We start from the raw sequence: 70878 nt of genomic DNA, 5'->3' as shown, positions 1-70878 counted from the left end.
GGTTAAGAAGAAGCTACAACGTTCGTAATTCTCCTGGTATTTATTGTAGCAACTCTCTAAACAAGTTCTCCGTGGATGCATCTGGCTGCCCTACTGAGGTGGGACTTGATTTTAATTACAAATCTCGTAATGGATTGTCAAAATGATGGTGTTGCTAGGGCTCTGGGCACATGTTTCTGAGCCCTCTCCTCTTTCCCCCCACCCCCTCCTTCAAATCTGCTTGAGCAAACACTGAGGGAAAAGGAGACGTTTCACAAGAGCGGAGGCTCTTAGCCCCGGAGCTCTTTCCCCTTGGCATTTGGAGCTTTCAGGAGATCATTTTAGAGAGGAAAATGTAATAGTAGGGTGTCTGGTAAAGCGCTGGCAGGTATCTCAAAATGTGGATGGTCGCAGACGTTCACGGGGCATATGGACAACACGGGCCTCGAGGTGCTGCCCGGCGCTCCGGTGCCGCGGCTCTGCTCGTGCAGCCGCGAGGGCAGCACCAGAGCCCRCCGCTTTGCGTGGCCTTGAGTCCCTGGGCAAGAATTTGAAGGTGGAACATCACGATGTGCTAATGAATGCATCCTAATTAGTCTCTAACTCTTGCCCATGCTCAAAGGCCACGAGCCTCAACTAYGCTAGGCCTCTCGAGCATGTTCAACTGCACAGGTTCAAGTGCACCTCTTTATCCCAGTCTAGACAAAGTCTTAAGGGTTACAGTGTCTAGTCACCTAATCACTCCTTTTAGTGGGAAAACTGCTTTCCTTCAGGATCGTTTCTATGCCCGAGTTTTTCTCCTTGCTGTCTCTTTTCTCCTCCTTGCCTCTGCATACCTTCCCTGCAGCAACTCCCGTTCCATCTGCTCTAATGTAAGCATTAACTGTTTAATTGCTGATTAGGAAAATCTCATCACCCAGGCTTTAGAAGAACACTGGAGTGAGAATAAAGGGGTGGGGAGCCGAGGAAGGAGATGAGCGAGTTCTTGGTTCCCTATCGTTGGCCAGTCTAGAAGGGTATTAGTCACCTCTGACGCTGTGAGGGTGTTGAATGTCTCCTTGGTCTAATGAGTAGAACTGTTGGCTTTGGATGTAGCTGATTCTTAGATCATCTGCTGCTCCTGAACTTGCTGTTTGACCTTGAGCRCGCTGGGTCTGGCCTTTCATCCCTTCAGAGGATAGAGTGCAAGTTCTGTAGTATGTGCCCTGGGACTCCTGAATGTAGAAAACCATAATCATGCAAAGTCCTATTCCRCATAATAAAATACTGTGGGGTTTTAATTTTTTTTCCATGTTTCTGCACCAAGTTGCAGAGAGATGAGAAGCTGGAGGAGATCTGCAGTTCTCTAAACAGTGAAAACCCTTTTAGCTCTATGTTTCCAAGCAGCCATATGGGAGCTCCTACCCAACTGACTTGCTTCAGCGTGTGATGTAAACTCAGCTGTGTCCCCTTTCACTYGCCCTGCATCAGCTATTGGGAGCGTTCTCGCGTTATCAGCGTTTGGGCTCCACTTGGCACTTGCAGAACATGCTTGCCACAGTCCTTGGTGCTCTGTGGTGTAAAACTCCAGAGATCTGGGCAGAATCCTGTGGAGCTGTGAGCATGGGAGGTGTGCAAGCAGGCAATGCATGGAGCTGCTTCTCTGCCCTGTGAGTTTTTGCTGCAAGTCGAATCAGTTGCCTTCTCTCTTGCTTTGGCAGGACCCTGAAAGTGGACTTGGAGATGGGAATTAGACCTTTTTTCTATAGGTCATGAAAGAGAAAAGCCTGCAGTATTTTAATAGTTGGAGAACTAATGAAAATGCCATTGTAAAAGACAAGAATATGATATTCTTAGCAATTAATAAGGGAAAGCTTTTTAGYCAGACTGAAACTATCTTCTCATTTGTTTGGGGTTTTTATTGTTAGCAGATGTTTAATTTCCGCAAGCAATTAATATTTTGGAAAGCTTAAAAATTATTTATATGCATATAAATAAAACCCTTGCATTTGACTCAGGGGAGTGAGCGCTCGCACAGTGTGTCCTCACAGAGCGCACCGAGAGCGTAACCCGCATCCCCGATGCTTTGAAGGGACAGATGGGTCTGTGCGTAGGAGAGCACAAAGGAGAGGCRAGTAAAGACGTGAGCAGGGGGTGGAAATAAAGGCAAATGCACCTTGGAGCTGAGGGATAAAAAATGCTCATGGACTTAAATGCTATCTCTCTTCACCACAAACAATCCCCACCCCTTGTCACCCATGGCCAAAAAAATCCTGTTCTAAAACATCCCTCTGGATCACGTGGCAGCTGGCTAAGGTTGTTAGCCCTTCTGTCTAGGACAAGCTTAAACTCTTGAAACGAAGAAAACTGGGTTGAAATTTTGAGCATTAAAAACAATTGGAAGTGTCAGCTGCCTCTGATGCTCTGAGTCGGACTCTCATCTCAGTTTTGCTTCTGCTAGATCTTAGGTAATGTAACTGAAATCAGAATAGGATCCGCCAGTGTTGGYGTTGGGTCACCTAATGGCAATCAGTCTGTTCTCTCTGCTGCRTCGGCGGGAGCACGCACACCCGCTCCCCGTGGACTGCAGTAATTTATTTGGCCTATTTTGTGTGTGATGGTCACTTGAGACTGTACCTCTTGCCTGTCAGCAGCTGTAGTTGTTTTGTTAAGTGAGTATCTGAAGTGAGACTTCCTTGTGCAAATGTGTATTTTAGACACTGTCACCAGAAATCCAGTGGTTCCCTCTCCCTACCCCCCCATCAGCTGTTTAAATTGCGGGACACATGGCTTAAGCGAGCGTGTGTTCGGAGCTGGCAAACCGGCTTGCATGACAGGAGAAATTGGATCACTCAATGAGCGTTCAGAACCCGGCCACCAATTGCTACAACAGGAGTTTGCAGCTCCCCTGCGCTTATTGCTCCTGGTGTAACATCCCGCGAGGCGCCTTTCCCACGTCCCCCTCCTAGGAAAGGCAGCGTGATTGCGGGGAGCAGGCGGAGGCGGCCGGGCCCTCGGCCTCCACTTGCTGCCGAACCCCCAAGGGCTGCGGGTATCGGGGTGGAGAAGGGCCTGCACACCTCACTGTGCCTTCCTGCTTACACTGGAGAATCTCCAGCTCATCCTGCACTGCRTGGATGTGGAGGAGGGGGAGAGGTGGTGTTGCAACCTCTGAGAAAATTAGTTGTCTCTATTTTATCTTCTGCAGCTGCAGCACTTTTTTTTTCCCCCTCGTTGCTTCTCCCCCCCACCATGCAAGCAGTGTGTCTGAACCATATCCTTCAAAACCAGTTTTCTAAGCAGATTAGATGGGTAGCAGAGACAGCTATGCAATCAGGCAAAAATGTGCGCTCAAGCCTTCATTATGTGCAGTGGCCAGAGCAGTGTCTACCACCTGGATTTCTTTCCTTCGTTCCCTCCTTTTGCTATTCCGCAGTGCTGAGGTCTCTTATTGTTGTGGACTGGAACTAAATGCTCATCCTGGTCCTTAAATAAAGAATAGGTAGGGAAAGGAAGCTGAGTTCCTTGTTAGTAGATGTTAACRTGCAAGCTGGAGTGCTGGCCACGCAGTATGTGTCAGCGTGAGAAGTGACGTTTGCTCCTGTGCGTGTTGAAGGGCAATCTGGGGATTGCCCTCGAGCCCTGCAGTATCAAGCCTGCCCTGAACAGTCTGGAAAACCAGTGTCTAAGTTTAGTGTCCCTCTGAATTCAGTGCACTCACTTGGGCTGCAGCTGCACTTGAGTTGGGTCTCTCGCTGCCCCATATCTCTCAGGGCTCCAAATCAGTCCTGTTGCATGCTAGGAATCTGACAATAATGGTCCTCACCTGCTCCGGGATATCAGGAGACCTCTTAGCATCAGTATTGGTTTCACGTCTGGTCTCTTAGAGGACAAGAAGCTGAATGTAAGGTTAAGCTCTTCAGACTAGTTTGGAAACCTTACAGTGTGTTCGGTGTGGGTGGAAAGCAGGGATAGGTTAGTGGGCTGAGTGGCAGACCTGAGGAAGAGTTGAGTAAGTTTTGGCTCTCCTCCTAGAGAGGAAGCAGAGCACAGTGTCCTAGGACCATTTGGTGCTTCCCTGTGGACAGGAAGGAGCCCAGAGCAAAGTCATCCAGAAACGCTTTTCACCATGTCTGTAGAAACGCAGGGCTTAGGAGAAGAGGGAGAGAACTCAAATGATTGACCTAGAAAAGAGAAGCTGGAAATTAAGTTTTGGGAGAAGAATGAAGGAGAGAGAATAAACTCTGGCATCTTCCTTTCCTATATAAGGTATGGGAAAGTGAAGAAAAGAGAAACTAAACTGAACTAACCTGGTGGGTTCATGAGGTAAGAAAGAAACTACCAGAAGCTCAGATGAAATAAGTTATATTTGAGATACTGAGAGAAAACTGAGTTTTGAAATGTTGGCGCAAAGCATGTGATTATCTTCTGCTCATCCCCTGCAAAATAAAGAATCTTCTTAGATGATGTAAAAATTGCAAACGAAATGAGGACTCAACCTTCCTGGTGTAAAGGGGGTGAAAAAGTGGGCGGAAAGCCGGTTCGATGYGTCAGCCATAAAAGCTGTGAGATAGAATCATAAAGAACTCGAGGTTTAAAGCACGAAGAGGTTGCACAGAGCTGTTTCACACAGACCTGCGAGCCGAGTGTCGGCATCTACCCCAAAAGTGCCCCGGCAGAGGGGCATTTGTGTCGCAGGTGTCCGGCTCAGCCACGCGCCSGCTGTTGAATCCCTTGGTGAAAAGGTCCTCTCCTTATTCCCCTTCTATTAGACGTGACAGGTTAACGTCTTTGAGGGCACATCGCTGTTAGGCTAAATCTTTCCCTGGTTATGATTCCCTATAACTATAAAACAGACACAAGGTTATGGGGTTTAAAGAGAGAGGTTTACTACAGTTTCCAACACTGAAACTACAGGATAAGTGTCTCTCTTCCTTTTTAACAAAAGGAAATGAAAACCATACCTGTGCTTACCCTCCACCCTCTCTGAGCAAACCTAGGGGTAAGCACACACACACACACACACACACACACACACGAGGGGCAGCATTACAGAGCCTACAGGAGAACTCCTAAAACAGCCTTTGCTGAATATGAACTAATTCTCACACTGGGTTCTCTCAACTAAGTTGCTGGTCAAGGCAGCCCCGGTACAGGTCTCATGTAAAGCCCTATCTGTGGCTCARTCAGAAGTAACGCTCAGAAATCTGTTGCAAAACCTCAACTTTGGTCTTGTGCAGTGTCTCTCACCTAGACATTGTGCTCTGACCTCAGTCCTGCAGTCCTTGGGTCACAGCAGGGGCTGTGTAGGAGGAAAAGGGGGGCTGCTACTGCTGTAACTCAAGTTCCCTGTCAGAGAAATTTCTGTATAAGAGTGAGCTTCATTTGGTGGCTATTTTTAAAGACACTTTGTAAGAAGACCTCTAGGATGGTACTTTTGTGGTCAGTTTAGCCTGGCTTAAGTTTTTGTTTGGAGTAACTTCTTCAGGGAAAAAAAAAAAAAAAAAACGTTTTTTTAAATAGACGCTTTTTTTCTATAAAAGCCTAGTTTTTCTTTCTTTTTTCATGTAAAATTAATGAATCAGTTTTCCGCCTTTTTTTTTTTTTTTTTTTTTTTCCCCCAATCAGAATCTCTATATTACCTTGTCCAGGCTGCTTGGATGGGAATATCTCTTTGCTTGGCTTTTCTTCTGCTGGGCTGAAGCGCCTCAGCCTGCGTTGGTTCGAACTGTTGAGGCCTGTTCGTGGCCACTGCTCCGAGCGCGGCGGTTTGGCCTGGCCCTTCCCTCTGCCGGCTGGTGCTTTCTTCCCGCCGGAGAGACTGATGCAGAGGTGATGGGGCTATGGGGCTGCAGCAAGTCCACGTTGTGGGAATAGAAGCAGTTCAAGAGGGTACTGACTCAGAACAAAACTTCTCGTGTCAGGTCACCGAACCAAAATGAACCAACTTTGGTTTCGGTCATGTCAGAATATTCCGTTTCAAATGAGGCAAAATACATCGATGTTCATGAGTAGGGTTTTTTCTTTTAAACTTGTGAACTTCCGTCTGCAAAGAGTCTTTAATTTCAGTTTTTCTCTCCGATTTGGGATGAGAGCAAATGTTGAAATACTGGAATTTCTTCCTCCCCAGTGAGGAGGCAGCTGATGAGTCTGAGCAACCAGTTTCAGGGTTAAGACAGCTGACGGCAGGACTTGTGCACTGGAGCAGAGCACGTGATGCTGGGGCAGATAGGTGATGGAGGGGAGGGGAAGCAGGAATGCGAAGCGCCCAAGAGGGTAGGAAGTGCCGAGCTGGGCAGGGCTCAGCGGCTCCGCTCCCGGAGCCAAGGAGCCTCCCGGGCTAATGGAGCAGGGCAGCCGGCCTGGCCCCTCATGCTCCTCGACCCTCCGGCAGCCCGTGCACGTGGGTGGTTGGTCCTCTCTCTGCCACCACATCTTCTCTGTGAAACGTAGAAAGACAAGAAATGTCCCTCTCTGATGCTACTGAGCAGAAACCTTCATTACTGTCTGTAACAAACTGCAGAGAGTTTATTAGGCTGTTGCTTTTATTATTTAACCCGTTTCCTAACTTCTCTTTTAATACACCAAATTGATACAGTCCATCAGCAGCGCCCTCCAGGAGTGAGGACCTAATTAGAGAGAAGGACTTGTGAAAAGACAAACCAGGGTTATGCACAGAACAGGTTTCTCCAGTATTTATTGCCTATGTTACTGGCCAAGCTTCCCTGTAAGTAATAGTCAAATAATCGGCCTGGGTCCTTTTGTGACGGGTTTGAGTCTGTGTGGTCCTTCTTTGTTAGAGCAGCCCAGGGCTTCTGAAAGCTCCTGCACCCCCTGTTCTGAACAGCGGAGCCTGGTGGCACCAGCTGCTTCTGCCTGGAACAAACATTTGCATGTGACATTAAAAAAAAAAAAAAAAAAAGCCAATTTCAAAATATATTTGCATTTTTCTTTATACTTTAATTCTTCAGTCCTTTTCAGGGCTTTAGATATATTCATAAGAAAAAAATATTTAACTTTTGCTGCAAGCTGCTTTTAAACAAGTAAGAAGAGGGAAAAGAAATCTTTCCTTTGGAAATAAAACAGCAGCCAGTGTTTGGAAATATTTTAACAATAGACCATATGGGAGTCCCTAACTATTAAGCTTTATTATTCAGAAGGCGGAAAATGTGGTTTGATATTCAATTGATATACAGCATAAATGAGAGCCGCAAACTCGGCTCCCTTGAGCTGGGATTCAGATGTTCTCTTGAATATAATAACTAACGTTTTGGCTTAGTTCCACAGAATGCATCCAGCTTGCTGATGCCAAGCCAAGAAACCAGAGGGTTTTCTTCTTTTTTTTTTCTTCTTTCTTTCCCTCTCCTCTCCAAAGTACTTTCCTCTCCTGCCAGCGTGAGCTTTTGGCCTGAATATAAATCTCTTGATATTAGATGCGTATAGAAAATGGGCAGGATGCGAGGAGTGCCCAGCAGCCGAGCTCYGTGTGTGTGCAAGTGCATGTGTGTTTGTTTTTCCTTTGCTTAATGCTGAGAAGGTTTTCCCTCCGTGATGTACTGTTGGGGACTGAGTTGGTCCTCCCGGGTGGGAGCAGCTTTGTTCCTGTTTCCCTGTTTGTTTCTTATTGCTGTGGGAGCAGGTGAACATCTTCAGTCACTGTGAAGTGCTGCCAGAGACCACGAGAGTGGAATTTGTTGGAYAGAGAGACTGGAAGTGGTTTCAGTTTCTTTTTTGCCTGATTTGACTTGCGTATATTTATAATTGTCCTTTCCTCTTCCTATCATGTCTCTCAACCGTCTCTCTCATATGGGGATCAGAACCCATAAAAGGTTCATGGTTATCAGACAAAAGGTTATCAGACATGGGACGGTGGGGCTGGGTCCCTGACTCTGAAATCCACAAAAACTCGGAGCACACAAGTTGCACACTCTAAAGTTCAAGTTCGGTTTTGGTTTCTGTCTTTCCTCCATTTCTCTTTTCATTTTTTTGGTGATAGCTGAAATTTTCCATGTTTTTGTCCCAACTCTCTCAAATTTTTCCTTTGGGGAAAATTGGAGCAAAATCAATCTTAGTGTAATTTTTCAAGTGTCTTTGACTTGCACCTACATCTGTTTGGTGTGGGGGAGTRGAATTTTATCATAAAAAGTTTGATTTACTTAATGTATTCAATAAGCGTCCAAGATGTGCCAGGTACTTTCTCAGTCCTTTTTGGATGAGAAATCTTGCAAGCTAAGACCTTTAATAAACAAAGAAGTTACAGAACTCAAAACCCCCCCACTTTTAAGGTCTCCATATATCTAAGGAATAAACCAAATTCGAACAAAACGGATCCAGACACCTCTCAAGTACAAAATGTCACATACGGTACAAACAGGGATTTACACTACAGGAACAACTATATTTTTAACGTATTTCTTGACCCTGCTATCTACCCAAATTACAACAAACTGAGTTATGTCCACACTGCAGCTCTATTTTCACTGCAACTGTTAGTTTATATTTATTGATGCACCCTAGATGTGATTGTATGACGTAGTACTAAATAAGGGCTCCCCTAAATGGGGTCATGGATTTGGACTAAGGTAAGTTGGTCCAAAGTTGGAGTACTGAGTGCAGTTCTGGGCTATCCAGTATTAGAAGGATGTGGAACTTCTAGAGAGGGACCAGCAGAGAGTAACAAAGATGATGAAGGGACTGCAGCATCTATCGTGTGAGGAAAGACTAAGCAAGCTGGGCCTGTTTAGCCTGGAGAAGAGAAGGTTTAGAGAGGATCTGATTAATAGGTATAAATAACTGAAGGGTGAATGTAGAGAGGAAGGGACCAAACTCTTCTCGGTGGTGACCAGTGACAGAACAAGGGGTAATTGGTATAAGTTGCAACACAGGCAGTTCCATCTCCATGTGAGGAAGAACTTCTTCACTGTGACAATGACAGAGCTGGCACAGGCTGCCCAGGGAGGCTGTGGAGGCTCCTTCTCTGGAGGTCTTCAAAACTCTCCTGGATGTGACCGCATGCCCCGTGCTCTGGGTGTCCCTGCTGGAGCAGGGGGTTGGACTAGATGGTCTCTAGTCTTCTAGATGGTCTCTTCTCTTCTTTTGAAGACAAACCCTTACTCGTTCCATAATCTCATTCTAGGAAGCTATTCCGTCCTGAATCAGCATGGGATAGAGTGCCTAGAAGATGCTCAGAGCAAGCCCAGCTAGCGCTGAGTGGGGCAACGTGTGCTGGGATGCCCTGTTGCCGTTACCCTTTGCAGCAGACCCACCACTCACCTCTGCCTTTCTTGAGACTTTAGCAGCAAGTTTTGAGCCAAACTCATTGTTCAAAGGCCTCTCTCAGCAGCAAGGAAGTCTGAGGCGGCTGTTGCTGTCTGAGCACCAACCCTGGGCTATGGACAGTGAACGTGTGTTGACTCGTAACTGATTGCAATTGGATTCACTGTTGGGGAGTGGAAAGGCCAAGTGTGCTTTTTTATGTGTATATTTACTGTATCATGAGGACAATCCATTTGCCAAATCCACCTGATTTCCCGGTAGCAGGAAAAGACAACCGTCTGGCCATGTTTTATGGTTTGTAAGGTGAAGAAAAAGTTATTTCATTTTATAGTTTAATTACCCAATCTTGTTTGGGAGAGCTTATGCTAACAAACCATATAAAAACTGGGAAAAGCCACTAGTTTATAGCTCCGATGAAAATTTTTCCTGCAATGTGAAATTCTGTTCTTGACCTTGTTGAGACAGTGTTCTTGTGTTTTCTGTAATATCATTTATTTGATATAGCTGYTGTTAGTTCACATTTTTCCTGACTTCTGGAATTCTTGCCTCCTCTTAAAGGGAAGGTGATGAGGCTGGAGCTGCGGCTGCAGCCCTCTCCATGTTAATCCACCCTGACTTTCTTAAGCCTCCTACTTAAATCATTATCTTAATGAATCACCATTGCTGCTGTCTTCAGTGCTACACAGGAACATGCAAATTTCAAACAGCCTGGGGGAAAGACCTTTTTTTGTCTGCGAAGTGCTCTGATACTTGCATTTAGATGCTGCCCYGATAGGTACCTTGGATACCCGGTCTGCCTAACCCCCTGGATAGATGCGGGGTCCGTCTCCCTGGCGCATGCCAGCAGGGCAGCTCTTGCCTCCGAGCACAGCTGGATGCCATTCTGCTCCTGACTGCAAGCAGCAGCTTTAGCTCAAGGGGTTGGAGCCAGATTGCTGGGCAGGTTGGTGATTTATCTCGCTGCCTGGTGGCTATGCTTTTGTTCGGTTGCAAAATGGCAACGAGTGAAGGGGCTGGGGAGGAGGGGGTCTCTCTTCAGCTCTGCAGCTGCTCTTGTGACTTTGGGGCAAGTTTCTTCACCTCTCCACTTGACTTTTGTCCAAACACGAAGAAATCTAATGTGCGAATGTTAATTTAGCAATAGTTTTTCCCCCAAATAGGTAAAAAGAAATTTAGTACGGCAGGAAAATTATCAGCTTGCTGGAAAGCCTTACAAGCATTTGTTTGAAGAAAAAAATGCGTGTTGTGAAACCTCTGTGAAGGATCTCGCAGACCTCCAGCATTGTGATGTGGAAGGTTTTAGCTGAAGGGTCAGCTTGGCTATGTACTGAGCTTTGCCCAGTCCCATCTCCCCTGCGTGACCACGTGAGAAATGTTCATTTGCTGATGGTGGATGTGGCGAGAGAGCAACATGGAGCCATTTCAGATTGCAAATCTTTGCAGTTATGTTCTGTATTCGTGGAAGTATTTGATTCYTTTATCCAGTCAAAACAAGAGCTGAGAAAGTGGCTTTGCAGAATTGTCCTGGATAAGTCTTCATCTCCAAGTGCTAAGTGTCTCTCCTGGTTGTCCCTTTCTGTGRGAATTCCCATTCTCCCCATTCCCTTCTGTGGGAAGCTGGTTCTCACCAGTAATGGGCCTGCATTGAGAACAACAGGATAAACATTGCGGATATTAAGTGATGGAAATCCTGGCCTTCGTTAAGGATGAAATCCTGTAGTCGAGAGGATCGTATTAACAGAACTGAGCTCAAGGGCCTTTTCTGCAGTAACATTATCAGCCGTGTTGATATTGAAGTCGTGTCCGTGCTGGGAAAGTTAGGCCCACACAAGGCTAGGACATCTTGCAGAGGACACCTCCTCTGCTCAGCCAAATCTCAGCCCAAACCAGTTGAGCTCCAACTAGATGTTTTTAAACCAAGAGGAAATGCTTTCCCTTGGCCCATGCTGAAGCTAAGTAACATGTCCTCAATTAGTTAGCAAGGGAGGGAGATGTGAGCAAGCAGAACGCGCCGAGTTTCTGCAGCTCAAGGCACTGGAGTCCAGTGTGAGGTCGGAGTCACAAACTGCTTCCTTGTCCCCTCGTGCTGCCTGCCGGGAGTGCAGTGAGTACCTGGCCCCACGACTCCGATTCCTCCCTGCCACGGGCAGAGGCCTCTCGTGTTGTGGCACTTGCTGCAAAMCGCTTTACAGAGCAGTTTTCTGCTCCTTGCCAACGTTTTGTATCTTCAGTCTGCCAGCTGGTTCTGCTCCCTCCTTGGATGGCAACATTTTATTAAGGTGGGCAGGTGTCTTGGGAAGCYGTCTACTCGATTCAGAACGTGGATTCCAGAAAAAAATAGCAGAAATGATTTATATATATGTGTGTGTGTGTGAGAGAGATTTCAAAAGAGTTAAAAATGGAGGTGACTAACATTTGAAGCAAATGTGTGCAGAGCTGAGGTGCAGTTTTCTCTCATTCCATTCTCGGCAAGTAATGGTGCTGGGTGCGACTGGGTCTCTGGCTGACTCTGAATTGTCCCTGTGCCAGAAGCCCACAGGGGAGCTGGTGGAATTTCTCATCCCACCAAATAAAGACCATGTCCTGCCCCATGTTGCTTCACTTCAAACAGAGGAGAGGGTTTCTTTGCACCACCCCGCCTAAAGCACCCAGTTTAGCTGAATTATTTTTGCAGGCGCTGTATGGAGACGATAGAGAAAATGAGATCTCCAGAAGGAACGTTCAGCTACTAGTTTGCTGAACTGCCTGACGTTGCTCATCCAGCTTTGTGTGCTTGCAGGCAGCAGCAGGCACGTCCATGTGCAAAGGTCATTGCAATAACAGTTTGTTCATTTAAAGGGGTTTCTAGCTATGGAAGTAAAAGGTATCTGTGCTATTACTTTGTTAAACTGTCTTTAGCTACTGCTTTTTTTTTAAACTGCACATTCACAGGGTTTGGATCTGCAAGAATATATTTATCTAATGGCTTTTGGAGATGGGAGTAGTTGAGCTAAGAGCAGAGAGATGAGCTAAGCAATTCTACGGAGCCCGTATCTTTGGTGGAGCCCAGTCCTTGGGATTTGTAATGACTGAGGGAAAGAGTGAGTTGTGCTTCCTGGTGCCAAGCCGGGCTGATCCCTGCAGGAGAGTCACCGTGTTAATATGTGGAGGCCTGGGAAGCTTCTGAAGGCSAGGGCACTTGCTGCAATGAGCTTGAGGAAGCTTGGGCAGTTTGTCCATACAGGCAGGAGCGTTTCCTCTGCCTGCTGGGGGAATCCATGTGCTCTCTGCTTCCCTGCCTGGGCAATCTCACTGGCTGCACAGTGAAGCTGTGAGCTTTGAGCAGCTGGGGCTGGTGGATTGGATGGGGGAAATGGCAGGGACCCAAGAGCTGAAAGATCCAAAAAAGACACATAAGAATGGGAGAAAGAGCCTTGATGCCACATGCGACTTCTGGGAGCAAAGAAATGCAGCTGGGCAGGAGGGGYGAGAGGAGGGACCCCGTTATCTGCCCCGAGCAGGAGGGTGTTTCCGTCCCGGCTGCTCGTGCTGTGTCAGAGCACAAGGCCTGGGCGCCGCGGGGTGCCGAGGCTGTGGCAGCGAGCGCAGCACGGCCCAGGAAGCAGCCGGGTGGCTTTTCTTGCTATTTGACAATAAGGGAGGGCGTTTGTGTTGTGAGCTAAGTTTAACTTCACAAAACACTCGTCCAAGCTGAAACCAACTAAATTAACAAGTAATGCTTTCAGGGTTTTGTTATTGTTGTCTGTCCATTAACGCAGCAAAGTTTGTTGGAGGGTTTTGCATAAGGCCAAATAATAGAGGCAAATCAGATGAGAACCTGGGCACAAAAGTTTGCCTTTAGGACCAAATAAAGAAAACACATAAGTTTCTATTTAAACAGTGAAGAAATAAATGTAAGAGCAAGAGACTTGAGGAAGGGCAAAACGAAGGAGTGTGTTCAGGGAGACGTGTTCCTAAGGCTGGTTCTTCCTCTGGGTGCTGCAGAGTTGCATATAGTGGCCTCGCTGGAATGTTGCTCCTATAGAGCGTGCTTTATGGCCCGGCCTGCGACAGGACGTGCTCTGTTGCAGCTGGTTTTGTGGTGTCTGTGCTGCCCTGGGACTGCTCCAGGTACCGCCTGGGCACTGGCTTTGTCTCTGAACAGACAGTGCCCTGAAATTCCTGTGGAGCCCGTGACCCAACTGGGAGAAAACACTGCCCTTCCCAGGGGATCAACACGTGCTCTGGATGTTTACCCAAGCTGGTAAAACAAACAGAAACAAATCTGTGCTGCTGTGTAAATTCCTGGTGTGCCAGTACCTTCAACACTGCAGTTCCAGCAGCGCTCAGGGTTGGAGCAGGCTCAGGGAAGTCCAGAGAAGGCCATCAAAGACAGTCTCCAGTCAGGCAGATTTCCCTGTGGACCACAGAGGAGAGATGATTAAGCCCAAGAATTGCAGGTGTTTTACCATCAGGAATGGGGTGGGGAAAGGGAACAGCGAGTGATTCTTGATAATACTTGTTTTGTGTTAACTGAGTAGACTTGAAACATGCAGAGGGGGCACTCTGTCAAGCAGGTTACCTTGTGAAACRCATTGCCAAAGGGTATTATGCATAACAAAAGCCTAAATGGATTGAAAAATTGATGAAGGATAGATGAGTCCATATTAAAGTGATGGTCTGGATACAACCTCTGATCAAAAAATCTTTAATGACTGGAGAAGGTATAAGAAGGGAAGAGATTGCTTGTACTCTATTTTACTGCATTTTTTGAGCACTGTTATGGCTCCTGAAGACTGGACAGTGAGCTAGACCTTTGCTCTATTATAATATGGCTATTTTTTATAGTTCCATGGTAAATCGGGAACGAGGTACACTGCAGTGCAGGGAGCTGGCTTTGCCCTGAAGCTTAAAAGTAATGTAAAGCACTCTGAAATGAGCAGAATTAGGAGTCAAATGCTTCCTAATACCTTAAAATGTCTTATGTTATGAAATGCCTCTGTAGTCTCCTTAATTTGTTAAGTTCTGACTTAACAAAAAGCTGAGTGTGTTAATGAAGCTATGAGTCACTAGCATGTTTCTAGTTATTTTTCTCCCTTTCTATGTTTGCCCTCCAGACAGTCGGGTTGCCTGATACTCCACCTGATACTCCACATTTTAACCCATGCAGTAGTGACACGTTGGAGTCGGCTGCCCGCAGCGGAAGGGGCTGTGGAGGGAAGGAGGCTGAGGAGGAGGCCAGTGTTGCCCATAATGATTCAAAACCTCTCATATTTGCACAAAACCCAGAGAGTCCAATGYAGAGCTGGGCTTATAGCTGCAACTGTGGAGGCAAAAGTCTGTCGGTATTTGGAAGGAGGAAAAAAAAAAAAAAAAAGCAGTTTTACATTTTGCTAGATGGCTGTACTGTAATACAGCAGTGCCTCCTGGCAGGGAAAGCAATGTAATGTAAAGCAGGGCAGCGGGGAAGAGCAGTTGGAGCTGTCAGATGCTGAGCAGCTTGGACTGCTTCCATGTGAAGCTGAAAGAGTTCAWGCTTGCTGCGGGGTGGCATTCCCGTGCCCAAGGAAGTCTGTGAGCTTGCTGCAGCGTGGCATTCCCGTGCCTGAGGAACAATGTGTAAGCTTGCTGCAGTGTGGCATTTCTGCATGTCAAGGAACAGTGTGAGCTTGCAGTGTTGCATTCCTGTGTCTGAGGAGCAGCGTGTGAGCTTGCTGCAGCGTGGCATTCCTGCATGGAGCTTGCTGCAGTGTGGTATTCCTGCATATGAGCTTGCTGCAGCGTGGTGTTCCTGCATGCGAGCTTGCAGCGTGGCATTCCCATGCCCAAGGAGCAGCGCGGGCAGAACAAGAGCCTTTGTGTGGAGGGGAGCTGCAGGAGGGTTTCTAAAGCAAGATAGCTGAACTTCTTCTCCTGGCCTTGCCTCCCCCAGGGAGTTCAGGGACTGTTGGGCAGCTCACGGAGCCCCCCGTGCCAGGCAGCGCTGCCAAACGAGCAGCACTGACGCCTGCAGCCCAGCACACCCGGCCCACGCTGCCCACGGCTGGGGCTCCAGAGCACCGGCTGCAGGAGAGCCTCTGCCTGAGCCCATCGGGCAAACAAGGAAGTAATGACTGCTGCTTGTGTGTATTTCCAGAGGGCTTTGGCACATGGCATTGGCTTTTATTCCAGTTTTGAGCTCTTGGAGATGCTTAGCAATCTTCCTTGTGGTTTTTAACCCTCCCCCCTTTCCCTGCCCCCAGCACTTTCCTTCCCTTCAAATCCTCTGTCTCCATGTATTGCTACTATAAATTGCTTGGGATGATGGGCCTTGCATCTTACTGGGAGCCTCTGGATGCTATTAACAAGTAATTGCTGGGAAAGCTTATTTAAACATCAAAAACTCATGTTATTTTTTAAATTGCCCTTTGAGGTGGCTGAAATGGTACTGAAAAAATCACTTTCCTTTAACGGTGGGCAAGGAACTTTAATAGGTAAGGGAGGCAGTGCCCAAGTGCAGCCTTTCTCAGGTACTGTTACCCTCCAGTTAAAGAAGGGACATGTAGCTCTATTCCCTCTGCTTGTTTCTCACCCTGCACCAGCAAAATAATGTATAGGAAGTAGATACTGAGAACGTCTTATTGGCTTTATCCCTTCACCATGTCTAGATTTATTTTATTTATTTAGCAAGGGCTCAGCCATTCATTCTTCATGCCTGCTATCCAGGCACCACTTGAAATCCAACCCTGCTGGTAAATCAYGCGGGGGAATTATCGTCTATCCAGCATCAGGCTGCACATCTGAGCGCTGCCCAGGAGCTGCACGCCCAGGGTGCTCTGTCCTTTAGGCCACTCCTTTCCTGCTGCAGTCGCTGCAGGCTGATTCCCACGTGGCTGATGAGCAGTAGCCATCAGATAAAATCTGCAGTTATTTCACACAGGGGTAAGTGTTAGGTACTGACCTCCTTGGGAGCAGGGTGCCCCGACTGTGGGCACAAAGGCCTCAGTTTGCACAGCTGCAGGGAGGCTGCAAACCTATTGACTTCCTATTTCCACTTTTTCAGAGGTGCACACAGGTTACTAGAGGAAAGTAGTCTGTGGGCTCAGAGCTGGGTCGCTTTACAGAAGTGACACGGGCCTCCTGTGGAGCCTCCAGAGCAGCAGGGCCCAGGTGTGAGCCCAAGCAGGCAGAGAGAAGGAGTCGATAGCAGGCGTAGCAGCCAGGGATGCGCTAGGGATGAAAGGGTGATCCTTGTAAATGGAAGAGCTACATCAGGGACAAACAACGAACCCAGTGCAGGAGGGTTCGGGAAAGGCTGTGGACTGTGGAAACACGAAGCAGAAAGTGGCATGGGAGGGTTTTCTGAATACCAGTCCCTTCTGCTCTGTTTCGTACTGCCCAGTCTGATCTGAAGCTCTGTCTCCTACTCTGCCCCCATTCCCCTCATAACAAATTATGCTCTATCGTTTCACATATGGTGTGGATGCCATAGTTTTTTTTTTAAAGATTCCTCTAACATGAATTGCTACAGGAAATGTGGGCACGCACAGTGAGAGACTCCCGGTGAGGGAGGTGTAGCCCAGCGCTCACTGCTGGAAGCTGATCCCACTTGGTGCCTTTGTGTGCTTCCCCCTCCTGTGGTTTATTTCCAGTGGCTTCAATAGCCACTATCTTAGAAACATATGGGCTATTGAGCTCAATGAAATTCTGTGCCCTAGATCACGCATTTTTTTTCTTGATGAAAGCGGGATTTTTGCCTCTTTCCCCTATAAAGCTTCCATTATATAACAGCACATTTGGTTTAAGGGGATGCTGTCTAAAATCTTATGCCCCAAGACAGACATGTCACGAAATAGCTGTAGGCTGGTGAAGAACCTCTMCTGGATGTAACACTTACAAGTACTGACAAGAGTGGGAGGTGAACATTTGGATGGAGGCCTGTACAGAGGCTCTTGGACAGCTCTGTTCGCAGCTACTCCTACTTGAAATAAGGTATTTTATTCTGCTCTCACCAAATGATTCCAGCTTCCTGAGTTTTCACAAGAAAATGAGTGCTGCCTCCCCAAGGGATCTCACAAATCTACCCGAGTATATGTAGAACTTGCTCTTAAGAGGGCCTTTGGTTTTCCCAAAGCCTGAAATGGGTTTGTAGGAATTAAAAATGAAATGAGTGATTGCACTCCTGAACTAAATGAGGGGGGATTTCTGTAATGGTTTCTTAGATAACTATTTCTAAACTAGAAGCAACTTTAAGGGAATTTTATCCTGCACGTCTGTTGTGCAATTATAAAATATAATTGGGTCTCTCTTTGTCTCTTTGGAAGATGGGCTTGCTCTGGTGCTTTGGCTTCAAGCTGCTGGAGGAAGATGTGACAGGTTTATTCTAAAGCCCGGTGAGAGGCACGTAAAGCTAAGTGATCTTAACCAGGGTGGCTGCTAACACAGAGGTTGACAAAGAAAAAGTTAAGATGTTACCTCATGAATATGGGAGGCTGCTCAGCATTTCAACCCCTGAGAACATGGGGTGGCATTTGCAACAGATGCTTGCCCGGTAATCAAAGACCCACTGTAATAAATAGTCGGTTAAAGAGTAAGAGTTCACGTGGTGGTTAGGGCTGATATTTATGGCTATGAACTTGAGATGTCTTGAAAATGGGAAATGGCAGCAATAAGAAGTGTATGTGTTTCTGGGGGTAGGTGGATTTTGGGTCCTTTCTATGGGTTTTTAAGGTTGAAATGTCATGCTCTGTCCTTATTCTGGGCTTCATCTGAACAGCAGCGGCCAGTGAGCTGAACAGATGACAAGTACGTGGACTGGATGAGAAATTCTGCTGGCTGGATGTGTTGGGTTCATGGCACCCACTCTGTGTCCCAGTGCTGGAGGGGTCATTAGGCAGAGGTGGACTGCAAACGTTCAACCTACGCTACCGCAGAAGAACCTGGAGGTTGGCACTGCCAAACTGGCAGCTGCTGCCTGCTCACGGTGCCTGGAGCCATTTACTGTAGGGATGAGCAGATACATGTGGGGTGTGCTTAAATGTGGAAATATGAATTCATTGACCAGTGGCATAACTTAGGGATGTGACTAAATTGGACTGTTCGTCTGGACGGGTGCATGCGTTCTCACATGTGTGCTCTCTCTGGAAAGCTGCTGCCTGAATCCAAGAATCACTTGCTGGAAAATGAAGGTTTGTGCTGTGACAGAAGGACAGGATCCTAAAGGGTCCATTGGTCCTCAACAGTTATGAGCTCCTGAATGGAGACCTGTACCATCTTGTCCCCATAGGTGCCCCATTAAGCTCTGTGAGATGCTTTCCATGACATGTGGGCCGTTGGGCCTTCATCTTGAGGGATACCCTTGTGCTGTGATGCAGATCTATAGCTCATCCAAGTAGATCTTCATTGTATTAACAGTGCCAGTCATAAAGTGGAGACTCAGAAGTGCCCCTTAATATATTTGCTGCCTCGTATCCTCAGAGGTTGGTTGAAATTGCCAACGGGTTGTTCCTCCTGTACTGGCTCTTCAGCTCGCTCACCGCTGGCCTTCCTTCATCCTGACCCAGCTGTGTCTGTCAGTGTCCTGTCAACATTTCCTACTTGGGAATGGCTGAAGTTTGCTGTCATCCATGCATTTTTAAGGGATTTCCAAGCAGTGGGTAGTAAGGAAAAGAATGCCTGGATCCCTTCATTTCTTTCCCTTGGTGATGCCTTGGGCTGCTCTTGGAGGAGTTTTTTGCTTGTCCCTGGACTGCGTCAGCCCCTCGAGCACAAACGCTGCGAAGCCGCCGCCGTCTCGGGGTTGTTGTCGCTCTCGAGTCAGGCGGCCAGGGGCTCTGYGGGGTATGGAGAGCAGCTCCCTCTGAGCAAGGAGTTACAGGATACTGCTGGGGAGCTACAGCTGGTATGCACGGGCACTAACATAATCCCCCAGAAGGGTCTCCATGAGACACAAGTGTGACACGCGAGGTATTTAGGGAGACACACCTGTTCTGAATACAGGCCTGGTGTTGCATGCCTCGGAAATGGACCTTTTTGGTACAGCAGGAAAGACTCTCATTTTCACCCACAGGAGGGTTTTTCTTTTTCTCTTTCCCAATTTCACATTATTTTATAACTCCCCTTCGTGCCCATGGGCAGTTTCCAAGGCCAGGCTCGTGCTTGCATTTAACTTTTTTACCTTAGTGTGTGATACCGGTGCGATTAGCAGGAGAGAGCAGCTTCTGGACTGAGTGATGGTTTGGGTGTAACTGCTCCCGAGAAAGGGCAGGGAATTTGGAGAATGTCATCTATGTGTGGGGCTGGGCTTTTTAATCCTGTAGATAATTTAGATTTTACTTTGTGTTTACCTGTATTTTTACTGTAAGACCCTTGGCTTGCAATTTGGAGCTGTACATCAAGTAGAAGTGGTATCATCTCACCAAATTTTGTACAAAAATATTTCATCCCTTTTGGTCTGAAAATCTTGGGTGTCTTTCCCTCTTTGCCCCTTTTGTTCTCCAACCCTCATCCCAAACTTCCCATGCAGAAGAAAAATCAAGTAAGCATAAAAAATCTGATGACTGTGTAGTAAAAAGAAATGAACTTCCTTGAATTTTAATCCCTCTCTTTCAAGTTAATTTGGCATTGCTTKTAAGGGTGTTTTGTTTTTTGTTTTTTCTCATTGAAAAGGGGATGTATGAAATAGTATTAAATAGAGGCAAAATGTACTTTGTGGGCTTTGTTAGAAGACTTGATTACATTTGTCTATTTTGTCTTTTCAATTAGAAATTTTATGTCTATTTTTTTTTATGTGCCTTAATTTGATGCGAATGGGGAGCTGCCTAGTTTGCCCCCATCCTGTTCTGCATTTCGCTGCTTTCCATGGATTCCTGTTCCTGGTGGGGTTTTATATCTTGCTAGCCATGAGGCCAAGACTTCTCCTGTGTCTGACATAAGGCAATGTGAAAATAGTAGYGACTGGAGTGTCTTCCCTTCCTATCTTTATTTCAGATGGGTTTTGTTAATAAAACTCCAAAATGCAATTTCCTTCTAGAACTAATACTGACTGGTAGAGATGAGGGTGAGAGGCATCTTTTACTTTAGGATTTGGTTTTGGCGGTTGGGTGGTGATGGGTAGTACTCCTTTTTTTGAAAGCTCTGATTTTGGGTGGACTTTCCTTGAGGAACAACACTGGTTTCAGTCCAATACAGCTGCACGTTGGTACAGACCTATGTGAAGATGTCTTTGAGGACACTGAGAGCTATCCCAGTGCAAGGGGAGCATCTGGCTCATCCAGGTGTGGTGCTGCCAGGTCTGGACTGTGTCTCTATCTCTGCTATGTTGTGCAGACACAGTCTGCAGCAGATGTGGCCTYGCTGCCCTTGTGAGCAAAAGTTGGGCTCTCTCCCATCCCTGGTTCTCCCAGATCCCGACAAAAAGCAAAGCTGTGTATTCTGGTTGGGGATATTTTATTTGTTTGTTTAGTTTGGGGGCTTCTTGTTCCTTAACTGCACCCTGCAGAATGCCCCTGCTGAGCTGTTTCCAAATACTGGCATCTCTAGGGAAGGGGTTATAAATTGCTAATTTAAAGCCTGCAACAGGATAATTAACTAACCAGTTTGATGTAAATGGCTTAATGGGGTTTTACTAGCCCCTTTGAACTTAAAGTAGCACTAAAAAGTAAACTGTAAATACCTTCAAGGAAAGTACTGGCAGGCTTGAATGTGGTACAGCTTGGCGGTAGGCAGCGAGCCTGTTTGACTTGCAGGAATCTGGTGGCCTGCGTGACAGCAAACATGTGAGGGGGTGCGGGGACGAAGCCGTCCCCMCTTCAGGAAGGCTCTGCAGCTCCCTCTGTGCAGGCAGAGCTCAGCCCCTGCTAGAGCTGGCTCCCAAACCTGCCCTGCCTGCTTGGGGAAATTTAAATCAGAACCTCGCTTTAAATGCCACTGTAATGAATTTCATTGGGATTGAAGAGAAAAAAAAMAAAAATCCCTGAGGGGGAGGCAGCCACTAGAGTCCACCCTAATTTTCCTCGAGTTACATTTGCATTAAGGTCTTTTGGCAAGTCCAGGCAGAAACTCTTATAAGATTTTGCTTCAGAAGCCCTTGTTACAGGCCGAGTCTGCTGCGGCCCCGCAGCAGCTCCCAGCTTCTGCTGCCTCTTGGGGTCTTTGCCTCTAAAGAGAGCCTCTACACTTTCCTTTGTCCAGAGCTATTGCCAAATGCCAAGGGAGGGAGCCAACAAACATTAAGCATCTAGAATGAAGATCGTTACCAAACAGGAGCATCCCGCAGAGTTAGGATCTCACTTCTGATGGGACAAAGCAGGGGGTCAGAGAGGAGAGTTTGGGGCCTGACAGCAGCAGGAGGCTCCTGTGGTGCCCRCCTCCCCATGAGGGGAAGCTCCCCCTGGCCTGCAGCGCTGCCCTGCTCTGTCCCCTGTGTCGCACATGGCCTGGACTCTTCTCTCCGTTTCTCCCTCTTTCGCCACCATCTTCCTTCCCTTGCCAGCAGCCTGCCTGGTGGAGGGTGTTGAGGAGTTTGAGGCACCGTGTTCAATGGCTTCTGTGCTTGTGTGACCTCTGACATATGAGATTTGGTTTTACAGCCAGCTTTGCTGATGGTTGTCCCTGGTCTTGGCCTGTTCTCTTGTGCTGCCACCGATGACCATGAGGCTACACGTGAGGCTGCACCGGAGCAGAGGGGTTCAGGAGGCTTCATGTTTTCAGTGCAGCTGCAACGYGCTGCAAGGCTTCATCCTGTGTATGCAATAATCCATCTTTTCCACAAGCAGTGTTAAAGCTGCCTTTGAGAAAATAGGAAATTACTGAGGTGTGTCAAGGAGGACAATGCTACAGCTTATTTTGAAAACTCTGCTGGAATTGCTGCTGTGTCTGTGGTCTGTTATGTGCAAAGATGCCTTAGTGTGTCCCTTAAAAGCAGAGGTGAAACGTGGCCCGTCTTTGCCCCTGCGTGCTGAGGCAGCYGCGCGCAGGCGGGAGCAGCGCGCGGCTGGCGGCGGGGAGGCCGCGTCGCGGGGATGCGGGCGCAGGGATGTGGGGGCTGCAGGGCGACGGGTGCCAATTCCTTGCTTTTAGAAGCACTAACAGGGGTCACACGTTTAAAACATTACAAATGTGTGTGCTGTCGGGGAGAGCTGCAGGCCGGGTGGCGTGCAGGCTGTGCTGGCGGCTGCAGCCTCCCTTGCAGCGAGCCGGAGCACCTTGGCGTGCCAGCCTTGGGATCTTGGCATCTGCCTGCGAAATGCTGCAAATGCTCCATCCTAATCCCTCATTCCCACGCGCTGACTTGTATCCASGGGGAGCTTCTGTGAATGTTGTTGTTATTCCCATGTAATTTCAGCTATTTCTTTGCTCCCCGGCCTCCCGCTTCATGTGGCGGGTTGAGCGCAGCGTCTTCCAGGCCTTTTGTGCGAGATCTTTTGGATCCTGCCTGGCTCACGGGGAGGCAAACGGGCAGTTAGTTGCGTGGGGCATGGGGGGACGTGAGGCTTTTCTCTCTCTCAGTTATTCCCCCTCAAAACTTGCCTCCGAATTTTGAGATTCCTCTGTCACTCCTTTGATATTATGACCCATTAAAAAACAAATAAACAAAAAGTCAAACTTCCCAGGAAAATAAAAACGAAAGCAAAAAAAAGTGAATTTGCAGTAATCAACTAGTTTTTCAAACTAGYGACGATCAGAGTTGGGGCTTCTCTCTGAAATTCTGGGGTTCCTTATGCTAATCCCATCTCTCTTAATAACCATGTTTTGGTCTCTTATAATGGAAATTTTAAATGAATAATAAGTAAACATGAAAAAAGCCAGCATGAGTAAGAATTTCTGCCGGGCCTTGGGTACATACATCCTATTGGAAGACCCAGGCATGTCAGTCACTTGGGGCAATGTATTTATCTGGCCTGGCTTGAGCTTTGTGCAGCTCCAGTGACCTGTCTCTCTGAGGAGAAGGCAGTTGTATTTTCAGGATGACAAGGCAGAATTTATTTTCTCAGCAATTTCACTGTTAGAAAAACTGACATTCGTGATTAAGAACACTATCATCCCCACCCCATACACCTTTTGCTTGGAAACCTACCCAACCTGACATCCTTATTTTCACTTGTTGATTCAGGAATAACGGGAAAATGTGAGTAATAAACCCCAACTCGGCTCCCTCCGTGGCTGCTGCTGCTGGAAGAGCCAGGTACCTGTAATGGGACTTTCTTGACCTTTCCTCTCTTTTAGAAACATGAAAATTTTTATCAGCATTTGTTTTTTTCTAGCTGTGGCAAATAATAGAAAGCGGGGTGAAAAATAGCACACGCTGTGGGCAAATCTTAGAGCGATCCCTTTGGGTTTGCTGAATTGCCTCCTAGCTAGAGAGCCCTCCTGCAACTCGTCCAAGGCAACGTCTTCAAAGGGTGCAGCGGCGGTGCCAAAACACCCTGCCTGTTTGTAAGCAAATGCGCTCTGCTCCAGCCGTGCTCTCGCGTGCAGGTGCGCTGCATTAAATCAAGCTGATGAATTACTGAATTTTAAAAGTTGTTCTCCAGGCAGGTCCCTGCYGCTTCCCCCTGCACAAGATGAAAAGCGTTTTTATGTTACATGTCTTCTTAGGAGCCCCGAATTGCCTGGAGTGTGTGTGTGCACAATGGGCTATCCAGGCAGGGTTGGGACTTTGGGATTATTCTCAGGTGTCTCATACTGAGGGAGCAGAAGGGACATGTGGAGAAGCCCTGTTAGCATCAGGGCAGGCTGCCTGCAGTGTTGATGATGGTGAGAAGGAGGCTACCTGTGCTTGTGACGTGCGTGTCCTTTGCAGTGGGTGACTGTCGTTTTAGGATTTGGGGAATTTCTTCCTAACTGTTTTTCATTTAAAGAGCTCTTTGAGCAACGCCTCTGCCAAGAAAGTATCAGTAGAAGGGAAGAGATGTCCCTAGATGGGCTGTTGTGATGGCCTAGGGAAAGCTGGGCGGTGTGAGCAGCCGGCCGCGGTGCCTCGCTCCAAGCTGCAGCGCGAGGCAGGCGCCCGGGCACCCGTGGCGTGTGTGGAGCGGCGCCGAAGCAGCTCGCTGCAGGTGTCTGCGTGCATGCCTTGCCAAAGAGACGGGTTAGTCCAAATATATCCTCCCTGAACAGGTTTCGTGCCCGCTCTGGAAGTCTCCTGTGCCGCTGGAAGCGGTGAGGTGGCAGGAATGTCCGTCCTTTCCTCCCGCCATCCAAGGCGCAGCGCCGGGTTTGTTGTGGCTGCTGCAGGCAGTTGGGACACGTAGCGCTCCCCGAGCCAGATCCGGATCCTATTGATGTAGTTGCAAAACTGCTGAGTTTTCATCTGTGTAACGGAGGTTTCAGTCCCTCTGGCTGTTTGGGGTTTTCTGTTTTGATTTTTGTTTCTCCCCTAACAGCTTTCCTTGCTGACAAGGGAAAGCTTTATGGGAAGTGATCCAGAAACCTTTTTAAAATTTTTTTTCCTTTTTTTTTTTTTTTTTTTTAAATTCTTGCTCAAGTTTTTCCCCCTGCCTCTGAGTACCCCTGGGAGAGCCTATGAGAGCGGTGGCACGCGGGAGGTGCCGCCACCCCTGCGTTCCCAGGGACTGGGTCCACCTGCGTCTCCTGCTAGTTTCACTTCTGTCACAACTTCTCCCCTCACGCCTGTTTCGCCGGTACCTCCTGTTTTTCCCAAGTTTATCTTCTATAAATAGAAGCTGCTCCAGCGTTTTATTCCCCCACACCCGTCTTAGGAGAATAATTACTAAATGAGATGGTTTTAATAGCGCTGAAAGGGAGAACGATCCATTCTGCTATGCTCTTTGGGGCTGGCTTCTGACAGGAAATAAATGCACAAATTGCCAAGCAATTTCCTTAGGTGACAAGTGTGGAGCAAGCAGCTCTTGGAATACTTAAGCCTAAGTATTTAATCATTTGATAAACTATAGGTTTGCCTGGGAATAAAATTCTCCTACTTGTTTTGGAGCCCACAGAATGCCATGCAAATGTCTTAATCTAAGCATAAAGTCTAGTATTTTCCTTCATTGCTCTTACAGTGGTGGAGATCACTGTGGAGGCAGCATTGACCTGTGCAGAAACCACAGCCTTGCTCGGCCAGCCTGCTGGAGGTGCCTTGGACGATGCAGCTCTCTGGCAGCACATGATACAGCAGCCAGAAGATGCAACCATGTCAAGCATTCATAAACCAAAGTAGATTCTTAAAAAAATAGATAAATGAAAGCATGTAAGGATTTAGGGGATACTGTGCTTTAAGCTATGGCTGCAGCAGCCCAGAGCTTTATGCAGTATAAACCCAGGGAAATGAAGCTCTCGGTAGGCTACGTGGTGTGGTGGGGAGCAGTTGTTCAGGCACCAGGGTGCTCTGTGTGGATTAAGTGCCTAGAGATACAAATGCCGTGTGAGGGAATTGCCAGTGTCACATAGGGATGTGCTGGCAAATGAGGCTGTATTTGGTGGAAGGACAGGAATCTCCTACAGCTTTCTTAAATTACCCTCATCATGATCACCTGAGGATAAAATACTCATGTCTCCAGTGCAAAGAGAAGCGTAGCACATTTCCCAGATCATCTCCTCAAATAAAAACAGGCTGGCACGTAAACATAAACCAGGTTGGGACAACCAGTCTCCCCGCACAGCGGAAGCACCCGGAGCACAGAGCGAAATGGGAACGGCGGGATTTTCTCAGGTTTTGCAGCCACATCTTTGCTCTATTTTGACAATTGTTTGTCACCACATATATTGTACTTTGTAAACTTATCTAGTGTATTAGGGAGTAAGACATGTTTCCTATTTTGGAGAGCTTGTGATCTCGTGAACTGATAAGGGATACAGATTATCCCTTGGACGCACATAAATGCTACTAGCAACAAGAGTATTGTAGYGCCGGGTCCTTTCAAGCCTGTGGCTCTCCCTTAATAACAGTTTCCTCGTCAAGTGTCGAAATAAGAATTTAGAGTCTTTTATCTGCCAAGCTTGAGCAGCGTGGGCATTTTTGCTTTGCTAGCAGTGAATAAAACCCAAGCAGAGACGTGGTGCAGTGATGGCAGCTCTGCCTGGGTGAACCTGCAGCTTTTGCTTCTCAGAGGCGGCGGACGCGGAGCTGGGTGATGGCAGCAGAGAGCCGGCCTGCGTGCGCCGTGCTTTAAATAAACAAACAAGGCAGCAGCAACTCCACAAATTGAGAGTGGTGCTAATTTGTTAGAGTGCTGGCTTGCCTTCTGGCACTGTTGATTTAGGAGAGGCTGAGCAAGCGGGAACGGATGCGGGAAGCGCCGGTTCTCTCGCTGTGGGCTCTGTGCAACGTGCTCCTAGGGGTCCCGTTCTGAGGAGCTTCCAGATTGCAGGGCAACGCGTGGGGAAAAGCTGCCAATCCCCCTCCCAAAGCAAACCCCAGTTAAAACCACCTTCTCCCTTGCCTTGCCCCTCCCCTTCCACTTTTTTTTTTCTTTTTTTTTTTTTTAAGACAGAGACTTAGTTTAAGTCGTGATTTATGACAATAGCCTGTAATTTGTGTCTTTTGAGAGCTGCCAAAAAATTCTTGACCTTGACAAGAATAGTATGTAGGGAAGGGAAGGAGGATGATTCTTTGCTTTGGACTCTAGAAAAGCTTGCAACATCCCCTGACTTTGCTGGGCTGCCTTTCATAGTGCATCTGGCTTTGCAACCCCCGAAGCTCAGAAAGCTCCTGGCAGGGAAGGGCGACCAAATGCACAGGGCCCAGCGGCAGCCCTGGAGCATCGCTGTGTGCACAGCAGCGTGGGAGCGTTGCTGAGAAGAGGTGGCTTGGGAAGCACGTTGAGTGATCTCCTCACAGTCTGTGAGCTCAGCTTATAAAAGCATGAAGCCTCAAGTGAAGGAGATGGAGAAATAAAGCAGCTGAGCTGCTCAGCTTGGATGGGTTTGGAGCAATGCAGAGAGTTTGCAGGGCTTTGTGACTTCTACCCTTACAAGTGATGGTGGCTTTCTGGCACTTTCTTTCTGGGCAGCRTCAGAGCTGCAGAAACACTTTTGCACTGGTTACAAAGGACCAACTGTAGGAGGTTTGGAGGTTTGATTCTAAGGGATGTTTGACAGGAGAACAGCACGAGGTCTTGCTGCTGTCAGGACCAATTTTTACACAGTGGTTTCCCCAAAAGACTTCACRGATGCGCAGTGCACAGATCCTCTGTCATTTCTGCCAGGGCTCGGGGCTCCAAGGCCTTGTTTGCTCTAACAAACGCTGTAACTAAGGGGTCTGCACCACACTAGCCAGTGGATTTAGCAGGGCCAGCTGTCTGCTTCATCCCCGTCCTGGAGATCCCCTGCAGTTGCAGGGACAGCTGAAAGGGCTGTGCATTTGCTCCAGAGATGCAGTCCCCAGCGCGGCGAGCAGCCCGTGCCAGAGCCCTCGCTCTGCGGCGCCGCGGAGGCTGCGGCAGCCCCCGGGGCCTGCCCCAGACTCGGCCCTTTCTCTCTGCGAGGCTGCGGGCTCCTGCKGGCGGGAAGCTGCTGCCTTGCGCAGCCCCCAGCACGCGGAAAGGCAGCTCCCACTCCCTCCGATTCACTGGTGGGTTAATTCTGCCTAACACTCTCGAGGACTAGCTGGAAAGCAGCAATAATCATTTTGTCAAATCCGAAATTCTTGCCTTGTAAAGGGAGAATTCTGGACATCAAAGTTCAAAGGTAACTGGAAAGCAAGAATTTTGCCTGCCAAAGAGAAGCAAAGCGGTGCATGGTAGATGGTAACCCCCTGGTGTGGGCTGCGCTGCTCCCCTGAGTCGTATGAGGGTTTTAATGCAGCGAGGAGGCATCAGCAGGGCCCGGGGCTGCCGGCGCCGCTCRCAGCGCAGCATCGACGCGCGGCTGCGGCTCGGCGCGCTCAGCTGTCGCAGGGCTGCAGGAGGGCCCAACATCTCTTGCCCTTCGCCAGCTTCTGAGGCTCGCTTTGTTTTGTGCCATCCTGTGCTCCTGAGATCAGCTGTGCTCTGCAGGTAGGCAGAATTTTTTACTGCCTGGCTCTCCCTGACAAGGTGCCGATGTTGAGGCCTCTCTTCTTTTCTCCTCCCACCTGTGGGCTTTGGGTAGCCCTCATCCCCACCGTGTTGACACTAAATGTCTGCTATACGAGAGCGCTGCTCAGGAGTTGGCAGGAAGCTCCACTGCTGACTGCAGTGCGAGGTTCCAGTATTAGGAAACACCTTCATTTTAAACAGTTCTCTGTTAATCTCTGCCCTGGGGGAAATGCAGCTGTGGAGAAGAGCTTCTTGCTTCATGGTAGCAAGGAGTAAATCGCTGTAATCTGAGCGGGTATCTGCATTAGGGCTACTGTCTCAAAACCAGTCCAGGAAACCCCTTCCCGCAGCCCTCGGCACCCCGTTCTCGGCTGCGCTGCAGCCTCYGCTGGGTCCCCTGGGGCGCGGGGAGCTCCGGCTCGCGGAGGCTCCTGCTCTTTCGCTTGCAGCAGCTTGTGGTGTAAGTGTGGGGTGGCCTGTTGGTGCTGGCAGTGTCTGTTCAGACTGGTTCAGCAGATGCTTTCAGCTCAGCACAGCCCAGGTCAGTAAATAAACAGTTGCTTATATTTTGTTTCTGTATTGCATTGACAAGATTTAAAAATCTTCAGCCTGCAGCAGTCGAAACAGACCAATCTCAATCAAAAGACCTGTTCAGTGTGAAAGGGATTTAGTTACAGAACTGGGGGATGCAGATGGGAATCATGGAAACTCTCTATTCCAGGCCTGAGCCTAGCAGACATCTGGGAAGAATGAGCAACTTTCTCCCTATGCTCAGTGTCCTTTGCGTGATGGCACTTTCTGTTTACCAGGCCAGTGTATCCCTATGTTTTCACTCTCATCCAAGTAGATTAATTATTTCAAGTCTCTTTATGGGTCTTTTATCATTGAAGGTTGAATTATAGTCTTGATTCCTCTAACTTTTTAAATGCTTGTGAGATCTGTGGCTCCAGCAGCACAGCTGGAAACCCACAACCATCAGTGTGACAAGAGCTCCACAAAAGCGACACTTTGCCATGAGTGTCTAAAACCCTATTTTAAAGCCCTGCAAAGCTGCAGGATTCCTTTTCTGTTTGCTTTGTTGTTGTTATTTCTTCCTCCACTGGAGCAGCAGCAGCAGAGAGGGATTTGTACCGAGCATTTACCCTGAGACTATGCTCGATAATGCGGCCTCAGTTGATTGCAGGAGCTCCTRAGGAAGGAGGATACCAGAAGGAGGATACTCACTGCACAGGATACCAGAAGATAAATGAGCTGTGTGTATCTGTGGGATGTGCCTTCCCATGGCTTGGYGAGGATGCTGTTGCTTTTTCCTTTGGACAAGGAAGAGTGGAATTAAGGTGCAGAAACATTCCTGCTGTAATTCGCCATGAATCAATTTACCTCTGGTCCCTAAGAACATGGATCTGTAGTTGGTTTAAAGTGTTTCTTCCATTGCCTGTACTGTGTGGGGAAGAAGACCATGAAGCTCTAACACGAGACTTCTTGTTCTAGAAGTATTTCTAACTGGTGGTATTTAGTTGTCTGAACTCCTGGGCAGAAGGAAGCTGGTGCAGAAGTTGTGGGATCTGCTGCTCTTGTGTCTGCGTGGCCTGGTCCCCCTGAAGCCCTGAGTGGAGATGGGCAGAAAGAGCAATCCAGAAACGCTGAGACCTTCCCCTCTGTGTCCACTGCAGTCCAGTCCAGCCCCGGGGCGACGGGTGGAGGGGAGGTTGTTCTAGTAGTTACATTTTTAAGGCAGGTGACCATTTTAAAATGTACGTTTCAATTTTGATTGCAGTTTTTTAATTGCATTTAACAGCGTCCCTGCTGGTTCTCCATTCTGCATCCGTGCAGCCACGTTCTATTGATGGCCTGTTGTGATTTCAATGGAACATCATGGGATGTACCTGGCACGTCGGGCAGCACTGGATGGAGGTGCCTTTAGCCCAATGTACCTGGCATGGTAAGCGGCAACCAAGCGGGTAATCTGCGTTCTACTGCTCGTAGTCTCAGCTTGTACAGCAAGGTGTCCTGCTTCGCTGCAGCCTTGTCCTCACTAGAAATCCCTTTGCTCTCCTGATGCTAGTGCTTTCGTGCACATAGAGCCCCTGTCCTCTTTACTTACGGAGCTTTCTCCTTCCCTGGGCAATGAGCAGGGATGGCACTAGCCTTGTCAGGCTGTTATCCTAGGACAGGAGGAAGGAAGGGCAGGGGGCATCATGTGGCTCTTTTTCTTTCCTCCTGCTCAGGCCAGAGGCTGGCAGCAGTTGAGCGTGTGTTGCCCATGTATTTAATAGCAAACGTTGCTGCACAGAGGCGCCCAGCGGGTGCTTGTGTCCGTAAGCAAAGCTCTGATGCTGCTGCGGGGTCCTGCACGAGCCGCTGCAGGGAGCAGGAGGGCAGTTCTGCCTCGCACTAACCGGGAGGTGAYGGCTCGGCGAGGGCCGCTCTTAGCCTGCTGCTGTGACGTCCTCTGTGGGAATATCCTCCACTCTCCTTCACACTGCAACATCAGCTGCATCCTGTCCTGCCCTGCATGCTGCTTTCTCTCCCATCCCCTGCTCTGCACTCACTAACTTGACATATTGGTCTGAGCTCCTTTGAAGTCTGAGGTGCTCCCGTGTGAAAAACAAGGGGGCTGCAGCCTGTTTTCTGCTTGAGCCCTCCCCTGCCCAGCTTTGGCCGCTCGCTGCCAGCGATGCAATGTGCATGTTCCTGCTTCTGCTCTCGGGCTGCGCTCTCTGCCTCCTCCCGGGAGCTGGGCATAGGGAAGCATTTGGGCTAACACAGTCTGTGCATTTCTGGGGCTGCCTCTGCAGCGTGAACAGCRTTACAGGGCTAATGAGCTGCAGCTCCGCTCCTGGGGGAAGGTTAGGGCCATGCAAGCCCCAGCTCACCGACAGCTCGGGAGAATAACGGGAATTGCTTATGTGGGGATGCGGAGAGAGGAAGGCCAGATGAGTCAGGGAGCTATAGGAGAGCTCTCTTCCCATTGGGGTCTTCACAGTTAGATCAAGTGAAGGCTGAGGAAGTGACCTGTCTGTTTTACACAGATCCAGCAGCAGCTGGACAGGTGTTTTTTACATCAAAAGTTGGAGAAACACTATAAATTGGTGGGAGAGTGCCACATAGGGGTGAATCGATTTGGTTTTGCCTTGATCTATGCTCACTGCTGCAGTGTCTGCTCAGAGCAGCAGCACTGCTTGGGAAGGTGGAGAAATAATTAAAAGACCACCATCTTTCCTAGGTATCTTATAACATGCACAGTAGGCTAATGCTTWAATGGCATCTAATTTGCTACATCACATCTAATCTGTTTGTTGGTTTTTATCTGCAGTACTGGTAGGCCACTATTCAGGTGCTCGCTGTCTAGCCTTCTCATCCAGCCACAAATCCTCTACGTGAAATGAGTGATTCCTTAGATCTGTTTTTGATTGATACTTTGCTTCACTGGTGTTGCTTCTTAAAAGGTAAACTATGTTCATATGCTGCAATCTATAACTCACAGGTGGAATCGAATAGCATCTCCTGCCAGAGGTTGCTAAGATAACACATTTAGCACTTATTCTACAATTAATTTTAGAAAGAGATTTAGCAGTATTACAGACAATCTGTAGTGAATACATAGATTTTATACTTAAGGGGTTGACGGGACTCTCTTTTCCTGTACTTGGGCAGTCTAATTTTCAGTGACTTTCAGAGTCCTTGTGGAAATGGAGAGCAAATTAAGCGTTTCCTGCTTTGCAGAAGCAGCAGTAGCTCCTGCAGCGTCGGGGTGTTCTGCAGAATCCTCGTGCCCGTTGGATCCCAGTGCAGCCCAGGCCGGCTCTGAGCCGCTCACTAGTACCTTGGCTACCTGGTTCCTTGGGCAGTACTGCTTATGAAGACACTAGCAGCTCTTCGCTTGCCTAGCTTTGATGTGTGGCATCTACTTGCAGCATTACTGTGTCGTGTGATTCGTGCCCTGTGTTTTCACATCTTTGCATGTGCTGTGTCTGTGCCTTGGGSATGGTGGAGGAGGGAGAGCCCTTGTCCTGCTGCTTTCCTCACCTGCACAAGACTCCCTGAACAGTCATTGCTCCGAAAGCTAAATGCCCCCAGTGACTAGGAAGCAACTCCCATCTGAAAAGGGACCAGAGCTGTTTGCCAAAGCCTCCTCTGGTCCTGTGTTGGCAGCCGAGGAAAATGTGGAATTTTGCTTACCAAATTCAAGAATAACAGATTGTGGCCCCAGTGAGACATTTACATTTTCCTGAGGTTTTGTTTTGCTTAATAGAAATGTATCTGACTCTGTTGTGAGCCAAGGTTCCTTTGAACTGGGAATATGTTTTTCTATCTTCTTCCAGAAAGTAGAAAAGGACAGCTTCTTACAAATGATACCAAAATGCAAGAAATATAAATCACTGATTCTTAGGAACAGGTGGTGGTAGTTGTTCTTGTCCAAACACTGAGGGTTTGTCAAAATCCTGTCCCTGCAGAACTAATACAAACTGAGGCCATTTTAAGGACGGCCATACCTGAGGTTCGCTTGATATTGGCTAATTTTTATACTGCACCTTAGCTCAGTTATCCTTGGGCCCATSCTTTTTACTAGGAGTGAAATCTTGGGAATGCTACAGGTTGAGGAATGACGTCTGCTTCTCTTTTGCAAATAAGGTTTCCAACGCTTCCCTCCTATCCCATCTCTAAGATAGATCTCAGCTAARGAAGGGGGCAGAATTGGTCAGCTCCAGATAAACATCTGGAATGGATTTACTTGTGTTCAGGACTGCACACAATCCACAGGCCAGGTTGATGCTATCAAGTTTTTGCCAGCAGRGGTACCTCAGGCAAAGGCGTTTTTTTACCCATGTTGTCCTGGTAGAAGCYCCAGTGGGGATTTCCTGGCAGTCTTTTAAACTTGGAGTTTTAACGTTGGCTAAAGGTTTTGCTGCCTTGTTCCATTCCATGAATTTTACTGGGGTTCCAAAATCCACATTAGACTTCAGCCCTGAGAACTCTTCAAATTATTACCRTGTTGTACTGCTTAAACCTGACCACTGCTTTTAAAATCTACAGAGGGTAGTAACCTACCTCATACTTTTGTCCTTGTGAACATGAATCCTTTTGTAAGATTTGACATGTGGGATAAATAGAGGCAATTTAAACAACTTGTACTATGCTAATTTTTCAGTTGGAGAACATAGGAAGATTTAATAATAGCACTATCTTCCTCCTGAAGGTCAGTAAAGAGCAGAAGTATAATTCTACCCCTGCTCCCAGGGCTTTCCCCTGCAGGCTCATGACCTTATTTTGTTATCATTTAATGCAGAAAGAAAAACTAGAAGTAGAAATCTAAGTATATTTCCCCATAGTAACTTCAGCAATCCTGTTGTGAAGGAAAGGCTTAGACAAATGAGCATAGAGTTTTCTAGATCTCTGCTTCACGTGCCACAGGAACGGGGAGTAAATTTCCTTTTAATTCACTAACACACATTTTTYGTTAATCTACGCGGGCACAAAATTATTCCTGGCTGCTGTTTCCCTTCTTGCATTTCTCCTTTATAGAATGATWCAGTATTGAGGAATTTTGTTTTATAGATTCATGCAGAATGAATATTGTATCTGCAGTGCAAACAATGTAGCAGCAGGCTGCTTGTCTTGAGCAGTATGCATTTATATATAAAGACACCCTGGTATGGCGCAAGTGATGTTTTTGTCCTTTCCTATCAATATATCTCTGTGACCCAGAAGTAAGTCCTTTTACTGGCCTCGTYAGATAAAAGTGGGTATTTGGTGCCTCTACGCTGTTGCTTCTTCCTCTTAATCAGCAGTTTTTGAAGCAAGCCACTAAAACCAGAGACACTGCCTGCGTGCTGCAACTCTGATGTAACTAATTACAGCAAAACTTGTTTTTGAAGTGCTCAGCACTGCTTGGTGATGGCGATCCCCGTCACTATGATGTTTTTGTGATGCTGCAGGGTGAGTTTCTATGACATAAACACTGCACATGRGGAAAGAAATAAGTGGCCAATGTCATGGCAAGCTTGTATTTCATTCTTTGCCACCTTTCCTAAGAGCCAGGCGCGCTGGGCCCAAGGCGAATGCGCGTGGAGATGTATTGGTGACCCCGGCATCTCCTCTGGTTCCTGCCCTCTGCTAAAACCATACAGAACAGAAAAGCAGAGCAGCCGTTGAGCCGGGCTCAAGGTCACGAGCTCCTGAGCTGCCTGGCGGCTGGATTAGAGGCTGCTGCGCTGAGCGCGGGCCCCGAAACGYGGCCGGTGCCCAAGGGAGGCGCGGGCGCCCGGCCCGGGGGCTGCAGCGGGGGGTCCCGCAYACGCCACGAGGGACCCCAGGGCTGCTGCTGCAGCAGGAGCACCGCGCAAGGCTGCAGGAAAAGCTGCATTCCTTTATTTTTGGTAGGTTTTGTCATGGAAAGTAAAATCTTTTCATTGTGCAGAGATGGACAATGTAAATTTACCATCCTTTATGTGAATTAAATCCTCCTATTTATCCTCAGTTGATGAGAGTGAGGTTTGGGGGAGTATTTTTTTAGCCTTAATATTGAAAATATCACTCAGTATTTCTTTCTCTTGAGTACAAAGAGACTTGGACCGGAGGGAAGATAATGCAGTTTAATGCTTCATCATTTGAAATCTGATTGTGGTAATGGGGCTCACAAGCAATAAAAACATTAACTATTAATTAGCCTACTGATTTTAGAAGAAAATTTAATCTCTTTATTTCTATGCAAGTATGGCCTGCTCCTTCAATAGTTTGAATAGCAAGATGAACTGGAAGAGAGAAGGGGAAGGCTAAAGGTGCTTGCTGTATGCTTGGTATTTAAATCATATATTTGAATCTCAGAAGCCATTTTAAGTTAACTATAAATAATTAACTTAGATAACTGTCTACTACAAATGGYAATTGCCACTTTCAAACAAAAACCTCAACAACAAAGGTCAAAAAAATTGATCTTGGATTTCTAATGCAGCCTCAACTCTAAATGCAAAATCTTATGAAGAGTAGTATCTACCAAATCTAACATTAGAGGCGGTTCTGTCAGTCCTCAGAAAAGGTCCATACTACTTGGAAAGCCAACATAGATATCTAACTAGCTCAGCATCCCAAATTTCAGCCAGTCAAGGGTTGATTCCAGGCCTTAATGTCAATGGTTGGTGATGGGGACTTTGTCAGGGGGCTGCTTTTTAAGGCTGCCCCTTGTTACTCTTAGGGAGACTTTCCATTCGCACTTCTGTGTGATTAACTCCACCTTCAGTGCATTTAGTTGTTACAGGTCCTTTTCTTAACGCCGGAGCAGTTGGATGTTGTCCGAGTTGAACACCCAAGAGTCAGGAAACAAACTACAAATTAAAGCAGGGAAGCTGCCACTTATGCTAATTGTTTTACATGCTCAGATATGCAAACAGCAGTAAAATAGGTGGGTTTTTTTCCTTCTTTCTCCTCATCTTCGCTTCAGATTTGTTTCAGGGAAGAGAAACCTTCCCCTGAAAAACAATACCTAAGTATTGTTTTCTCCTGACATCTTTTGAATGGTAATTCCAGGCAACCACAATTACTTTTGTTTAAAAAATAAATCAAAAAAAAAAGAGAGAGAAAGCTATTTACAAAGCTGATTTTTACCAACCTGAAATTTTAGCATGAGAAATGCTTCTCTTGGTATTCCAAGCAGGGTCACAACTTTGAGAGCCGGAATGTGCCCAGAGCTCTTTAGTCAGTGTCAATTCTAACACTAGACCACATCATATTAAGCTAGTCCATTAAACATAGACTTGTTGGAGTGGAAACAGCAGTTCATACTTCTCATTCTCCTGTCTCATAGGTGGTAAAGTGAAGGTGAAAGGAAGAGAAGGTGGAGATGGAACTGCCAAATCATGCCAAACAACTGCTACTGCAGCTGAACCAGCAACGAGCCAAAGGTTTCCTCTGTGACGTGATCATTGTGGTAGAAAATGCCCTATTCCGTGCCCATAAGAACATCCTGGCAGCCAGCAGCATGTATTTCAAATCCCTCGTCCTGCATGACAACCTGATTAATTTAGATACAGACATGGTGAACCCCACCGTGTTCCGGCAGATCTTGGACTTTATTTATACTGGTAAGCTCTTAACGACTGACCAGCCCGGTGAACAGAACTTCAATGCTCTCCTCACCGCAGCAAGCTACCTCCAACTGCACGACCTGGCAGCTCTCTGCAGAAAGAAGCTCAAGCGCAACAGCAAGAACTTCGCTGGCAAGGCCGGCGGCCTTGGTGTCGGGAGAGCTGCCAGGAGTCAGAGACTTTCCACCGCTTCGGTCATCCAAGCTCGCTATTCAGGGTCAACCGAAGGGTTGAAGGGCTCGCACTCAAAGGAGCTGTCAAAGGGAAAGCTCTCCGATGACGAGGTCTTCATCAGCAGCTCCAACCARGAGAACTGTCACTCCTTAAGCAGGGGAGCCTCTAAGAACGGCGGTGGGGGCAGCAGCGCCAACGGGAGCACCGGCGACCAGGAGTTAGGCCTCGACCTGTCCAAAAAAAGCCCGTCGCTCCCCGTTGCAGCCTGCCATGATGACACGCAGCACAGCGAAAGCCAGCATGGCTCTCCCCAATCTGCCTCAGCCCCCGCAGCCAACAGTGCCTCATCGTTCGACGAGTCCGGCGTCGGAGCCCCTCACAGCATGGCGGACAGCAGCGACCCCATGGAGATGGACCTGAGCGAGGARTGCCACCACTCGCTGGCCGAGGGCAACCAGCGCAAGGGCCTCCGGCACTCGTCCCGCAGGAAGGAGTGGATGAGGAAAGACAACGCCTTCGAGCGGAAGGAAGGGAGCAACGAGAGAGACGAGGGCGAAGGGCTGCCCAACGGCATCCTGCTGGGGCCCTTGTCCAAGGCGGTCGAGCGGAGCCTGGCTGGGGCCTACGGTGCAGACCTGCCGTACCCGTGCAAGGAGGAGGTGGAGAACGGCAAGGAGAACAGCGACGACAGCGGCCAGAGCGAGAGYGAGAGCGGCGGGCATACGAGTGCCAACTACGTCTACCGGCAGGAGGGCTTCGAGCCTGTGGCCTACGGCGACAACCTCTATGTCTGTATCCCCTGTGGCAAAGGCTTCCCCAGCTCCGAGCAGCTCAATGCCCACGTGGAGACGCACACTGAGGAAGACCTTTACATCAAGGAGGAAGGCACATACGGCGGCAAGGATGAAGCCGAGGATTTGTCCAACCCCAACCAGCCCTACGCGGCGGAGTCCCGGCCCTTCAAGTGTTCAGTATGTGAGAAAAGCTACAAGGATCCGGCCACGCTGCGGCAGCAYGAGAAGACTCACTGGCTRACACGGCCCTTCCCGTGCAACATCTGCGGCAAGATGTTCACGCAGCGGGGCACCATGACACGCCACATGCGCAGCCACTTGGGGCTCAAGCCCTTTGCTTGCGAGGAATGCGGCATGCGCTTTACRCGGCAGTACCGACTCACAGAGCACATGCGGGTCCACTCAGGAGAAAAACCTTACGAATGTCAACTGTGTGGTGGGAAATTCACCCAGCAGCGCAATCTCATCAGCCACCTGCGAATGCATACCTCTCCCACATAAGCCAAAGACTCCAGAATGAGCTTCGAGCCCATCCGCGGTGATTTACCTTTCTGTAGACTTGCTGCTTTAAAAAAAAAAGAAAAAGAAAAAGAAAGAAAAAAAAAGAAAAAAAGAAAAAAAACAAACAAAAAGGGGGCAGCTCCCCAACCGCTGTTCAGTCATGGGAGGCCTAAAGAAATGTAGCTTTAACATTTAAAAAAAAAAAAAAAAAGTTTTTTCCTTTTTTTTAAAAAAAAGAAAGGTCCACAGCCAAGCTAATGCATTTTGCCAACTCTTCCTCCAAACCTCGCTGATCTGGCAAGAAATACCGCGTCTTTTTGTGCATGTTGACTTTGCTCTGATTCCTGGGAGCAGGAAGGGGGACCACGTGGAGCACTTGCTTTCCGTTGGCCGCCCCCTCCCTGCCCCTCCTGCGTTCCTACCAYGCTGCCCATGTCCTTGTTAAGCCAGACTCAACAGGGGTACTTCTTGCCGCTAAAACGAGCCTAAGGGCCACCTCCTTTCCAGAGGCCCGAGCAGATAGGAGCCCCATGGCAGCGCGTGGACGAATGCAGCCGCTGGCTGTGGACCGCGCGCAGGGTGGAGGGGCTCAGGGGCTGCCGGGCACTGGCAGCAGTGGTGTCAGCCCCGCAGCGTTTCCCTTCCAGGAGCGGCGGCGCTTCCCTCACCATCCTTCCTCCTCCTCCTCCTCCTCCTCTGGGTTTTGGTCTTTCTCCAAGGCGCACGGAGCCACGTGCCGCCTTTTCCCGCAAAACATGCAAACCTCCTCTGCCTTACCCGTGACTGAACAGGGGCTGGATGCCCTGGGAATTTCTTTCAGTGAGCAGGGGGTCGTCTTTACTTTTCTAGTAGTTTCGTATGAATATTCTTTGCTTAGAGGTACTTGTTTTATTAAAGGAAAACCCATTGTAACGTTTATGTGAATGTTTGAACTGGAAGGTCTGAGGTTAATTCTAGGGCGGGTGGGCGGGGAGGGGGTTTGATGTAGGCTGGACTTGCTACAAGTTCCTTAGGTACTTTTTTTATGATTTTTTATTTTATTTTTTTGTGTGTGTGTATGTTTTTAGCTTTCCTCCCTCACTAAAGAGCGAGTCTGTGTGGGCAGACTTGTTACCTTTGCTACCTCTTGAATTCATGAGAACAATAAGATGGTTAGTGAAAGATTAGGCTTTTTTTTGTTTTGTTTTTCTTATTGTAAGTAATTAAATGTATAAAAGTAGAAGCTAAATTAAGGGATTTTTACCACCCTGTCCTTCCATTGAAAGTCAGCTAGAAAAATGTTAAAGCGAAGCTCAGCCAAAGACAAAGCAAAAATAAAAACCATGGAGCCAGAGGCTGTGCTGGCAGCTTGGACTGGCTCGCGCGGCAGTCACTTGGGTTTTTGTAGTCACTTTTAGATTAAAAGTAAAAAAGAAAGAGAACTTCTCTGAGCTTTTTGGGCCCTTTCCAGCTTTGTTTATTGAATCTGGATACTATGGGGAGGGGAAAATGTCTCCCTCATCTTCCACTCCCCCAGCACATCTGGGTCAGTGTGTAAACACCTGGCAGGACAGAGGGTGAGGGCATAGCAGCCTATAATTTACTAGAATCCAGAGTGCAATAAGGTGGGGGAGAGGAGGAAAAGCAAACCAAAGTGTTTCATATCCTCCGTTTTAGACAGTTTAACGCACGCACACAAAAAGTACGAAAAAGGAAAAGAAAAAGAAACAAAATGTTCTTGCAACATCTGCATAAGACATCACAGCCAACAGCTGCTATTGGTTTAGGAGAGAAGACAGAGAACTTAGCCCACCGCTTCTTGGCCCCCTTGACTTTGTTGGCGTGACCTTGCGGAAAGCTATGGCTTATTTCAAGCCTCCTGTGACTGTGGTGGTAAAAATTCACAGCCAGTAGAATCATCCCTTCGGAACTGAATAAGGTTTACACTTGTGTTTTTTTCATGGTTTTTTTTTTTTTCCTTTGTTGGTTTTTTTTTTCTGCTCAAAACCAGTACAGTCTCTATGCGTAGGGTTTATCAAACCTCACGTATTGTCTTTTTTTTTAAAAAAAGAAAACCAATTTTTTTAATGTTTTGACCAAAAAAAGGCAAAGAAACAGGAAAAAAAAAAAACTGAGCATGTTTGACTAAAACAAAGGACTATAAGCTTCATTTTCTATTTTTTTTTTGTTAAGGTAGACTAGTCCATCAGAAGTTTTTGGGTCAACTGAATGAACTGAGGAAACTGGAATCCAGGCTCCGAGCAATAGACACGCGCGGCCTGCGCCCGGTGTCCCGTTACAGGGAATAGCTCCCGCTCCTGCCATTGTCCGGTGGCACCGAGGGGAGCGGGGATCTCGAGGAGTTTTTCCTTCCCAATCGTGCTGAGATGCGCTGGTTTCTCCCGGGGGAGGCCAGGTGGGATTTCAGTGTCTTTAGCACTTGCGTATTTTGGGGTTATCTTGGATTTTTTTTTTTTTTTTCTCCCCGTGGTGCCAAATCCCCTTTCCCGAGGGAGATGGCGGGGGGCAGTGGGCCGGGGAAGGCCTTGCCAGCCTCAGCAGGGCCCAGGGGCAGCCGTGCGAGAGGAGCTCCCAGGCACTTTCACCCTGCACCCGCTTCTACCTTCCCTGCAGCAAGCGCCCGAGTCCAGATTTTCAAAATGATTTTTGGCCCCCGCTTTGCTCTGGGGGGGCTCCGTCCTGCCCGGGCCCGGGGGCGCCTCGGCCGAGGCGCCCCCGGGCCCGGGCAGGACGGAGCCCCCCCAGCTCAAGCTGTGACTGACATATTTAGCATTCATGGGGGTGACGGATCCTCTCCTTCCACCCCCAGGCCCCTCTTYGTTTTCTTACGCCTTGAAAATCATTTTGAAGTTTCAGGACCCAATGCTACTTTTGAATTTTTTTATTCTTTAGGAATATCTTTTTTATTTTCCCCCCATTCCCCCAGCACTTAAACAATACGACATAAAGTCTGTGTACAGCAAGAGTATTGTACAAAAGGAAATTTTGTTCTTTTTTTTTTTTTTTTTGCAAGTAGCTGTGTAAAGTTGTGTTCCATAGATTTGAGTATAAGCAACATTTTCCAAATTGTGACAGTAATAATGAATAATAATACTCAAAACTTCAGGGACTGTTTAAGGCCTGCTTGGGGCCTAAACACTCAACTGCATTTGTACGACATAGTATTGTATCAAACATTTTTCTGTATTTTAATGAGAAAGCAAAACACTAGTTTCATATTTAAGATTTTAAGAGTTTTAGGGTGGGGGGGGGGGAGTTGCATTTTGGTTTTTTTTAAATTTTATTTTAATTTTTTTTGAAATACACAAAGAGCCTCAAGAGGAATAAAACAATTTAAAAGCAAACAAAAAGAAAAAAAAAAGAAAAAAAAAAAAGAAAGAGGCCAGGCAGCTTAAGTATATGCTTTAGTCACTTAGTTCCAGAATGTTTTCGGAATAACAGGAAAAAAAAAGAAGAGAAAATAGCAAAAGTTGTATTAAAAAAATAAAGAAGCTCATACCCAAATTCACAAAACTATTTTTTAAACCAAAGCACATTTGAATGAGTATGGAACCTCACTTGGCTCAGAAAAGTACTAATATATTTATCTCATTGTTTACATAAACTTTTACAGTCTCAGACCTCAACAGATCTAGGGGCCAGTCAAAATTAATCTTTGCTTTTTCCATTGGTTTGTCGCGGGGAGGCCGCGCGGGCGGCAGCGCCGGGGGTTTGTGCTGAGCCTGTAAAGGACACGCGGCGCCCGCCCCGCGAGCGGGGACGATGCCTCCGTGCTGGGCAGCCGCCCTCTGCCCCGGACCAGGGGTACGAGGGAGGGAGGACGCTCTGGAACGCAGAGCAGGTGGCGGCTGCTGCAGCCAGCACCTCTCCTTAGCACTGCCAGGGGAGCTGGGCTGAGCTGTTTTCTATCCCCTATTGCAAAACCACCACCAAAAAAAAAAAAATCCGATCAAAAACTCCTCAGCCCAACTCTGTGCACTTGGGGAGGCAGCAGGAGCCACAGAGATCGCAGGAGACACCAAAGAGCTACTGAGACGCAGCTTCTGCGAGGCTCTGTGGCTGCTGGCGGGGAGCCGCGCGGCCAGGGGGACGCTTGGTCGCTTTTAGGGTCCAGGGCGAGGGCGCCAGCACAGACGTGCGACCCTCTGGCCCGCCCGGCTTGCGCGCGGGCCCGAGCCCAACTGTTCGGGCTGCGGGAGCCGCCTTCTAACCAAACAGCTGGATCGATCACTCCAAACCTCAGTGTCAGGCACAAGAGAGTCCGACCAAAACCCTTAAGGCTTGCGAGGCAGAAACCTAAGCTTGATCTGCACGTTAGGACAGTCTATGAGTACCAATGAAGAGAGTTTGCTAAAATACCGCTGAAGCCAAAAAAAAAAAAAAAAAAAAAAGATGGAGAAAACCTTATAAACAGAAAGCTCCCCATAATTAGTTTTGACCCCTTGTAGCTCTTACCTTCTACACCAAAGCCACCTCAGACATCTAAGGGGGGGCTGATGGAAAATGAAATATTAATTTTGCCTGGTCTTAATATCTAACAAAGATGGTGCAAACACTATTTGACAGTGTTGTTTTTGTATCAATATGTATGTGCAGTAATGAATGTATTTATTTCTCAGATTCTGTATGCACAGTTTTGCAATGTAATTCAGAAAGTTGCAAACACAAAGATGTGTCCGCAGGGTCTTCTCTACAGGATTTCAAAAAAATGAAAAAAAAAATATAAAAAAAAAGAATCTCAGAGACTCTCAGCATAGCCATAAACCATAACCTGTGAAGACAATACAAAGACTGGACTTTTGTAGCTTTGCATAGAAAAGGAATTTATGTTTTGCTGTATTTAAATGTTTCCAGTTACAGTGTCATTCTTTTAAGATTCCTGTTTTGTTGTTTTTTCCCTCTCTCKCGCGTGTGTGTGTGGAAAGCACTGTTTTCAAGCAGTGCAGGTTCAAAGTCTGGGTTAGCAGTATTTTACCGTGTCGCTTCAGTTATGAAAAGCAGGAGTTTGGGTCTCGACCAGGGAAACATCCAGGGCACTCAGTGAAACCAAATGTACTCTGAGGTGGCTGCTGGCAAAATCTGGGGAATGAGAAAGTCATCAGAGGAATAGGTGTGTGCTTCCAACTGGCACTTGTGACGGAGACAAACACCATGTCCTGCCTGACCACGATAGTTCAACTCCCTCCCCACACTTACTGGTCACTCTGGAAGCAATAAGGATCTCACAGGTGGGAGCTGATGCCCCAGGGAGCTAGAGGAAACATCGTGCCAAACCCAACAGCTTCTGGGCCATCGTGGGATGGACCCTGCAATTTATATTGAAGCATCAGATTCCCTGTAATATAAGGTGATTAAAGTCCCTGGGAAAAGCTGTATTTATAGAGCATCACATTCCAATACTGGTAGAGTTACTAGTTCTGTGACCTGCTAGAGCCTCAAAAGTTAGCATGGAGAAGTTTGGTGATTTTTGGATATAGACCAAATTTGAAAACCTTTCCAATCAGCTGTGCTGGAGTTAAGAGGAAAAGCAAACCAAAAATAAACAAGACCTCTCTGAGTTTTTTATGGGTTTAAGAAGATCTAGACTGTAAACACCTAGCTCTCCCCAGATAGCAGAAATGTTCCTGACAGATACGRTACGTCTGAGTAAGCACTTGCTTAAGCAAGAGTTCAAATGAGCCCTGGACTGTGATCCTGAAATAATCAGCTGGACATTTAGCTTGTTCATTTGCTTAATAAAATCCACCTCCCCCTTTTTTTGTAAAGCCCTTTCTTTTAATAAGCTTACTCTGCACTCCAAAACTTGCCATATTCTTGAAACAGAAAAGTTGGGAGTTGCTTTCAATAGCTCCAAGTATCTCCTCGCAGTGTTTTAGGTCCCGTGGTTCTCGATTGCCCTGCTGTTAGTGCAAGACAAGCAGCAGCTGATTCTTAGGCCCTTTCCACTGCTTGGATTTTGCATGTTTCAGGGTAGGAAGGAAAGCAATTTCACCGCCTCCCTTTGATGATTTCCCAGGATAGTCACTAAATTTATGACTTTTCTCATAAAAGGCAAAGCTTTGGGATCCCTTGCGAAGCCGTGCCAGCCCTGCTTTAGGGCTCCAGGCTGGACCTCCTCGTAAGGAAACCTCTTCCTTTTAGCCCCAGCCCTCTCTGTGCTGCAACCCTTATTCTGCTTCCCTCGTTCTAACCACCTGGGCTTAAAATACTAAAGTAAGAGACAGAAATGCATTTTTGTTCACTTGATGCCGCTTCATTATTGTCTCTGCCCCATCACCTTCCTCTTCCTCCTTTCCTTCGGCTTATTCTCTTCCTAAGCATTTGAATGCCAGTGCTCAACACAGGGATCAATGTCTGGATGCAAGAGGGAAGGCTGACAACAGAATTCTCCATGCTACAAAACATGTTCGCAGTCAGGAGACACCCTTTCCCTCAAGAGTGGGGTGTATTTAAACCTCTCTGTTCACAAGTCACCAATTGAAGCACTTCAACAACTGTTGCTCTGATTTCCATAGGAGTTTTGGCTGGCTGAGGAGTTGTCCGTGATGAGAGGATCTTGTTCTAGCTGGCTGGATATTTTCCCCTTTTTTATTTTAATATTTTAAATACAACTGTAAAAGGGATGTTGCATCTCTCTCTCTCTCTTTTAATTTTTCAAGCCTTAACTATCAGTCAGTGTAGGAGCCCTGGATGTTTCCTGGGGAGGGGAGCGGAGGGGAGGGCAAGGGAAGGCCAACATTCCTGCTGCAATGTTCTGTTCATTTCCTTCAAGAGCTTGAATTCAGGTCAGAGCCACACAGAGTTGTGGCTTCAACTCAAGTGTCATATAAAAAAAGATACAGAAATTATAATATGATCTCAGCATTCAGAAATTTGCAGTCTTAATGTACAGTGATGAGAAACTGTTATTTTATGATCTTTTCATTAAAAGCTTGATTGAAAAATTCTCGCTCTAGAGTCCACCTTGTTGCTCCAGGCGCCTGYGTGCGCCTCCTCCCCGCAGGCTCCGTGTCTGTAGTGTTGGGGTGTGAAGCAGACCCCCTCCCCAGCAGGACCCGTGCGGTGCGGAGCCTACGGAGTCGCTCCCGGAGCCCAGCTGGCCACTGTTGCGCTGGGACAGGGGCTGAGCTGCGTGGCCTGGCCCCATGGGTGGCCAAGGTGCTGGCCACAGATAAGGGAGGCACTGGGATTTAACCTTTCTGGCTGTGACCCTGGACRGCTTGAGGCTCTTTCTGAAAAGCTACTCCGAAGGATTCCTGCTCACAGCCTATCCAAGTGGGAAGAGTGTTTGCCAGAGATAGGAGATGGACCAACTGATCCTCTCAGGCTCCTTGGGCTCTACGTCTAGCTCCCTACACACATCTTTGAGGAGCAGAGAAGGACCTGAAGTAGAAGAGAGTCTCCTAAATGAAATTAAGATCCTCCATCCATGTGGCAGTCAGGGAGGTAAATGGGGAAACACTTCCAGAGTTACTTTGGCTTTCAAGCTCTCAGATGTTAAGAACCTAGACATTTTTCTTGGGCAGGTTAAGYGTAATCCTAGCAAAATAAACTGAAGTTTCCTTGGTCTGACTTCTTAATAATATTTTCTGGTTCTAGCAGAACAAAATTAAGTACCTTCAATGTAATGCAAGAGCCAAGCCTAGCATTTTGCAATGACCCCCTTTGTTACCTACTCAGCACTACAGTTTTGCTGGTCCTCCCAGAGCCTGGTGGAATCCCTTAATATGCAGCAGAATAACCCTGGCTTTGAATTCATATATATATATATGTGTATGTATTTTAACACAATGCTGACTGTATTTTAAAGTGACAGACTGAAGGAGCTTCAAGTTTAGTCAGTTTTCTGACAGGTTGCAAAGTCAGCAGCCCTGGTAAGAAAACCATTTTTATTTGTCCTTGGAGATGTGTTTTACCCAGCAAGGTTAAAGAGGAGGACAAAAATGAACAGAAAAACAGATGAAGAGCTACAGAACGGCTGGTTTTCAACAGTCCAGCTGTGGTAATGAGTCTGTACTCTTCCCCCAGCTACCAACATCCTCTTTTTCTTTTTTTTCCCCTTCTCTGGAAGTTTTTGCTTACTGGCACCCATTCCTCTGTGGCATGAGTGGTTTCCAGCATAGTTAGTGCATTGCATGTTCTGTTTGACTTTCTTTGCCGTGGTCAGCTCCTTTTCATCTCCTAAGATCCCGTGACAACTTTACAAAACTCTTCATGCAATAACTCACAATCAAAATGCAGCTGCCTCTGCCAGGGGACACTGAAACAGGCACAACTGAACAACAGCTCCACATGTAAAGGACACCGGTTATGTATCCAATTCCCTGGAATTTGTACTTTCTTTCCCTTGCTTTCATTGCCCCCATTTCTTCAAGGGACTTTTCTCCCCAAACCAAACCTTCTTTCTCTCCACTACCTCTTGAAGAGCAAGCAGACAGCAGAGGCTGAGGAAATACACTTTCCTCAAAATTAGAACTTTCTGATAGTAACAAAACTTGCATATTTTTTCTAAATTAAATTTAGTTTCAGCCACTGCTGAAATCCCATTCTGACACTGTTGAACAGATACCGATGCAAAACACTTCCTTCTTAAGAATTCTGATTACAAAAATCACACTAAGAAGTTAAAAAGGAAGGATACATTTTAAAAAAAAAGAAGAACTTGAGGTCAGTATAAGCCAGAAGACTAACACCTCATTTTGCAAGTTATTTCTAAAATATGCCTTCATCTTTTTTTGGATTGAAAATAAACTTTGACGCACTAGAGCTTTTATCTGCAAGTAATGCCAAATTTTCCACAGCTCTGAGAATGTTGAAGCTGTTACCAACTGTTAATTTTGCACACCTACCTGGGTTTTGTTTGCCTGAATGTACTAGAAAAATTGCCCAGGTTAAACTGATTTTGTGTGCACTTTACAAAACCTGATGTGTATCAAGTATAGTGTGACCTGGCTTAAAGCAATAATAGCTAAACCTCATTGTTCTTTGTCTATAAAGTATTTCTTAAAGTGCTATAGGAATAAAAATCTAGGCATGCCATTTTTTCTCATTTTCCTCTCTTCTGAGAGGAAAAAAAATTACAAATAAATTACATAAACTCTCTTAGAGCCTTCTCGGAAAACAACGTGTGAGAAGCATCTAGGAAAAGCCATTTTCTGCTGGCTAGGAGGCAGAGGCYGAGCAGGAGCTCAGGCAGCAGGAGCTGCCTCCCGCAGCCCCGGGAAGCTGCGCCCGGAGAAGCCTGGCTGACCCAGGGCAGGAGCAGGAGCTGCTGGCTCTCCTCCTCCTTCTCTAGGGTGGATATAGCATCTTAAGCTGCCCAGTGGGCTAAAACCCAAATAATGCAACACTTGCATCCACGGAGAGCTTAGCCCCCAACTGCAGATGTACTGCTGCTTTCATCCGTCTCTACACTTATATATTATTGTCCGTCTGGAGTCACAGTTTGCTCTGGGAATCTTTGTGCTCACTCCCTTGCAAGSGGGCTCCCTTAGTATTTGAACACTCACCTTGATGTGTGCAAGGTGATCAAGAGGTTCCTCTATTCCCAAACCTGGGACAGAGGGCCAGAAACACTCCAGAGTTTTGCTCTTTGGGCCAAAGTGGCTTCCCTCTGTGCTGCTCTAGGAGCTGCTCCGGCCTCGATTTGGCACTTTCTTCCCACCTATAGGTCATCACTCATTCTTTCCCTTCGTGGGCTCTGTAGCACTGATCTGTTCTGTGCTTTTGTTGTTTTTTCTTTCCTCTGCAGCTGTGCTGTGTCTTAGTGATGAGCACTATTGGAAACCGCTGCAGAGCAGGGGCCCAATCCGTATGTTTCAGCTCGGTGGGTTSTGCCAGTTCTAAGAGAGCACGATCTCCCTGCAATTACAGTGCACCCATGGCCCCAGTACTACACAGTGAAAAGCATCCATCATACTGTCTTCTGCTGTTCCAGGTGCTAAGAAGAGAGGCCAATGTTGCTGGTATGTATAAGCCTAGGAGGTGATTGATGGTCCTGCCTATTTCCTTTGCTTTTTGCCTTCTCAACATTTTGCCCCATCCCATTAGTTTCTTGCTAACTTACAGAGAAGAGCACTGGGAGAAGAGAAAATGTTACTGGACTCTCAGCAGAACAGAGCAAAATTTTTCAAAATTGGGATATGGTCAGCAAATGCCTAATTATTTCTCCTTCTCTGTTTGCATTCACCAACATCTTGCACACAATTATTTGGGAAAAAAAATGCAACAGAACCGCACACCCCCTTCCTCTAGCTTCAAACTCTGCCTCCATGTTTAAGCCACAGAGTCATTTACTTTTGGTTAGAGAGTTTGGATTTCACACAAATCAGGGCCTCTTCTAGCMGCCTGGCTTAGAGCAACCAGCAGACAAAGCTTCAAGCAATAGGGCAGTGGTGCTGCACGTCCCCCTCATCTTACTGTGACTGGCCCTGGCAGCGCTGTCTGCCTGGACAGGGGTAACCACAGCGCAGTGCAGAGGGTCACATCGCCGGGATGTCCCTTTCCAGCCCCCTGGACCAGCACCACGCAAGTGACAAAGGCACAGACCTACGTCCTGGCTTCCAGGCTTGTGGGCACRGGAGGCTCTCGCTGCCCCAGTGCCTGGCAGCAGCCTCTTGCCAACTCCAGCTAGTCCCTTGCCACAACAGCAGCCAAAGGCTGGCCAGGGAAGGTTGCACAAGCAGCCCTTGATGTGGATTTTCCACTGCTCAGCCAGCAAACCCCTCCTTTTTCCAGCGCAGCTGTTTTCCATCTCTGCTCAGGAAACATGCCCTGCTTTTGATTCCTGGGTCCTGCATTGTGAAGCAATCCCGGGCAGGTCGTCTGGGTGGAACGGTCCCAGTGGCTGTGGGATCGCTCCGGAGTCGGGAAGCAGCACAGAACAAAGGGGAGCTTTGCCAAGGCCCAGGTGAGGCCGGGGTCAGCATGCAGACGGGCTACTGACGCAAGCCCCAACGCCACCTTTTCTTTCGCTGGACCACAGCCATTGAACTCCCTCCTCCCTCTTCCTCCCCTGCCYGCCCGCCACAACCTTTCCCTTGTCACGGACACATTTCAGTAACAACAGACGGTACACAGGTGAAGGCATCACTTTTTTCCTTACATCTTACTCCAGCAGAACTGCCCGACTTGAATTGGTTCCTCCCCTTTCTAAGCATCTTGGTTGATGGTATCACAACCCGCGCTGCAGTTGTACCCATAAAGACACCCACCCTGGCGCAACCCTGTGGGGTGGCTGACGGCAGGCAGAAGCCCAGAATGAAGCACAGACCTTCATGTGTTTTACTTAGAAATGTCAGCAGTCAGCAACACCCTGGCATTGCACTTCTTGGCTCCCTCCCCAAAACACTGGAAATCAGCCAGCTCCCTGGTCATATCAACCCAGAAATTAGCTAGCTTCTTTAAGGGTTAAGGCATTAATGTTAACACCATCTCTAATAACTAAAAATAATATGTGTTCAAAAGATCTGAGTTACAGCTGTTATGGGAGTCAGACCCTGGTTTTTCTGAGTCCTGTGTATTTAAGCATAGTCCTCCACAGTCCTGCAAAGCGCCTGTTCCTGCTTGCCTTTAAGCACAACTAAGTRGAGGGGACAATTATGCTGGAGAGTCGTGCAGCTCACAGAACACGTGCACTGCAGCAGGCCTTGAGTTCAGCAGGGGCAGAGCAAATGGTGCTGGGCACTGAACACTTTGTCTTCATGGATCGACAGAAGCAGTAACCACTTCTAAAGCAGAACATGGGGCATCCACTGGCCTGGCTGGCCAGCGAGGCAGAAGGACAGACAGAAAAAGGGAAGCAAAGTAGAGTCCCATCTCCTTCTACAAATACACACTAGATTGGTTCTTCTAATTGGTTCAAGAAAGTCCACGCTAGAGACTTACTACCATGAGACGAAGGATTCAAAGATCAGTTAACTGAATCAGTGTTGTCATCACGCGAGACACAGCCTGCAGCAGTAGCCACTGACCTGTCGGCAGCACCCAGGGAATCTTCTGCTATCGCTACTTGTTTGCTTTTAGAGGGAGTCTTTGTTGCAGGCATAGGGATGAGAATGGGAYGTGGTGGAAGAGAAGGCCAGCAAGCAGGCTTGGAGCAGCCTGCTCTTCCAGTCGTGGCTCTCCCGCTCGCACCACGTTGTGCAACAGTGGGTTAGGATACRTCCAAACACCGGCAGGACGAAGAGCTGTCAGTCTGTGGTATAAACTCTGACCTAGCCTGGCTGCAAGCCACCAATCACAGCGATCAGGCTGTATAAGCCRGGCCTTGCCACACACTCCCCGCGCTCCCAGCACACGCTATTCTTCCCAGCAGGGTTTGTCAGGTTCCTGCCATGCTTCRCTTTGTGTGCGCACACACACAACAGGGCCCAGGAGCATTCGTGTCCTCCCTCCTTCCTTTGAAGAAAACTAAGGGGATAGGGACCCTATTATCTCAGAGAGGATTTAGCTTAATCCTCGGAAGTCTGTCTTACAAGATGAGTGTCTTCCAAACCTGACTACAGTGAACACCTTCCATGATGGGATATCAACTTCCATTGATTTGGTTTGAGTACCTACCTAATCTCTTCTTCTGCTTTCGGCCTGCACATGCTTATTCTGCAAATTATCATTCTACAGAAGACCTCTGACCACAAAGTCCAGGCTTCATGGCAAAATTGCAATACAAGTAAAACAACAATTTTCACGGGGATCACCCTTTCTGTCAGTGTCACATGCCCAACAGTGGCTCATGTGTGGTCCATGGGGCACATTCTCCCAGCAACGTGGCCCTTTCACACCCTAGGAACCAGCGAGGCAACATTCTTGAGCAACAAAGAGAAGCATGACACAGTGGCACATAAAATGAACTTGTTAAACTTCTTCCTCAGCCATGTTCTTTCTGATGGGCCTTGATTTAACCGTATCTCCAAYGCTAGTGCCTTGTTTTTTAACTTCATCCCTATTTCCTTAAGTAATTATTATAGTTTCTTTTTTTTTATTTTATTTTAACTGAGATACAGATAAAGAATTTTATGGAAAGCAAATACTTGCTTTGTTTTGATGCCAAAGGTCAGGTTTTTTTCACTTTTTTTTTCCTTTGCTTTTTTAGTCTAAACAAGAGATGACATACCTTTTGAAAAGCAGCTTTCCTGGGGTTGCTTGTGCCCTGAAAACATGCACCTGGAAATTCCAGTGCTTGAGAGCAGCCGTAAAAGATCAGTCCTTAAACGTTCTTGCTGCACCTGGAGAGCTAAAGGACGGACTGGGTTCCATGCTCACAGGCCTCAGGCTTCCCTAGAAACAACAATATAGAATGGATCAGTGCTGACATATAAGAGCAGACTAAAAGGGCAAACTCCCTTCCCTTGAACAGCATTTCTTGCACAGCCTTCTTCCATCTCCCGGGAGAGTTAAGCAGACTCTTGGATAGGCTCTGATTGACAACTTGACTTCAAATTATGCAATACACCAATAGAGGTAACACATATCTTAATACCACACTGATGGTACCTGGCCAGGAGCACAAAGCAAAAGCTCCCCAAGTTCTCTTAATAAATAGACTGAGTCCTTTGAGCCTTTGTATTGGCTTGTTCCATCTGCATCATTGAGCCTGGAGAGAAGACAGGATTAAAGTGCATTTCTTTTCTATGAAGCAAAGCCTGGCACCTTCTCCTGCTGGAGAGCACTACACTTTCCACAAAGCCTTGGGGTGCTTGAAGGGGAGGATCTGTGAGCACATATGAAGTGATGTGCAAGCACAGTGTGAAGCCTGTCAGAGGAGCTAGGGAAGTCTGAACTGTGCTGCCCTTCAAAGGAAGCCTGTTCCAGGCAGAATTAGATAACACCCCATCCAGGCTGCCCATGTCACTGACAGTGATGGAACTAAACATGTATTAACTAAGCAAGGGAAGGAAAATTTCAGAAATTTTGATAGTTCCTTTAGCTTTTTGTGCATGGGAACTTGCTGCAGCCAAAGCACTGCAGCTGGCAGCGCATGCCAAGGGTCTGGCTGCTTTAGAACTGCGTGTGGCAATAAGTAGAGCCAGCAAAGCTATGTCATACTGCTCAGGCCCTTATCCAATCAAGGTCCAAAAACCTGCGAGGATGGAGCTTTTTATATTATATCCTTGCTTGGCAATCTGTTCTAATGCTTAACCCACTCTCACTGTGAAATATTTTTCCTTATATCCAATTGTATAGTTAATTTAACTGGATGTCAGGTTTGCCTGACATGCCAACCTGATGCTTTCTTCCCTAACTGGAGGTGTGGGGCAAGTCATGAGCTGGCACCATGACAGAGGCAGCCTGCATCCAACTGGGCATGAACACCCAGGCTGAAGGCATCCAGAATATGGAGCTGAGGATGGACAAAAGAACCAGTAACTGGCTGGGCCTTCCTGCCTTCGCTTCCCGAGACCTAGGCCAACCCTGCTGGGAAGCCGTGTGCACGTTAGGTAATGGTCTGGAAAAGCTTTCCCTCTCAAGGCACATTCTGTGCTCGTGCTCTTTGCTGCTATGCAGCCAGCAAGCCCTCCTTCCTCCTCCTCGGTCTCATGAGGCTGGGGTTGTGGAGGAGTCAGCACATGCAAGGGCTGCAAGGAGGGGACATCCTCTTGCTCAACTCTTCGGCTTGTTAAGGAGTGGTAGTGTGTGATGCTAAAGAGAGATGCAGGGCAGCGATCCTGAGCTGCTGGTGTGCACAGCATGCATGGAGAGACACCCCCAGGAGCTCTGCAAACTTAAGGCCAGAGACACCTCTCTTCTTCTCTAGGCAAGCTAAACCCTGTGACTTTCTTCCCTTCTACAAGTTAAGTTAGAGGAATATCTGTATTTCTGTAGTTTAGAAAGTGGGAGTAGTAGGAATTGAAAGAGCATCACCCTTTTTGCCTCCACTGTGCATTTAAGAGGACACAGGGCCTTGATTTCCTCTAACAAATGGAGAAAGGCATGGCCAGAGACTGGACATGTATTCAGACACTGCAGATATTCTCCTGGCTTTGATAGGCTTAGTTATAGTAGGGCTGGGAGCCAAATACAACTCTGTCTTGAGCCATTCCTTCTCCTCCCCCACTGAAGAATGATCTTTAAGCTCTGGACCCTCATTCTCCGCCCAAAATGACTGCTCTGATTTATTTTATGCTTTTTTGTTTTTTCCTTTTAAATCACTTCTAAGCTAAGCTTTTGTTTGCCAAGTTCTCAGCCCGGAGCAAATTTTTACAGACCAATTATAACCTCTTCTCCTTCCCCTTGAAGGAGAGGTGTTTTTCTGGATATGCTGCTGTCCCACCCATTACTCACCTTGCTGCAGTGACATGCAGAAGATGGCAGACTCTTTAAATAACCCCAGCTCAAAGCTTAGAGTTGCAGGCATGGGCACACATCTGGTTAAACCATTTCCCTCAAATCTTGGCTCCAAATCCTTGGCTGCAAACTCTCATGGCAGCAGACGAGTCCAAGGAGCTGAGAGGGAGAGAGTAAAGGAGACAAAGTGGTTAGGTTTCTCAGAAAGGGACTGGTTGTGGGCTGAAACATAAAGAATTGCCAGGACTGCAGTCTGCTCTCTCAGCATGTTACAGGGTTTGGAGTCTCCAAGGCCCCACAAGGCTGCCCTGCACTTGGGAAGCCCCCTTTCCAGCACAGGCTGTAGAAAATAAGCAGCCTTTTAAAGGCCAGTGCCTTGCACTGAGGGGAGAGACTAAAGGTCTAAAAAGGTACCGTGCGTGCAGCTCCGGGAGGCTTGGATGCTTGCCTTTTTCCTGAGGGATTTCTGCTCCCTCATGTGGACCCAGTGAAAGTCTCAAAATCCCCGTTGGGCTGCAGTGAGTTCCCAACACTGCTCTGAAGCCAGTGAGGTTCTGCAGAAGATGTTTCACAGCAAAGGGCCTCAGCTCCTGAACCACCTGTAGCGCCTGATCCTTCCCGCTTCCTCCACGCGTGTCTAAAATGCTATCTGTGCATCAGGTGGGCAGGGATGGGGTCAGTATGTGGTGGGGAATTTCCAGTGGGTAGCTCAGACCTGGACTGAAAGCTGTTCACTGGATTAGAGATGTTTCTTGTATTTGAAGTGGTGCTCAACTCACTCTGGGTTAAGATCAGAGCCTCTATTACAATTACCAGCTCTTTCCCCCTTGTCCCACAAGATCAGTCAACAAGCAAAGGTCGTCTCGCTTGTTCCAGGCAGGTTGCCCACCTTGCTGCCAGACTTCCCTCCAAAGGAACTGCTCAACATTAGGAATCCACAGCATGCTCCTACCTTGAAGGCTCTGAGCTGCAAGATCAGGTGGGTTTCACTGGGGTAGTGGGAGCAATAGCTGCTCCCAACGCTTCAGTCTCCTCCTCTGCTGCAGTTTCTGAGGTCCTTAGTTTATGATTAGATGTTCTCACGAACCTTGATTCTGGCAGCAAGTTATGTGATGTGCTTAGACTTTAAACTACTCTTTGCACAGGTCTCCAGTAAATATATTAGAAGGGGAATTGCCTGGAAAGGAGAACAACCAGCATTTGGCACAACAAAAGGGCCAAACCTGGTAGTGAGCATCTTTGCAGGAAGGGGAGCTGGCCAGAACGAGCCCTGAACTCAGTGACATTTTCAAAGAGGACACAAGGATGACACATGTCGGGGTCTGAGGTCTAGGGTAAGAAAAGCACAGAGCAAATTCCCTGTTGCTTCCTGTGTGAGTTAGGGTCAAARGGAGGGTAGGTATGAGGAGTCTCTTCCTACAGACAAGTTCTCCACTGCACACTGGCTCACACTGTCCTGGGAGTCACAGAAACCAAGGACTCAAATGGACCCTTCTGATGCATCTGCTTGCTCCAAGGCAGCTCAGCTCTGTCTGCCATCCTGGACGGAAATTTTATACCCTAATTTAAAAATTTCCCTGCTACACCCCACAGCCACCCTTGCCCCTTATCCTAGGGCTTCATTAGCCTAACTGCTAGTAGGATTTTTTCCTATTGTCTTGTCGCAATTTAAAATCTTGACATTTTGTTCTGTATGCCCTGCATATGGAGAACAAATTATACTCATCCTCCTTGTATGACTTGAATTGTCTCCTGAGCCCTTTACTACTTCATGATGTTATCACATTTCTCCCTCCTCCTTTTTGCTTAAGAGCCTCAGGCCCTTCAAGCTCTCCCTTTTCTAGTCTTCCAAGATCCTCTTCTCACATCTCAAGGCAATCTCAGCAGGGAATGGCACGGGCCACGCTTGGGGGTCTGGGCTGCAGTGCAGTTCTACGATAGATGATTGATTGCAAACAATACAGCTGACTAGAAAATTTCCTCTTCCACTGCTTTTGCTGCTGTGCTGCTGTTCACCCCTTCCTTCAGTTGTGATTACCAATTAGTGTGCAAGCCACGTTCCCATAAAGTTCTTCCTTGGAAAAATACAGATTAAATGAAGTGTGGAGAGTTATTTTTAACTGGGGTATTTTCAGGGATCTAGTGAGAACTGCTTAAGATAATTTCACCTCCCAGAACAACTTATCGTGATTAGTGTCTCCAAGGTGTTTTGCAAGCTCGGTCAGAGCAGCACAGGATCAGTGAGGCTCTGGAGATCATCTAGTCCAATGCCCCYGCTCAAAGCAGGGTCAACTCTAGCATCTTGCTCAGGACCATGCCCAGACAGGTTCTGAATATCTCTCAGATTGGAGACTCCACAATTGCTCTGAACAACCTGTTCCTATGTTCAAACAGCCTTACAAAGAAAAAAAAAAACATTCAACGGGAATTTCCTGTATTCCGGTTTGTGTCCATTGCCTCTTCTGCTTTCCGTGGGCAGCACTAAGAGTTTGGCTCCACTTTCTTTACTCCTTCCCATCAGATACTTGTACACACTGGTTACTCATTTCAGCCTCCAAAACCTGCYCTTTTCTCTCCTCTGCACCCTCTTTTCTCCTCATCTTGACATTCATTGAAAAAGGCAAAAACAACCAACCAACTGAACAACAATAACCACCACCAAAAAACAATATCAAGTCTAAAAGCATCAAGCAGGCAAATGATAAATATTTGAAAGTCCATTTTGAGAGTAACAAATTTTACAAAGTCTGCCTGAATCTGCAAACTGACACATAAACAGCCCCTGCCTATTTCAACAAAAGGTACCCAAGAACCACAGTTCTGGGAAGGGTGAGGAAGGAGAAGGCAGCCCCAACCCTGTGCATTCCTGCAAATCCTGGGGTTCTTGTTCAACCTCCAAACTGCTGTCCCGGCTTTTCCCGGGAAGGAGTACGTGTCRGGGTGGAAGGAGATAGAAGGAAGCTCTGCTCCTCCCTCCGCACCATGTGTGCGTGGCGTGCCAAGATCCCAAACTGTGCTGATTTGACCTTGCCAGACTTGTCAAGGAAACAATTACCTGGGTGGCTGCCCTAGGGACTTCATATTCAAAATCTTCAGCTCTTCAAAGACGCCTGCATTTGGTTCAGAGCTGCTCCTATCAACGTGATATGAATGATATGAATGCAGAGACGAGAAGGGACAGAACGGTTGGGACATGCACATGCCTCATTATTCACCCATACATACTCACCATGAGGGTTGTTAGAGAGTGGGAGACACCACAGACCGTATTTCTTTCTATCAGGTGAAAAATTTTACAAACTGGGGTTACTGGCAACCCTTCCACTTGTCTAAAGCCTGATTTTTCACTGGAATATTTGTGTGCTTCACACATGTCCCCTCAGTAATGACCTAACCAAGCCAAATTCTTCTGGTATTAATCAGGGCAGGGGAGCGCTCTGCGGTTAATATCATCAATGGGGATGTCACGGAGACTTTGACAGGATTACCCCTGGAATTTGCCATTTATTAACCAAGTCATTAGCTAAAATGGCAGGGCAGGGGTGGGGCGGGTTTTGTTTTGCACGTGGGAGAGGGTTTGTTGGGTGGGGAAGCCGAGGGTGGCGCAGTTTTGTCTCCATCTGATTCAGAGATCTCGAACAGCTGCCCTGGCAGCCCTGCGGTATCTCTCCCCATCTGTGCGTCTTTCTTGGCTTTCATCATCTCTTCCCACTGTTGGGAAACCAGTGCAGACCAGGCTGCAGACTGGGCTAGGGGAGCTTGCACCACCACGGGTAAAGGGCGGCCCCAGCCCGGCAGGACGGCAYGAACCCCCCGTCACAGGTTGTTCTGCTGGCAGCAGAGATAAGAGCTTCAGCCCTTAGGCCAGAGCACCAGGAAGGAGGAACTGGGCTTAGAAAAAGCAGCATATTAGACTTGCAGGAGCAGCCCAGATACAAAATGGGTGCATGCAACAAGTGTAGCCAAGAAAAGAAACAGAATGGAGCAAAAAAATGTTTCTATTTAGACTTGCAGGAGCAGCCCAGATACAAAATGGGTGCATGCAACAAGTGTAGCCAAGAAAAGAAACAGAATGGAGCAAAAAAATGTTTCTATCCTTAAAATGCAGACAGGTGCTCGGCGTGATTGGACAATGGAAGAAGCCTATCAACCATGAGAAGGGAAAGAAGTGTAAAAATATAGCTGTCAAAAAAAAGAAAAATAAAATCAGGTTTCTACCCCCAGCTCTAGGTGCTAGGCATCTTTTCCCTGTTCCAGGAAAGTTTATACAGGCTATTTCTGGCAGGATGTTTGGCAAACTTGAGTCTCAGAGATAAACCAGAAAGAGGCAGCCAGAGGCACTTGGCACCAAAAGTGGCTAGGCCATGAAGCAAAGGGCCAAAGAGTTAAAGAAACTCCCTGACACATTCCAGGATATGTCTTATTCATTCCTTAACCTAGCTGGAAAGGGAAAAATAAAGCCTAAGACCTGTGCTGAAGAGCAGGGCAAAGCGAGCGGGCAGGGCTCTGCAGGAATGTCCCTGCGCTGCCAGGCCTGTGGGRTGGTGCCAGGCGATGGCCCTGGCTCCGAGGGCACCGGGAAGGGCACTGTGGCCCTGCAGGACAGCAGGGCACCGTGCTCCGGAGCTGCCTTCTGCAAAGGGCAGCGCTTACCTCCCAGGACAGAGGTGAATCAGCACGAGAGGAGCCCACGGTGAAGGCCTCACCCGCAGCAGCTGGGCTGCAAATGACACCGGCAGCATCTCCGCATTAGCGGCTCCAAATCYGGGGGGCTGTACCCAGCAGGACCCACCTCTGCATTAGGACTCACCATGGCTTTTGTTTGTCCTGAGCAACACAGCAGCATAAAGGGACTCAGCACCAAGTACACCCAGGCAATTGCGGAGTGTTTGGACAGAGAAAAGGAATGTTGCTCTTCCATAACACAGCACTGCAAGTAGAGAGATAAAAACATCGCCCCTGCTTTTTGAATCTTGTCCTGCCTGGTCAGTTGAAGAAAGAATTAACACAGAGTCCGAAATCCTGTAGGAACAAAAGTACATTCAGTGYATAGCTTCCTCTGCTTCCATACATAAACATACTCTGAGTGTGTGTGGAATCTCATGCACTTCAAATACTGCGCCAATGCATAGAAAGGGCTGCAGAAAGAGGCCCTGAAACCTCAGGAAAATTTGTAAAATGGAGTTCCTAGATCATAAAGCAAGACCTTGCAACAGCCCTTCACCAGTTATTCAGCAGAAACAGAATTAACCAAAAATTCAACAGCTAGTCCATAACTTTTCACAGCCCTTATGGAAAAACCTATCGACTCATGTCTCAAAGTCCAGGTGTGAAATTCCTACTTCTCCATTAGTTCCAACAACCTGTCTGATGAGGGAACATCCCTGAAAAGGCTCTTCTTCACCAAGCAGTTTGGACAAGTCCTGGCTTCCAGACCTGAAACCCCCATTTCAATGGCACCTTCTTCGCCTTAAGCAGCCTTTGGTCTGAAAAGAAGGACAGGTTCTCCCAATGCCTCTCCTTGAGGTTGGTTGCTCCAAAGAGGTCCACCCAAAAGATAAATGATAAGCCAAAAAAATGTCAACATAAAATAGAGACTCAGCTTAGGAAAACTGCTGCTGATATTCGGGAGCAGAAACCACATGCCTCTTGCCTGAACAATTTCCAAACCATAAATGATGTTTAATGTGGAAAAAGTCATAAATGTACAAAAGTTACTTCTAAAACCCAAAACACAGAGTTTCTTACTCATGGCTTTGATGAATGAAGTGTGTTGTATCCTGGCGTCACACTTCTGGCACGCTCAAGGACCTTTCTGCGAGGTGGAAACTCAAGGTGCCGCGTGTCAGCGTGTCCAGCGCATGTGCAGCGGGCGCCCTGCACCACAGCCTGCTGTCTGCCCTGCAACACGGAGCACGTGCTCCTTCCATTAGCAGAACAGCACAAGAAAGAGTTAAACGTATGGAAGGGACATAAAATATTGCTCTCCATCATATTCTTCTGTGCTCTCTTACCTGTCTCTCAGCACAGCACCCTTTATTGTCTGTCCGATATAGCAAGAGATAACGTGCAAATGAATCATGGACAAATCAGAAGCAGTTCAGATAAACAAAGCAGATTACTGCAAGGGGACACAAAAGAAAATGGTGCTGGTCTCCTCTCTGTTGCTCTTGAGTTGCAGACTTTTCCAAAAGCATTCCAAAATTTTCTCTGACATTAAGCTTTTAAAGTAACAGTTTGCAGTGCATGCCAAGATGGMTTTAATGCCAAAACAGAAAACTCTGTTTGTCTGGCACATGCATCACTTTCCAAGCAGGAAATCCAACAAAGCGTTTAATACAACAGACATCATTTGATAGTCTCAACAAAGACGCCCACTTGGTACTGGCAGTAACGAGTATTCCATCGACCGAATCCAGAAGTGCTGCTTGCCTAACTTGTTATCATGCAAAACAGTAATGGGAGGATCTTCCTCCTTTGAAGTCCATTGGAACAGGAAAAGTGGACTGGGAAGGTCTGCTTTGCCATGCCACAGAGCGCTGGGGAAGCAGTCTCGCCACACGGAAGCACAGGGGATAACGCAGCCCTTCCTGCGCTCTGAATGCCACCTACAGCAGTGCCGGGAAATCCTTACGGAGCTACAGACATTGGGAACATGGGGATAGAAAGTGGATAAATATTCCATGCAGATGTTTCGGTGGCTGGGAGAGGACAGCAAGCTGCAGCTGCCCAGTCAGCTCTCCAAAGGCTGCATGAGGCCAGTCTGCAGACCATAGTTTTGAGCACTGACGTCTCAGCTCTTTTCTTTTTTCCCTGCCACTGTTTCCTTTTCACATTGTGTGAATTCAGAATTTAGTACAAACATCTTATTCTCTTCTCACATCGGTGTGAGGCACAGGGCTATATCCTGACCCAGTGTGAAAGAGTTAGGTTAACACCTTCCCTTAGAGAAGCAGGGTCACTTTGGAAAAGCAGTGATAGGAATTGTAAAAGCAACTACCAACATGCACAGGAGCCCTGTCACCAGCCACCCAGKACAAGCAATCCAAGCAACAACTGAGGAGTCATCGTTGTTCTAGGCAGGGGTCAGAGCTGACAATACCGACGATCGCAGGGATCAGCTAAGCTGGCTGCTCTGAGGTTACTCTGAGGCTTTACCCTTCACTCGGAGAAAAAGAGAGCTCCCACTGACGGATCCTTTCCGTACATCCTGCATGTTATTTCCATCATTTCTAAAAGCAAATGACTCAGTTTTTCTCTTTTCCTCTCACCTCACTTAATGAACTAATCAGGCTGTCAATGGCTCAGGGCAAAGTCTGGCCCTCTCACTCTGACAACATGTTTTAATTTTGCTGTTCAAGCACTTCTGCTGGGACAACTGCCCAATAAATGCTATAGAAACCAGTGTTTGCTATTCACAACAGGAAGAATTTCAGGAAAAATCCATCGCAACATCCACACTGCTTTGTCTTAGCCCTATTGTCACAGTCCCATGCTGGTTTTGACACATCCACGTGCATCTTTTGAGGGGTCCAATGCACCCTGTGTGCACCCGGGGTGAGCACTGCCTCAGGTTTGACTGTCCACATCCAGGCAATGGGCTCTCTAGGGCAATCACAGGGAGAAACAGTGATTAAGAGGTTCTCTAAAGCCAAGTTCTTGGAATGGAAGTATTTCAGAGGAAAAATATTGCTTACCATACCCACTGCAGCATATCTGGCCTTTCCTTATGGATGGATGGAAGCAGAAACACATTTTTTCTTGTGCATCAACAGACACCTAAATCCTGATCAGGCTACAGAGCTGAGCAGGTCTCCTGGCAGCTCTTGAAGTTCCCTCTCTTTTTCATTATCAGTGTATTTTGCTGGTTGACTTCTAGGCAGTTTCCTCCCCATCATAAGCAGTTTCCACATCATATCAGTGACTGTGCTGCTCAGCCTGAGTCCATATTCCCAGTGAAGTGTCATATCCCACACGCATCAGCTTGAAATCAATATGAATGATGACGTACTCTTCCTCAGCAGTGGCTTTATTTTACTCTCCAGCTTGTTATCAAATGCCATCCCTGCTTCTTATTCATTCTTATTCTCCACATGTCCACATTTTTACACCTTTTGAATAGCCTCCAGCAACCTATGCATTACTCCCATGCTGCTATCTGGTGCTTGCTTTTAATTACCTTTTCTGTCTTTCCTATCCTTTCCCCCAAAAGTTGAGGTGTTTTTTGCTTTTCTTTCCTTCCTCCCACCTATTTGAAACTCACCACAATAGCCCAGGCTGCTGCCACTGTCCGTGTCACACAGACACCTCTGGAGCCCTTCCTAGAGCTGCTATGGAAACACAGGTAGTGCTGGAATAGTCTTCTAGGCAACCACTGCTCCTCACCTGCAGCCAGGCCGCCCAAGGCTGATGCCACGATGCCCTGTTTCCCAGCTCATTAAGGGCAGAAGAAAGATTTGCAGTCTTCTATTCCTCAGTATGTTGCACAGAGCTATCCTGAATTAATACCTTTTTAAATAACATCATTTCTTTTGGAGAATACTTCCTAACTTCATGTAAATGGCTAGCAATGAAGAATATAGCAGTAAGATTTTCAAATGGATGAAGATACTCACAATTGTAACACTCTATGCTTCTTCTCACCTAAATTTACTGAGCTTCAGCTTTTAGCCACCATATGTCTAGGACATCTTTCTTGCCCTAGTTGCATGACTCCACTATCAACACTGTCTTCTCCACACAAGCACCACATAATGTTTTCACAAAGCATTGTGAAAAAGTCTCTCTTCAGTAAATTAAAGATATTGTTAAGCGAGTGCTTAGATTCACTCTGAGCGGTCAGATGCACAAGTCCCCAGCTCAAACACAGACATAAGGGACACTATGTGTCAAGTCAAAGCTTTAAGTCAAGGGAAACACTGGAATTATTTCCACTGGAGCTCGTGAGAGCATCTCCAGGTTATAACTCAATAAGCAGATGCTCCTGAACCCAAAATTCCTGTAAAGAAGAGAGAAATGGTCCCGAGACCAGGCTTGAAGTATTCTAACAAGGAGCCGCTGAAGTTTTCCTGTGGCAACACCAGCTATGTTTGTTACTAACTAAAGAGCCTGCGTATCTTGTTAACACAGCCCACAATCTTGACAGCTGACCCTTTGCAATAAGGAGTGTGACAAAGAACCCAGCGCTTGAATGGGGGAGCRAGGCTGTGTGCCCCAAGCACTGTAACCCGAATAAAGGTGCTTTCTAAAGGAACAAAGATGCTTGTACACAGGTGCCTGCTACAATTGCTGCTCGTTCAGCTCGTGGGTAAAGTGCAGGCCAGTTATGCTGCTGGGAATTGAATGGCACAGGAGCTTGAAGCAAAGAGGCCGGTTTCCTCAGCCTCTCAGTTTCACAACAGTTCCTGAAAGGTTCCGAGTTCCAGGAGAGCTGCCTGACTTCCTCTGCGCCACTGCCTCCGAGCTGCATTCGCAACACTGGCGGCCTGTGTATTTCAGGAATGTGAAAAACTGGCACAGTGAGCTCTGTGATTCAGCCAAGATGATGTGTTGGGACATGACTGAACTTAATTAAAAGGAGCTTAAGACAGACAGACAGGAAAAAAAAAAAGAAAAAAAAAAGGAGTTTGCAAGACTTCTTAAAGAGCCAATTAATTATTATTTGTGGCTGCACACGCCAGCTGGGCCACAACACGGAATCTCCCCGGCCTTTACCACTCACCTCACAGCATTTACACAAAAGCCAATGAAAGCCCATATCCAGGTCAGGGTTTGGGACCTCTGGGCCAAACTCCTTGCTCTGTAGCTGGGTCAGCCTCTCCTGAGCTCAGCAGCGCCGCATCCTTCACACCCACAGACCGATGAGAGCTCTTRGGGAAGGCAGAGTGTCCCTGACGGGTGACACAGAAGAGCTGAGCATCATCTTGGTTTCCATGCAGAAACACATGGCCTACCCAGAGCTGGATCACCCAACTGACATTCATTTTCTTTACGTTTGTAAACTGGAAAAGGAAGGACTGACTCAGCATGGAGTCAGGGTGGGGGAACAGAGAGTAAATATGAGTAACTCCATTCCCTCTGTTGCATGATAGGGATCACTTGCAGAGCTCACACTAACAAAAGCATAGTTTCGTGGAACACTTCTAGACTGGTCTAGGGAATTTATGGCCTCCTTAGCAAATCCCATTGGCAGGAGGAACTCTAAATTCCCATTCTGGAGACTATAGTCTCCAATCCTTCATCACCTCCCTGACACACAAAAGCAATGCAGGTACAGACTGTGTGGGAGCAACACAACAATATTGAGGTAGACCTGTCACCGAGGAAGAGCTTAGCAAAAACAGGAGCGGGTCTTAGAGCTCTGTGCTGCCCAGGGACCAAGTGAGGAGCTACACATGGATGAAGCGAGCGAGGCGAGCGTGCCTGACACAGATTCCCCAAAACATGCACTCCTGCTCAGGAGAAACAGCCTCTCTTACACCCTGATAGTAACACACGCTCGGCGGGTTAGYGTGTAGTTTAGCACGAGAATGCGAATCTGAGCTGGGGCAGCTTCTGATCGGGGCTGTGGCTGCAGCGGCTCGTGGCAGATCACAGGGCTGGGGTGCGTGTGCCTGGCACGGCGGCTGCCCCGTGGAGCCTGCGGCGCTGTGGGCCCAGCGCCTGCCCGCGCCGCCCGGCCTGCACGTACCTTGGCAGCGCCGGTGGCATTCGCCGGGGTGGGGGTGGGAGCCCATGGTGTCATTTGCGGAGGTTGAGCAAACCAGGTGCAATCAGTTGGGGTTTTGGCTGAAGCATCCTCCACCCTGCGTGAGATATTTAACCCCCACGCTGCCAAACCTGCATGCAGGCCTGAGGCAAGGAGAGCATCTGCCTTCAGAGGAGAAACGGTCAGGTCAGCTGCTACCCCCGGTTTCCCACGGGCACCACAGGAAGGATACAGTTATATTAGGGATTCACTGCCTATACGCAGGGTTCTAGCTACAGTGCTCTGAAAATACGTTTAATCAAAGCAATGAAAACACGCAGTAAACAGTGTAAACCAAATTGTCATTTGGATGTGGGTTGGTCTCCCTTGTACTGCCTGGTCTGAGAAGAGTTAAACTGAAGTTGGGAGACCCTTTGGAGAGCACAGCTTTGGGACTAACATGCTTGGAGCGCAGTGGGCAAGAAGCCTGCAAGCTGCCCACTGCTCTCCAAAGGCTACAGTAGCTCTTCTGGTGCTGCCCAGGGTGAAAATAAAGCATCTACTACATATGGCAACATAGGCACCGAAGCATAAATAGATAAACTGACATAGGAAGATTTTGGTTTGCAGTTTGTAGAGGCTGGACAGTTACCCACTCTTGAGCTCACGGCTCCACTGAGCCGCTAATGGCTGCTCAAACTGAACACTGTCACGGCAAAACCGTAGCAGAGAGAGCCCCATTGGCGACTGCAAATCACCCCGGCCCTGAGGGCCGGGTTTGCATCCAGACTGCAGAAGGCCTCAGAACTGCAGATTTCATTTGKTTTTCTATCTCCATTTGCTCTCCCAGCTCTCTCACAAAGGCCTGAAGAAACTGGGGTGGGACTTGGGGGGAACTCCCAGCTGTAAGGAGCCCAACACCTTGCTGGATCCTGGCCARGCAGAGTTTCAGATTAGGAACTTCAAACTCTCAGGAAAAATGCTTCCCTCAGCCCTGGGGGGTCAGTGAGAGACCCGCACGCAGCGCAGATGTGAGGCAGGGCTCCCATCTGACACAAAAAGGCGGGTTGCTCACCTCTGTGAGGGGCTGACGCCTGAAGAAAGGGGCACTGCTCCTAGGAGGGGACAAAGGCTGCAGCCCCCACAACAAAGGCGACTTTTCAGCCGCACATAAAAGGAGGAGGGCCCCGCTCTGCCCCTCGGGCCAGACCCCACCCCTCGCAGCGTGGAGGCCTGAGCCCCAGCGCCAGCCAAATCTAATCAAGCCTGACATGCTGGCCGCCGCAGAGCTGCTGGCCTRGGGGCAGAGCCCCCAGCTCTCCACTTGCCCCACGGCCTGCACGGGCCCCAGGGTGGGGGGCACTGGAGTGACTGGACCATGGCCGGCCCTGCTCCCCGCTCTGCCCGTGCGCCAGGCCATGGCGCTGGGTCGTAGCTGYGCGGGGTGCCAGGGTGGCTCTGACAGGGAGGAATGGCAGCTCGCGGCCTCCCCCCAGCGCTGCCCACACCAGCCGCCACGCGGAGCTGTGGACCCCTACGGGCCAAGGCTGCCTCTCTGKGGGCTCGCGGCAGTGCCCGCCTGGRCACGCAGCCCTGGCCYGGAGTGCTCTGCGCAGCCCCCATGGCACCCCGGCCCCAGCAGCCCCGCCAGGACAGGGGCTCCTGGCGCTGCGCCAGCGTGGCCGCGTCCCGGCCTGCCAGGCTGCACCCGCCTGCAGTGGGGCAGAGGCCGCGGCCGCGCTGCCCGTCGCCAGGGAACTGGTGCTGAGACCCGGCGACCCGAGCGGCTCTGCGCCCACAGCCCAGGGTGACCGAACAGAGCCTGACGGGCACAAGTGTCCCTGTGGACAGACCAGAGCAGAGCTTTAAATGAGTTGATTTAAGCATCTTTGGGAGAAACAACCAAGYGTGGCAGGTACAAAACAGCTGGCAGCAGCCAGAGCAGCCTCATAACAACAGAGAGGGCTGAGTATTTCCRCAAATTGCCCCTCCTGCATTGCCAGCTCCTCAGGTCAGGCCTCAGGATGCTCCGGAGCAGCAAGTAAAAGCTGAATAAGCACCGCTTGGGAGGGAGGGAGGAGGCAGCAATCCACCAAAGTGAGGAGGAGGAGGAGAGCGCCCAGGCTGTTTTTAGAAGCGCTGGCACCACCTTAGTCTGCAGCAGCCAGGAAACCGGTTGGAAACCCCATGACTTGAGCAAGACACCCAGACCTGGGAGCCAGAAGAGGAAGGGACTTGGCAGAATTTTCCCTTGCAAAGGGAGAAATCATTTCTGCRGCAGAATATTCAGCTTGGCCTTGCTGCAAAGAAACTCCACTGGTACCTGATCATGCCACAGCATTATTAGCACTCTGTTCCCCTGCTCAGATACAGACAAGACTCTTCTTCATCCGCCTCTGTCTTCTACCTGATCCTTTTTAACCAGCTCTCCTCCGAGCTCAGCTGTCCTGCATTGCCCTGGGATARTCACAGGGCTCAGCTGCCCCAGGAAGAGCCCTTTCCCATCCCGCTGGCTTTCGCTGCCCGCTCTCAKTGCACCCACACTCGCTCTTTGGGCTGGCATGTCCCAGGATCACCCTCTCCTCCTTTGAGAGGCTGTGGCTCAGAGCACAAGGAAGGAAGGAAGTCCCTGTCCTGGTTGTTCTGGGGTTAATAGCAGAGAGGCCAAGCAGCAAACAGCCAACTCAGGGCAGCACGCAGGAAGCTGAGATCACCTGGCCCATGCATTGCTAAACTCACAGCATCCCTTTATCTTCACCCTTCCTCCTTGGGACCAGCTGCATGCAGTACATGCGATGCTGCCATGTGGTCCAGCCCCCTGCAAGGAAACGCAGCAGGAAGAGCAGTGCTGCAGCGCTGCATTTCCCTTCTGGGTGGCACTGCTGCAGCACTGCATTTCCTTTCTTGCTGCCTTGCAATAGAGAGAGTCAGAGAGAGCCATAGGGTTAAACTAAACGTAACCACAGCACAGAAAGCAGTTTGTGCCAAGGGCTGGTGCTGTCAGCACAAGGCAGAAGGCGAAGCCTGGAGATTTGCACACACCTGCTAGAGCTTTGAGAGGAGAATGAGGCAACGGCCAATACACAGAGGCACCTGGAGAGGCACCCTGTGCATGACAGCACCATTCCTACTTTCTGCAGGCATTTGCTCTTTGATGGCACTGCCCTTTTGAATTCATAACAATGAGGAGGACATCTTTCAGTTTGGAAGACATTTTCCTGAGCAAAATAACAAATCAAATGATTTCTTTTCACCATATCCCATGGAAACAAAAATCTGCACTTACAAAGCCTATCATCAGCTGCTCACAGCATATACAYATCGCTACCCATTACACACAGGAAGGATAAATCTGCACTTGAAGTGTAGTCATTGAATTGAATACAAGCAAAAATATATCCAAACTCAACTGTGAGTTCTCTATASGGAACACTTAGAAAAGAGACAAAAAAAGCAAAGCTCAATTTGGGCCTGACATTTGCTGCTGGGCTGGAACTGCCATAGAATCATTGCTAAGGAAGCCGCTCCTGTTCCCAGACCTTTTGTTCAAAAWCCTCCACATGGAGGGGAGGGTTGTTTGTTTGTTTGAACTCTCCTTGCAAAAACAACAGTAAAAGAAGGGAAGATACTTGGATGATGTAAAATTTGCTTTCCAGCAGGGTCTGACTAAGGCAGGAGGGTGGCTTAGGGAGCACACTGAGGGAGAACTATGGGGAAGGACAAAAGGAATACAGAAAGCCAGCAGAAGAGAAGTAAAATGGACAGAAGTTTGCAGTCATCAGGGGAGAGAAGAAATGGAGATGCTATGGGTGCTGAGGAGGAGGTTTTCATGGACAAAGCCTGGCAGTGGAAAACCAGGAGTTTAGTCTCTAGGCCCAGTCTAGCCAGGAGCCAGCAGACAGACAGCTGAAGTAACAGGCTAGGAGAGTGAGGACAAGAGACTTACCAGTGTACAGGGCTCATTTGGTGACAAGTAGTCCAAATTTGCTGACAAGGAAGAGCAGGGTGCTCAGGTGAGACACGGAGCAGCTATTTGGAAGTGTAACAGAGAAGGTAGGAGGATGAATATGAGGGAGAAACCCAAATTGCTCCTGGGGCTGTGGGACAGGGACAGTGCCAGGGAGAAAAGGATAATGTAGGCAGCAAGAAGGTCCTGGAGGAGAGAACAGAAGTGCTTTGAACTGAAATTCTGCTTTACTTTAAAACACACACATTGCCACAGAGATGCGCACACGCACGCACACCCACAAACAAGTCAAGTATCCACATGTACACAGTTGGTTCTGGATATTCCTCCTTTCTTTAATTGGTCCCAGGTGAGGCATCAACAATCACATCTGGAAAATTTTATACAAATGGCAGGAAAGCCAATGACTCGGGTCACAAATATTTCACGCTCTCGCTTTGCCAGAAACACAGGACAAATGTGGTTTACATCTGCCTCCCTATAAATACACACGCTTGCAGTTGCAAGAGTCCCTGCTATGGCAAATACCTCAGGACACAAGAGCAGGGCTGGTCAGTGGCCCTTCCATCTCACCCACTCAGTCACAGCCATGAAGTTGGACTTTGGGTGGCATCTGCATCCAGGCCAGCTCATCACTGGGAGGTCACAGGACATCCCTACTGACCAGAGAGGCAAAACACATAAGCAGGTTACAGGGATGGACACTTTCCAAAGCTGCAGCCTCAGCCTCCCAGACACAGATACTTCACGGATACAACTGCTAACAGGATTGCTAAAGAAAGGCAGTGGTGGCAGCAGCAAGGGTGTTTGTTCAGAGTTCATACTCGTTTCCTGGCAGTGCCCTGGTGCTGCAGGGCATATCTCAGGAGTAAAGCCCCCTCTTGCACTCTCGGAACAGAGCTGGGGTCATTTTGGAATTAAGTCTCAGGGAATGCACCACRTTTGCCACACTGTCACTGCATAAGCTCTACAGTTGCAAAAGATGGAGCCAGCTCCAGTACTACCTGTTGCACCAGTGAGCCCAGGCATGCAGGGAGGTGGATTGCCATCTCCGTTGGTACTAGCTGATTCTCAGAAGATCCAGATCTTGGAATCTTTGCTCTACTGAGAGGTCCCTCTAATAGAGATCCTGGCATCATTCCTTTACAAAAGATGCTAAATTAGAAGAASCAAATGATCTGCTAGGTAAGTGTGTGAGGAAAGCAGAATCAGGCTGGAATAGCTTAACAATTCCTAATGAGTCAACCCCGATCCTAGCTATGGAAATTTTGTGCTGTTCCAAGGGTAAAGAGACTGCAGATCTTACCGAAGTAGGTATCAGAGGGAATGTCCTAACATTCCCACACAACAGACTTGGCTTTTTGTCATCCTATCCCTCTACTCTTGGCAAGTGGACAGAGCAGATAAAGGCAAGCTATGTGCAGAGCTCTGCCTGCCTCTGAATACCAAGGTATTGTGAGGGCCACTGCCCTACACACCTAGAGCAGCCTAGAGTCACAACCATACGCTTCAGGATGAGGAAACTGCTTAGCAGACTCAGAGCACAATATTTTTCACTCACCAAAGAGGCAGCCTACAGCTAAGGACTCAGCTTTACCTAGTTCTAAATGCCCAGCGTTATCCTTCACGCCATCAGGATCTGTACTAGAYATGGAGCAAACAGCATCCAGCTCCTGCATCTCTTGTTTATTTTGCTTGGTCGGGGGGCACTTAGCTGGGGCATCACTCCGTATTCTCCCTTGCCTAACACAGATCAGCAAGTTCCACGAACGCTCAAGCAAAGGTTGGTCACTCAGGCAGAACCRCACAGCAAGACACGCATCCCTTTCCAGTCAGGGGAATTCTAAAGGCAAAGCATTTAAAACCGACAAGAGATCATTATTTCTTTAGGCAATGTTTAATTAACAGATCCAATTTACCTCATCTCACTGCTGCAAGAGAGTCAGAGAGCTTAGCCAACTTTTTTTTTTTTTTTTTTTGAGAGGATTAAAGATATTTGATTAAAGGTAGCAGCTGCCATTCAAAGGTAGCAGCTGCCATTCCACCAGCCAGGCCAGAAGCTGGTGACCCTTCCCATGCTGCAGGGTCCTGCTTCCTCAAGTCAAGGGCAGCACTGCCTAGACAAAGTGTCACCTAGTTATGAATGTCCGTTTTGGAGCCCTCCTTGGGAACCCCTACAGAGATTACTACAAGGCGGATCACGGAACTGATAATGGATTGATTCATCATGGATCCAGATGGTCCCCTCTGCAGCTCTGAGGCCTTCCCCAGACCTCAGGCCAGAACGGCCAGCACTGCACGAGCGAGGCAATACACAGGACTAAGAGAAACYGAACGCAGCAGAAGCCCAAATGCTTGGAGACTTCGCTTTGAGTGCTGACAGACACTGCCTTGCTCTGATTTATTCTCTGTAGCCTTCTTAAGGGCAGATATTATAATGACCTCCCCACGTGTCTCCAGCAGCACTCATCTGGTATGCCACAGGTGTGAGGCTGTTGCTGTTCTTAACATCTTTTAAATGTTCCTCCAGATGAAGAGATGAATTCCCTTTGTTCCTCGGAGATGGAGTTTCTTTCATTTCCTGCATAAGGATGCAGTCCACACTTCCAGTAGAGGGAACAGATGATGTAGGCCTAGAGGGTATGGCTGCATTTGCATGGGACGGGTTATCAGGTGTTCCTGCACAATTAATCATTTATGCCCATTGGGCTCTACATGCCTGGTAACAGCAGTACATTTCTGAGTGTGTTCTGCTTTACAAGAGCGCAAGAGAAGAAAATCATCCTCTCAAATCCATTTTCCCTCAGCTTATATACAGAGTCACCTTAAAACCAAAGCTGAATGAAAGGACCCTGATTTGTCTTATTTGCATATATGATTATGTAAATCAACCTACTGCTTCTTATCCCATGGCAGCAGACCTGCCATACTAGGCTGCAGAAGAGCCTCCAGGTCTGTGCCACAGTGGAGAAGATTGGATTATAGAAAGGGACATATGCGTGAAAACAGGTCCTAGCTGCATATTCACAGTTCATCAGCAGACACATGGGAAAAGTGGGATTTAACCCCTGCCTGACAGAGAGGTAGTGAGGAAAACTGTGCAGCAGGCACAGCAATGGCTTAGCTACAATGTGGCAGCCTTTGTTTGAACATGTTTAAGGCTAAAGAGCAGAATATTCTGTGGCCATACAGACAGCAGCCTGCTGTGGCTGCA

The 70878-nt window shown here is 47.9% G+C and overlaps 1 protein-coding gene across 2 annotated transcripts; it reads left to right on the top strand.

Moving 5' to 3' along the window:
- Positions 1–29993: 29993 nt before the first annotated feature.
- HIC2 (HIC ZBTB transcriptional repressor 2) lies at positions 29994–37939 on the top strand. 2 transcript variants are annotated; one of them, XM_026037705.1, is made up of 2 exons: positions 29994–30114; positions 35977–37939. In XM_026037705.1, the coding sequence occupies exon 2, from the start codon at positions 36013–36015 to the stop codon at positions 37723–37725; it is 1713 nt and encodes a 570-aa protein (XP_025893490.1). In that variant the 5' UTR covers positions 29994–30114; positions 35977–36012; the 3' UTR covers positions 37726–37939. The 2 variants fall into 2 exon arrangements, 1 of the variants encoding a protein (XP_025893490.1); XR_003249104.1 differs by lacking the exon at positions 35977–37939 and adding an exon at positions 31489–31609 and having other exon boundaries at positions 30097–30114.
- Positions 37940–70878: the final 32939 nt, after the last annotated feature.

The sequence above is a fragment of the Nothoprocta perdicaria genome, unplaced genomic scaffold (assembly GCF_003342845.1).
Source record: "Nothoprocta perdicaria isolate Ctin4 unplaced genomic scaffold, notPer1 scaffold_2, whole genome shotgun sequence".
NCBI lineage: Eukaryota > Metazoa > Chordata > Aves > Tinamiformes > Tinamidae > Nothoprocta > Nothoprocta perdicaria.
This window is presented reverse-complemented; position numbering and strand designations above follow the sequence as displayed.